Source organism: Pelodiscus sinensis, unplaced genomic scaffold, assembly GCF_049634645.1.
Source record: "Pelodiscus sinensis isolate JC-2024 unplaced genomic scaffold, ASM4963464v1 ctg34, whole genome shotgun sequence".
NCBI classification, from domain to species: domain Eukaryota; kingdom Metazoa; phylum Chordata; order Testudines; family Trionychidae; genus Pelodiscus; species Pelodiscus sinensis.
This window is the reverse complement of record NW_027465849.1, coordinates 2,760,577-2,814,727: the sequence shown is the minus strand read 5'-3', so window position 1 is coordinate 2,814,727 and position 54,151 is coordinate 2,760,577. Positions and strand designations below refer to the sequence as shown.

General features: G+C 54.5%; 2 protein-coding genes and 1 pseudogene across 5 annotated transcripts; 1 reads left to right on the top strand and 2 right to left on the bottom strand.

Moving 5' to 3' along the window:
- Nucleotides 1-12,231: 12,231 nt before the first annotated feature.
- LOC142823791 (transcription termination factor 4, mitochondrial-like) lies at nt 12,232-15,219 on the bottom strand (annotated as a pseudogene).
- A 913-nt stretch (nt 15,220-16,132) lies between these two features.
- On the bottom strand, nt 16,133-35,517 carry LOC102461432 (uncharacterized). Its single transcript, XM_075915233.1, is given in 4 exon segments — nt 16,133-17,295; nt 29,614-30,561; nt 34,103-34,229; nt 35,409-35,517. Coding segments are annotated over 4 exon segments (1,686 nt in total). The 5' UTR covers nt 35,505-35,517; the 3' UTR covers nt 16,133-16,780.
- A 3,059-nt stretch (nt 35,518-38,576) lies between these two features.
- Nucleotides 38,577-43,956, top strand: LOC106732692 (uncharacterized). Of its 4 annotated transcripts, none has more exons than XM_075915211.1 (3): nt 38,577-38,771; nt 40,092-40,167; nt 41,653-43,956. In XM_075915211.1, the coding sequence occupies exon 3, from the start codon at nt 41,800-41,802 to the stop codon at nt 42,469-42,471; it is 672 nt and encodes a 223-aa protein (XP_075771326.1). In that variant the 5' UTR covers nt 38,577-38,771; nt 40,092-40,167; nt 41,653-41,799; the 3' UTR covers nt 42,472-43,956. The 4 variants fall into 4 exon arrangements, with proteins under 4 accessions (XP_075771326.1, XP_075771327.1, XP_075771328.1 ...); XM_075915212.1 differs by having other exon boundaries at nt 40,089-40,167; XM_075915213.1 differs by lacking the exon at nt 38,577-38,771 and adding an exon at nt 39,735-39,871 and having other exon boundaries at nt 40,089-40,167.
- The last annotated feature ends 10,195 nt before the right edge of the window (nt 43,957-54,151 follow it).

Here is a 54,151-nt window from a genome sequence, read left to right as displayed (position 1 = left end):
GGGGGGTGCCAAGGTCCCAGTTCTGCGTCTGACCTATTTCAGTTCCTGTGTTCCCATGAAGGCCTGGTTCAAGCAGTGCACCAGGCAGAGGGACTTTCCCAACTCCTGAGGCCAGGATCTCACACACTTGTTCTGCCTCGGAGTCTATGGGAGGACGCTGACTGGGACACAACAGATAAGCTGCTGTTTGGGGATTGGGAAGGGGGTCCCCTCTACTACAAAAATATTGGGGGTCACAGAAGTCAAAACCAAGAAGGAACCATTAGATTCTGTCTAATCTTCAGTATAGCTAGTCTTGGCCGAATCCAATTTTTATTTTTTATAATTTTGATGGACATTTAAGTCTTTTTTTCCATTTACATTTTTATAAGTGTATCAAGTTATGGGTTTTTCATATTTTTCCTTGATTTTTGTCAATGTACGCCTTCGATCCGGTTGGAATTTGTTTAGCTTCAAGTTCTAGCTGTTGGATTGTGTTAGACAGTGGTAGCCATCCTGTGGCCCGCAGGCTGCATGCGGCCCATCGGGGTTCTACAAGTGGCCCGTGAGACATTTTGTTTACCGGTGCCCACAGGCAGGATGGCCAGGTTCCACTGGTCTCCGTCTGCTTCGTTTCTTTCCTACCGATGTTACTGAAGTGACGCACTTAAAGCCAGGGCCCGTGACGGGAGGTGCGTGCGGATTGCACACAACAGTGGCTGCGAGAGCCGTGCGCTCCCTCTGCAGCCAATCACAGCGCTACTACGGTTTGGTCGGCACCCCCCGCAAATCCTAAATACGCCAGCACCGTCAGCAAAACTACTGTATCTTGGCAGAGTGTCTTGGTTACAACAGTCTTGCGGCCCACTGAAATGGAAGGCCTCTCGCAGACCGCTCTTTAGTCTAGGTTGCCCATCGCTGTGTTAGACCTTTCTATGCTGGACTAAGAAGCCCATTATTGGCCCAGAGGTTGGGCCAGCAGCTTGGACCGGTGCCGAGGCTGGCAGAGGGGTTGGGCCAGTGTCTTAAAGTGGCAGGTTTGGTGCTCCTCCGATGGCGAAGGGCCTTGGGGCTCCTTCCATGAGCAGAAGAGGCTTGGACGAAGAATTAACCTCCCCGAAGAGAGCTTCCCCCATGACTCATGATACAATTAAGCATTAAAAAAAAATACTAAGCAAATTTGAGCTGAAGTTGTTGCTCATGAGAGGAATTCAAATGAGACATGATCATGGGCACTAACTACCCAGGGACATCACAGACTCGCCATCTCTTGAGTGCTTCACATCCAGACTGGTTTCGACGACCCAAAGGTGAGAAGGGGCCTAGATCGTCTAGTTCGACCGCCTGCATAGCTCAGGCCAGAGAACTTCCTTCCAATAATTGGCTGGCTCTTTTTAATAAACGTTCTGCTCTAGGAACGATAGGGAGCAGGTCTCTGACCTGCGTTTAGCAGGCGGCCCAGCTGAAGGGTCACAGGGATCTCGTCTGGCCTTGGAATCGATGAGTTTCTGTTTGAACGGCATCTGATTACTTAGAAAAGGCACCCCGTGGTTTAAAAATGGCCTGCGATGGAGAATCCACCACATGCCTCGGCGAAACGTTCCACCGGCGAATTATGCTCACTGGAGCCATCCTGTCCATAGAATGGTTCAGGGCGGCTGCACTTTGGGGTCCCCCACAGCAGCCACCTCAGCTGTCCTATGGGTGGGGCCTAGGGGATTATCTGGGGGTCTGGTACTGGGCAACAGTGGGGTCACTCCCCTCCCGCACTCACCGAGGTGGCAGGAGCTGGAGTGACCCAGCAGCGTGTACCGCTCTGCTGCCTTCCCAGCCCGCTACACTCGGCTTCGCTGTGGCAGCAGAACCCCCCAGCCCTGAGGCAATCTAGGGGAAGAAGTGGAGTAGGAATAGGGTGGGGTGAAGGGTTTCCCCAGGCCCTACATGCCTGTGACAGCCCTGACACGGTTTCTACCTTATTTCCTGTCTGCATTTGTCCTGCTTCCACTCCCCGCTCTGGGATCTGCTTAGAACTTCGTCTGCTAGCGTGAAGTGCCCATTCTCAAATATTTGATCCCCAGGTCGGTAAGGATTGCCAGGGATCCAGCCAGCTCTTTGTTAAGTCAAATAGCAGGAGCTCCTGGGCTGGTGTTTTCCAGTCCTTTAACCCTTCTTGAGGCTCTTCTGTGACCCCTCTCCACTTTCTACAGCTCCTCTTTGAACCGCAGGCATCGGAACTGGGCGAGTCGTCCAGCAGCAATCGCACCTGTACCAAATACTGAGCAAACGCAACTTAAATCATAGAATCATAGAATACTAGGACTGGAAGGGACCTTGAGAGGTCATCAAGTCCAGTCCCCTGCCGTCATGGACCCAGTACTGTCTAGACCATCCCTGACAGATATTTCTCTAACCTACTCTTAAATATCTCCAGAGATAGAGATTCCACAACCTCCCTGGGCAATTTATTCCAGTGTTTAACCACCCTGACAGTTAGGAACTTTTTCCTAATGTCCAACCTAAACCTCCCTTGCTGCAGTTTAAGCCCATTGCTTCTTGTTCTATCCTCAGAGACCAAGATGAACAAGTTTTCTCCCTCCTCCTTCTGACACCCTTTTAGATACCTGAAAACCATTATCATGTCCCCCCTCAATCTTCTCTTTTCCAAACTAAACAAGCCCAATTCTTTCAGCCTTCCCTCATAGGTCATGTTCTCTAGACCTTTCATCATTCTTGTTGCTCTTCTCTGGACTGTCTCCAATTTCTCCACATCTTTTTTGAAACACGGTGCCCAGAACTGAACACAATACTCTGAGGCCTAACCAGCGCGGAGTATAAACTTGTTTATTCCTGCTCCAAATGTCCCTGTTTATGCAGACCAGGATGCTTTTGGGGAAGATGCTTTAGCCAAACACAAGTTATTGGAATTAATGCACCGGTAACTGGGTGAAATTCTCTGGTCACCCAACACAAGCGTGGCGATGAACGGACCTGGGGCCCTCGGAACAAAGGAAGGATAAGGGGGGGGCAGATTGTTGGGAGTCTGGGGGGCTTTTCCAGTGACAGGATGGGCAATAAAACAGTAGCCGTTTACTAGGATCAGCCCCTGGCAGGCCCCCACACCACCGTATTCACCTGCGCCTCCGCAGCTCTGGACAATTGCAACACCCGTTGGCCAGGAATAATGGTCCACAGCCCACCAGGGGCTAACCCTAGCAAACCAGATCCGGCCCTTCTGATGATCTAAGGTTCTCCCTGAGATTTAAAACCAGCTGGAACTCTGTGCTCCAGTTACCTGAGTCCACGGTGTGCAGAAAAAACACATTGACTGTGTCTAGACTGCATCCCTTTTCCATAAAAAGGATGCAAATTAGACACATCACAATTGCAAATGAAGCGGGGATTTAAATCCCCCCCACCTCATTTGCATAAAAATGGCTGCCGCTTTTTTCCGGCTCAGAGCTTTGCCGGAAAAAAGCGCCAGTCTAGACACGGATGTTTCGGAAAATAAAGCCTTTTCCGAAAGATCCCTTATTCCTTATTTTAAGAGGAATAAAGGATCTTTAGGAAAAGGCTTTATTTTCCGAAAGATCCGCGTCTAGACTGGCGCTTTTTTCCAGCAAAGCTCCGAGCCAGAAAAAAGCGGCAGCCATTTTTATGCAAATGAGGTGGGGGGATTTAAATCCCCGCTTCATTTGCAATTGCGATGTGTCTAATTTGCATCCCTTTTACGGAAAAGAGATGCAGTCTAGACACAGCCATTGGCTGTGTCTAGACTGGCAAGTTTTTCTGCAAAAGCAGCTGCTTTTGTGGATAAACTTGCCAGCTGTCTACACTGGCCGCTTGAATTTCCACAAGAACACTGACTTCTTACTGTCTGAAATCAGTGCTTCTTGCAGAAATACTATGCTGCTCCCGTTTGGGCAAAAGTCCTTTTGCGCAAAGCTTTTGCACAAAAGGGGCAGTGTAGACAGTTCAGATTTGTTGTGCGCAAAAAAGCCCAGATCGCAAAAATGGCGATCGGGGCTTTTCTGTGCAAAAGCGCGTCTAGATTGGCACGGACGCTTTTCCGCAAAAAGTGCTTTTGCGGAAAAGCATCCATGCTCTTTTCCGCAAATGCTTTTAACGGAAAAGTTTTCCGTTAAAAGCATTTGTGGAAAATCATGCCAGTCTTAGACATAGCCTTTGGGAATAGTTCACATTCACCTTGCGCAAGGCATGGCCAAGAGGAGTTGGCCCCATGGAGACCAATCAGACTGAAACTTTCCCAGGGCCATTATAAACTATACTTGGAGTGTAACTACAGTTCTGCACAAGAAACTTTTAATAACCCCTGAAGCAGTTAATTTGCTGGCCACTTCTCTGGGAGCCTCCGACGGCTATGCTCGTCCCCATGAGGTTTATTTAGGCTGAGGTTGACGCGTGTTTTAATAAACCCCAGTGCAAAGGGCTGCCGTCCTGCATCATGCTCCGGGTGCCCCAGTGGACCTGTCGCCCGGGGGGGCGGAGGGTGGAACAGCTGTGTGCAGGTTGCAAGAGTCTGATAAGATGGCAAAGAGCTGACGCAATCCCAGGACACGCCGTTCCACATGCCCATCCTCAGAGGTGGGGTGCAGGCTGCATTGTGAATCAAAGCCAGGTCCGAGAAGACCACGTGGCAGAGGCACATGGGGGACCAAATATAGAGCCAGTGTTTCAAACTAGATCAAGCTCTGAGAGGTTTATTTGAAAACGTACCAATGGAGGTACGTTGGGCCAACTGGAGGTGGGAGCTGACACCTTGATAGCTAATAAGAGAGTTGGTTGAGTGGGGATAGGCCGTAAAAGGCCTTGAAAGTACTAGCCATCATTCACAAATGAGCTGGGAAAACAGCACTATTTCTGGGCTATAGAAGCAGAAACCCAAACTGGGCTAACAAGGAGCAGTACTTCAGATTGGATTGAATTTAAATTAATGGAGATTGCTTATCTCCTAGAATTGGAAGGGACCTTGAATCCAGTCCTCTGTCTTCACAGCAGAACCAAGTACCATCCCTGACAAATTTTTGCCCCAAATCACCTCCACAATGATTGAACTCGCAACCCTGGGTTTAGCTCAAACCACTGAGCTATCCCTCCCCCTTGAGGTTTGGAACTCACTTGTTCCCAGCCCCCAGCCACCCTGAAACTCTCTTTGACATCCTTGGGCTCTCTGGGAATGCAAATCCTTGCCCATCTGACTCAGCTGGATTCATCACCCACGTGCTGCAAAAGAAAAAGCTGCCTCCCACATAGCTATCATCTAAAACTCCGATCCGCCCTCACTGTGTCCGTCTGCCACAAGATAAAATGCCCTTCCACCTGCCCATACCATGGCCATCTGCCACAGGATACAACATCCTACCACCCACCTATGCTGTGTCGGTCTGCCACAGGATAGAACTAGGGCTGTCAAGCAATTAAAAAAATTAATCACAATTAATCGAGCAATTAATTGCATGCACCTCCCCTTTGAAACACTGCGGCGGCGTTTCAACGGGGCAGCGCTGCATGGAACCTGGGATCAGCGGGGGACCCCAGCTGATCTGTGACTCCGCTGTTGCAAAACCGAAGCGGCACTTCAAAGGGACAGCGCAGCATTAATGCCTGCGATTAACGCATTCAAAAAATGAACGCGTTAATCCTGTCTTTCATTAATCACAGGCATTAACTCAGGTCAATTGACAGCCCTAGATAAAACATTCTTCCACCTGCCCACACTGTGACTGTCTGCCTCAGGATAAAATGTCCTTCCACCTGTCCTCAGTACGTCTGTCTGCCCCAGGATAGAACATCCTCCAACCCACCTACGCCGTGTCCATCTGCCCCAGGAAATCTGCACATCACCTTTTAAAGAGGGGGGGGTTATATTCAGGACTGAATATCATGAATGCAGCAATCCTGGATTTCTGGCGCATGTCAACTATCAGAACCTACCCGTCCTCCTTTGTCCTATGACTGCTGTGGGATTAATGGGCCACTCTGTCTTGAATGGTCTCTGGCAATATGTGCTAATGTCTTAACTCTGTGTGTGTGTGTGTACTTGGTGGTGTGTGCATGTGTGTACTTGGTGGTGTGGGCCCTGTGTGCGTGTGTGTACTTAGTAGTGTGGGCCCTGTGTGTGTGTATGTACTTGGTGGTGTGGGCCCTGTGTGTGTGTGTGTGTGTACTTAGTGGTGTGGGCCCTGTGTGTGTGTGTGTACTTAGTGGTGTGGGCCCTGTGTGTGTGTGTGTGTGTGTGTACTTGGGTGGTGTGGGCCCTTTGTGGTGTGTGTGTGCACTTGGTGTGAGCCCTGTGTGTGTGTGTGCACTTGGTGTGAGCCCTGTGTGTGTGTGTGTGTGTGTGCACTTGGTGTGGGCCCTGTGTGTGTGTGTGTGTGTGTGTGTGTGTGTGCACGTGCGCTTGGTGGAGTGGCCCCTGCTTAAGAGCCACCATTTGATTCTCAATGGTATTGACTTCAACAAGGTTAAAACACGCTAGATAAATTCATGGGGAATGGGTCCATCAATGGCTATTGGCCAGGGAGAGTGTCCCCAGCCTTTCTGTCAGAAGCTGGGAATGGGCGACAGGGGAAGGATCACGTGAGGATTCCCTGTTCTGTTCACTCCCTCTGGATCACCTGGCGTTGGCCACTGGGCAGACAGGACACTGGCCTGGATGAACCTTTGGTCTGCCCCAGCGTGGCCGTTCTGATGTTCTGTCTTGTGTGACTCTGAGCACCCTTCCCAGGCCTACGACACGCTCTGTGGAGCTGGAAAACTTCTTTTGCCAAGAGGATCTGCGCCGATAACAGCGATTACGTCACCCACCTCGTCTGTCTCCTTAGACCAGTGGTTACCAACCAGTCCATCGGGATCTACTGGTAGATCTTGAGCCTCTCGCAGGGGACCCCGACTGCTTTGGCCAAGAGACTATTAAGTGCCAGCGCGTCAGCTGTCCCTCCCCCGGGGAGCCTCCTGCCGTTTGCCTTGGAGCTGTCCCCTCAGGAGCCCCTCCGGACAGCAGAGGAAGAGGAGGGCGCTGATGCCAAGCTGCCCCTTCCCACTCTGTATCCTTTCTCCACAGAACAGAGAGGGGGCACAACAGGGTCTGGGATGGAGGGAGTTTGCTGGCTGCTTTAGGGAGTGGTGCAGGGCCAGGGCAGGGGCGATCCTGCCTTAGCCTCACTGCCCAGGAGCTACCTGAAGTAAGCAGGGCCCAGCTGAAGCCCACATCCCAAAACCCTACCCCCAGTCGTGAACCCCTTCTTATGCCCCTGCCCTAGCCCTGATCCCCCTGTGTCCAAACACCCTCCCAGAGCTTGCACCTTGAACCTTCTTGAGCACCCCAACTGCCTGTCCCAAACTCAGCTCAGAGCACTCCAAATCCCTTAATCCAAGGCCAGAGACCTGCACCCCAATCTTCTGCCCCAACCTGACGAGGGTGAGCAAGAGAGGGAGGATGCAGTGAGCAGGGGCAGGGCCTCAGAGAAGTGGCAGGAAGGAGGCAGGACAAGGGTATTTATATTTTAGGTAGATCTTGGATTGCATTTAAATTCAAAAAGTGATCCCGTGCTCAAAAAGGTTGGAGACCACTGCCTTAGACATAGGAACTTAAGACCGCAGGATTGGAAGGGATGCATTGGGTCACTGAGTTCAGCCCTTGCTGGTGTAGACCAATGTTTCCTCTAATTTTTTTCTGCCCATGTGCGGAATAAGTTTTGTTATGTGCACCGAAGCATGTGCAACGTGCACCGCCAGGACAAACACACGCTGCCGGCTGTGAACACTCGGCTCATCGGCTGGGCAGCAGTGGACTCTCTCCTGGGTGGCTGCCCAAGTGCTCAGCTTACAGGGAACACTGGTGTAGCCGATCCCAACATAGAATTCTTTTCGGAAACTATTACTCACCATCTTCAAAGCAGTTATCCTGGGCACTCTTCATGCCCCCTATTCAGCGGCTGTTTCAGAACCGCCTACCTCCCCGAAGGTCCTTCTTGTGTCCAGCGTCAGTTCACGATCTGCTGACCCCAGTTTGTTCCTGTGCCAGCACTGCCCTTTAGCTTCCACAGATCCTTTGCCTCCTTTGTGTTCAGCCCCTGATGTATGTATATGTACTAAGGGCAACCGGTTCCCTGTAATCCTTTTGAGATGGGAACTGGCCCTCACTGTGTGTTTGTGCAGCACCTGCCACAACAGAAACCTAATCGTGGAGGAGGTATCTACACACTGTGCCGTCCTATCAATGAGGCATAATGAGATCCAACATCTGGGAGCATCTGGACCAGTACAAGCAGAAAAAAAGCACACATTTTTTAACAGAGAAGAGGCAAATCATAGGGGCAAATTCTCTGGCCAGTGCTACATAGAGGTGAGACAAGAGGGGATAGGATAGCCGTCTATAAAATCATGAAGGTCTGGAGAAAGTGAATAAGGAAGAGTGATTTACTTGGTCCCATGACAGAAGAACGAAGGGTCACCAAATGAAATGAATAGGCAGCAGGTTTAAAACAAACAAAAGGAAGTTTTTCTTCACACTGCATACAGTCAACCTGTGGAACTCCTCGCCAGAGGAGGTTGTGAAGACCAGTACTTTAACAGGGTTCAAAAAAGAACTAGATAAATTCATGCAGGATGGGTCCATCAATACTTAATCAAGATGGATAGGAATGGTGTCCCTAGCCTCTATTTGTCAGAGGCTGGAAATAGGTGACAGAGGGATCACTTGAGGATTCTCTGTTCTGTTCACTCCCTCTGGGGCATCTGGCATTGGCCACTGTCGGCAGAAAGGACCCTGGGCTGGATGGACCTTTGGGCTGACCCAGTATGGCCGTTCTTCTGTTCATTATGGTTTTCTGTTGACTTAGTTAGCAGAGGTGGATTACCAACTCCGATGAGAGAAACCCTCTGCCTTAGCTAATCTCTCTGCTGAAGAATAAATAAATTATGAAATGGTGGGGATTCTTCGATACTACAACAAAGGGGCCAACAAACGTTTAAAATAAATAAAAGGAAGTTCTTCTTCACACAGCGTACAGTCAACTTGTGGAACTCCTTGCCTGAGGAGGTTGTGAAGGGCAGGACTATAACAGGGTTTAAAAGAGAACTAGATAAATTCATGGAGGTTAAGTTCATTAATGGCTATTAGCCAGGGTGGATAAGGAATAGTGTCCCTAGACTCTGTTTATCAGCGGGTGGAGATGGATGGCAGGAGGGAGATCGCTTGATCATTACCTGTTCGATTCACTCCCTCTGGGACACCTGGCATTGGCCACTGTTGGCAACCAGGATACTAGGTTGGATGGACCTTTGGCCTGACCCAGTCTGGCCGTTCTAATGTTCTTAAGAATGTATCCCAGCACTGTAGTATGTGAGAGCCTGAGATAATTAACATTTTTTGAGAATTCATAGATTCTAAGACTGAAAAGGGACCCTGAGATCATCTCACCTGAGCTATCACCTGCCATTAAATTTCACCAAGTCACCCCCAGCATTGGATCCACTAACCTCTCTTTCATTAAACTGTATCTGCCAGTAAGGCTTTTTGATCTGAATCAAAACCGGATCGACACCGCAAACTTGACAAAACAAAAATCGCCGGAGGGTGTTCACACTTGCCCCCTCCGTCGACAGATCCTGTCTACATTGGGGGCACCCTCATCGACAGTGTGAGCAATGCATTGTGGGTATGGACCCTACAGTGCCCTGTCATGTGACGACAGAGCTGATTCCAGCACTTCTTGGGATTTTCTCCCGAGTCTCTCATTGCCGCCTCAGCTGCTGGCAGCCCCATCAGGAGGAGCTCTGTGTGTTCTCCGTGCTAAGGAACATCAAAGTGGCCCAGCAATCTCTCTTCCTCCCTCCCCCCCACAGCAGTAGTCAGCCTGCCGCTGTGCTCCTAGTGCAAGGCAGAACAGAAGCATTCTATCTAATAGCTTGCTCTTTCTTTGTTCCTGGAAGGGAGCCGCTCACTCAGTTGTCAGATACTTCTTGGTGTTTTGAAACAGGAGGGGCTCATGCCTGCAGGGCAGCAGAGATCAAAACACTGAGCAGAGCCATCAGGGATACTAGCAAAATCCAGTTCTGTTGACCACCCAAACAGCAGAATACACCCTGGCTCTTTGTCAACAACAGAAGGGAAAAGAAAAAAGTCTCTCACAGGGGTGGAGGTTTTTTTGTCGCCGACACAAGTCACACTGCAGAGTGAACGCTCCCACTGTGTGGTCACCAAAAGGCAAGTTTGGGCGACAAGACTTGGTAGCGTCGGCGTCCCCTTGGTGGGCATCCATTCAGTCCCCTCTCGCCTGGACCGTGTGTCTGTGCTTTGCTCTGAATATGGACAGTTTCTACAGGGTGTTTTTGGAACACGATGCGCCCGCCATTCCATTCTTCATTTTGCTGATGCTTTATGTCCTTTCGCCATCCTATGCTTGCCCTGTCTGTTGAGATTGTCCACAGTTTGGGACAGATCTTCTGCTATTCGGTGTCTGCGTTGCAAGTTGCATCCTTGGCTGGCCCAGAGGCACTACCCTAATCCATGCAATTAATTAAAAAAGTAAGCCTCAAGCAGGGTGACAATATTATGCTGCTGCCCCTCAGCACGCCGGTGGAATTTTGACTGCTGCCATCAGTAGCAGCTCAGAGCCAAATTTGCGATGACACTTTCATAAGGTTGTGGAGCTCGAGGCCAGGAATTGTGATCAACTACTCTAATGATCCGCGGCTCGAGGCTCACAAGTGGTTCTTTAATATGTCTCTTGTGGCTCGTGGCAGCACGGTATGAAAACACCGTGGCTACGTCTACACTGGCATGATTTTCCGGAAATGCTTAAAACGGAACTGTTTTCCGTTATAAGTATTTCCGGAAAAAGCGTGTCTACATTGGCAGGATGCTTTTCCGGAAAAGCACTTTTTCTGGAAAAGTGTCCGTGCCAATGTAGACGCGCTTTTCCGCAAAAAAGCCCCAATCGCCATTTTTGCAATTGGGGCTTTTTTGCGCAAAATAAATCGTCATTTTCGCGATCGGGGCTTTTTTGTGGAAAACACCCCTGTGCTGTCTACACTGGCCCTTTTCCGGAACAGTCCTTTCCGGAAAAAGGACTTTTGCCTGAACGGGAGCAGCATAGTATTTCCGGAAAAGCGGCTGATTTCTTACAGTAGATCGTCAGTGCTTTTCCGGAAATTCAAGGGGCCAGTGTAGACAGCTGGCAAGTTATTCCGGAAAAGCAGCTGATTTTCCGGAATAAGTGGCCAATGTAGACACAGCCCGTGTGGTTGACTTATTAGCCAGTCTACGCAAGGAGGAGTCCTGGGGCACCGGAAAGATGAACAGATGTATTTGGGCGTAAGCGTTCACGGGTAAAACCCACTTTGTCAAACATATGGGCTACGTCTACACTGGCCCCTTTTCCGGAAGGGGCATGTAAATTTCACTAGTCGTCGTAGGGAAATCCGCGGGGGATTTAAATATCCCCCGCGGCATTTAAATAAAAATGTCCGCCGCTTTTTTCCGGCTTTTAAAAAATCCGGAAAAGAGTATCTACACTGGCCCCGATCCTCCAGAAAAAGTGCCCTTTTCTGGAGGGTCTTATTCCTACTTCAAAGTCCCCTTGTATCTTCAAAGTAGGAATAAGACCCTCCGGAAAAGGGCACTTTTTCCGGAGGATCGGGGCCAGTGTAGACGCTCTTTTCCGGCTTTTTTAAAAGCCGGAAAAAAGCGGCGGACATTTTTATTTAAATGCCGCGGGGGATATTTAAATCCCCCGCGGATTTCCCTACGACGACTAGTGAAATTTACATGCCCCTTCCAGAAAAGGGGCCAGTGTAGACGTAGCCATGGGCTGTGTCTAGACTGGCAAGTTTTTCCGCAAAAGCGACCACTTTTGTGGAAAAACTTGCCAGCTGTCTACACTGGCCACTTGAATTTCTGCAAGAACACTGACTTCCAACTGTCTGAAATCAGTGCTTCTTGTGGAAATGCTATGCTGCCCCTGTTCGGGCAAAAGTCCTTTTGCGCAAAGCTTTTGTGCAAAAGGGCCAGTGTAGACAGCTCAGATTTATTTTGCACAAAAAAGCCCCAATTGCAAAAATGGTGATCGGGGCTTTTTTGCAGAAAAGCGTGTCTAGATTGGCACAGACGCTTTTCCGCAAAAAGTGCTTTTGCGCAAAAGCGTCCGTGCCAATCTAGACGCTCTTTTCCGCAAATGCTTTTAACAGAAGACTTTTCCGTTAAAAGCATTTGTGGAAAATCATGCCAGTCTAGACGTAGCCATGGAGTGGCTCTCCGGGAATCGGATGAAATGGTTATTATTCAGGAAAGCTGATGCCCAAATAAACCTGTTGCGCCTTTACGGTGCCATAGGACTCCTCATTCTTTTTGCAGATACAAGCTCAGAGGCGACCCCTCTGAGACTTGCAACCAGTAAGGGCTGGTTTTTCTCAGATGCTCTATCCCAGGGGTGGGAAACCTCAGGCTCAGGGGCCGGATGTGGCTCCCGGCTTGCCTGGATCCAGCCCCCAAGGCCCATGCCCCTCCCCCCAGCATTGAGGAGCCTGCACTGACGTTCCAGCCCTCCACTGACCCACCCAGGGGTGGCCCGTGAGCCTAGGCAGACTAGGCAGTTGCCTAGGGCGCCGGTGGCCCGGGTGCCCGATGATGTCATGGCCATTGACAGCTGTGCAGGCGGGAGCGCCGATCACTCCTTCCGCCTGGGGCGCCAGCTGCCGCAGCCGGCCTCAGACCACTCCTGGCCCCACCGCAGGGCTGGTGCACACGAAATCTACTAGGCTGGGCCCCCCTAGGCTCTGGTGCGCAAGGGGAACGTGGGGAGCGTCCTTCTCCTCAGTTGGGGGCCATATAAATGAGGGTTTAGGCTGGGTTTTGGGGTTGTTTTTTCTTCTCACTTGTGTGCAGTCCCCAACCCAAGAAAGGTTCCCCACCCTTGCTATATCCTGATCCACCTCCCGACCCGCAGCGTCTGAGACAGCTCATACCACTCCAGCCAGGGGCGGTGCGTCTTGGCCAGGAAGCCCCCTTCCAAGTCTCGGGTGACCTCCTTCAGTTTCAGGTTGGCAATCTGGGGCTGGCCTTTCTCGTCGGGGCTTTGATAAACGTGCCAGGCCTTGACCTCAGCTCTGAGGAGTTCGGAAGAGACCCAATTTCACCACAGCTTTGTGCTTCGCTCCCCTTCTGAACGTCGCCGCCCGGGAGCCGTTCTCCAGCTCACCTGGCTCTTCCCGCAAGCCGCTGGGGGCTGCGATGCAGAATCTCCATCACCTGATCCACTGGGAAGGGACCTTTCTCCCAGAATGCCCCCACCGCCACTTCTAGGGCACAATGAAGACACTAAGGCAGGGACTCACCTCTCATTGCAAGGCCCCTTCCCTGAGGCCCAGTTCCCACAGGGAGGTCACACGCTGTCTCAGCTGCTGGGCTGGCATCCTCGGGGCTCTTCTGCAAGGCCCTCAAGGTGGAGTCGGCGTCCAAGCCCAAGAGGAGTTTGGAAACCACCCCCCCGCGTTGCGTCAGAAGAGCCAGCTTTGGCTGCAACCTAAATGGCTGCATTACCCGGACGTTGCTGCATCCCCTGTCGGAGAACCCAACACCTGTCCCGGCGCCTGTAGCTGTTTGTCTCTGCTTCCAGGGGCTTCCCCACTGGCTCCCTGCTCCTCCGAAACGGAGACTTTGCCACCACAGAATCTCCGGGCTGGAAGAGACCTCAGGAGTCATCAAGTCCAGCCCCCTGCCCAAAGCAGGACCATTCCCAACTCAATCAACGCGGCCAGGGCTTGGTCAAGCCGAGACTTAAACACCTTTAGGGATGGAGATTCCACCCCTTCCCTAGGGAACCCATCCCAGTGCTTCACCACCCTCCTAGGGAAAGAGTTTTTCCTAATATCCAACCTGGACCTCTCCCACTGTAACTTGAGACTGATGCTCCTTGTTCTGCCATCCCTCACTACTGTGAACAGCCTCTCTCCAGCCTCTTTGGACCCCCCCAGCAGGGAGCTGAAGGCTGCTATCAAATCCCCCCTCACTCTTCTCTTCTGCAGACTAAACAAACCCAGATCCCTCAGCCTCTCCTCATAAGTCATATGCTCCAGCTCCCTAATCATTTTGGTCGCCCTCCGCTAGGCCCTCTCCAATGCGTCCACATCCTTTCTGTAGTGGGGGGGCCCAGAACTGGACACAATACTCCAGCTGTGGCCTCACCAGAGCTGAATAGAAGTTCCCACCACTTCACGCTGATGGGGCCATAGAGGCCTGTCTACACCCTCTGGTTAACAGAGGGCAGAAAGGGGCAGATACAGCCAATGGAGAGTAACAGTTGGATGAGCAGATGGATGAGCGCTGGGGACCACCCTGCATGTTTGCATGACCTGCCGGCAGGCCCGCATCAGGCACAGGCTGCTGCACGTGGAGGGGCGGCTGCGGCCCCTAACCAGTCAGGGTGCTCTTACGATGTGATTAACCAAATAGTCGGTAAAATAACACTACCCGGTCAGTTGTTTTACTGTGTGAGTAATCATAGAGCTAGGAAATGAAACACTGAAGTCACCCCGCCGTGGCGCCTTCGGGTCATGTTGCTCACTGGTTTGGACCTTGAGGTCTGAGCAGCGTTCCCTGTAAGTGGAGCAGCTGGGCAGCCACCCAGGAGAAATTCAAATGCCACCCTGTTGATTAGCAGAGCGCCCACAGCTGGCAGCATTTCTAGAGGTGGTGCACATCTGCAGGGCTCAGTGCGTGTAACAAAATTTATTCCACACAAGCTGGAAAAAAATTAGAGGGAACATTGGCTCTGAGGATCACTGCTCTATCTGTTCAGCTATTAACACAGGTCAGAGACCTGCCCCAAGGTTTGAACTACAGCAGATCTTTCAGGGGGAAAAAGAAACCTGCCCAGCCTTGACTTTCAAAGGGCCAGCAATGGAGAATTCCCAAACTCCCCTGGCACGTTGTTCCCATGGCTCATTCCCCTCACCAGTGTTTCCTGTGAGCTGAGCGCTTGCCCAGGAGAGATTCAAAGGCCGCCCAGCTGATTAGCCAGCAGCCTGTGTGTCCATTGGTGGTGCACGTCCACATACCTCCATGCGCCCAACAGTCATTCTGTTTTCGTGGTGACAGTGTTGTTTCCAGCTAGTGCTTCGGGCTGGACCTTTCTCTGCAGACTGAAGGGCCCGTTAGCAGCGACGTGCTCCCCGTGGAAACAGGGACCAAATTGCCCCTGAACCTTCTCCGTGTGGCGCAAACCCGACGGAGCTTCTGGGCTCGCTCACCCTAGGGCAGGTCTTATCGCCCTTCGGTCCATCTCGGTCACTCTTATTTTTAGCAAAAATCGCAGATGGGGCATGGGTAAAAAAAAACCAAACTCAGGAAGCCTCTGAACTGTCTGCGACTTTTAAGGACGGGTCGGGGGGGGAAGGGGAGCCTGACAGCCCAAGGCCCATCAGGGAGAGCAGTCCCAATTCCAGGACTAGTGGCAGCCATATGGCGAACAGGAGAGGGACAGTGCCAGCCAGAGATGCTGGAGCAGGGGGGAGGGATAGCCCTGGCCCCAGTCCCTGGGGAGGAGGGAAGGCCATAGCTGCTGGGGGAGAAAGGAAGCGGGGACAGATCCAGCCCCAGATCACCCTGTCGAGCCCCCGGCCTGGGGGGGCGCTGAATCCAAAGATGTCCCAGCCGTTGGCTGAAGTCACAGCATCGCTGGCGTCCGGGACTAAGCCCCATCCTTCCTCCTTCACACGGCTCTTCTCCGAGCCCTCCCCAACCCCCTCCCCTTCTCCTTGGCTCGTGGGCCGGACGAAGGCCGTGAAGAGGCGGGTAAGTGGCTAATCGTGTCGATTACGTGATTCGTCGAGAAGGGGCCCCGCTGCGGCTCTGCAGTTTAAACGGCGGCGGCCCGGCTCCTGCTCCGTTTAAACTGCAGAGCCGCAGCAGGGGTCGCTCCCAGACCTGGCGCGAGCCGACACTGAGTAGTCCTGGCTCCCACCGGGTCCCAGACCGCTGCACCTCTGCCCCCCCGCCCACTCCGGGGGGGATGCCTTTTAAGCCAGCTCCCCCCAGCACTGGCTCCTGCTCCCCCCCGTCTCCATTGCTGCCTCTGATACAGCGACATGGCAAGCCGCGTACGTCCCTAGGCTGGACACAGGACTGGCGAGGGAGGGGTGAAGAAGTCGAATTTCTTGGGTTTATTTTTCCTCTAGTCCAGTAATGTCTCCCCTCGTGGAGTCTCTACCAGGGGTAACCCCAATCTCCCCTCCCCCTCCTGCCGCATACACTTGTCTCCCGTGGTTTCTGCTCTGGGGGCAGCTAAGGGTACCCACGAGCACACCCCGATCCACAGCTGACGTGTCCACTGTGCGTCAACCGCCTGCTCCAGGTTTCTCTTGGCTGGGACGTGCCGTACGACGTGGATTCAAAGGGAATCCTTCCCCAAGGAGAACAGTCTCTCGTCCCCCTCCCCTGCCCCCCCATGGCTTCTCCAAGACATCGCAAGCACCGAGCACTCTCCGTGGCCACAGTCGCCGTCCCATGTGGCCTCTCTGAGGCATCACAAGCCCTGAGCAGTCCCATGTCCATGGTCTCCCCGCCCCGGGGCTCCTCCACGATCTAATCCACGTGGAATCCCATGAAAGTCCTTTGCCCACGTGGACTCACCCTGGTGTAAAAAACCCTGAGATCACCAGCAACCACGGCCACCGCGCCACTAGGTGCGATCCACACAGCGCTGCCACGGAACCCACGTGCCCGGCACGGCTTTGCCCTCCACGCGGGGCCCCCCACCGGACCCCGCAGCGCCCAGGCGGCTCATCGCGGGTCGGCCACGTGGGTCCTGTGGTGCACGACGAGCGCGGAGCTCTGGCCGAAGGCCTTCCCGCACTGGGCGCAGCGGTAGGGGCGCTCGCCGGTGTGGGTGCGCTGGTGGCGGATGAGGTGGGAGCTGCGGCTGAAGCTCTTGGCGCACTGCGGGCAGCGGTAGGGCTTCTCGCCGGTGTGGGTGCGCTGGTGCTCCAGCAGGCGGGAGCTCTCGCAGAAGCGCTTGCCGCACTGGGCGCACTGGAAGGGCTTCTGGCCGGTGTGCAGGCGCTGGTGCTGGATGAGGTTGGAGCTCCAGGAGAAGCGCTTGCCGCACTGCGGGCAGCGGTAGGGCTTCTCGCCGGTGTGCATGCGCTGGTGCTGCAGCAGGTTGGAGTTCTGGGTGAAGCTCTTGGTGCAGGCCCCACACTTGTAGGGCTTCTCCCCCGTGTGGGTGCCCAGGTGCCGCATGAGGTGGGAGCTCTGGCTGAAGGCCTTGCCGCACTCGGTGCACTTGTAGGGCTTCCCTGGCGGCGGGCGTGGTGACGAGACGCCGGCGCAGGGCGGGCCCGGCGGCTCCCCCGCCTCGTCCCCCCGGGCCTGGCCGCGCCGCTCCACCGGGGACCCGCCTTCCGCCGCGTCCCGCCAGGCTGGGCCCAGACGTGCCGCTTTCGAGGCCTCGGCCTGGCTCCCCCAGGCTAGGTCCTGGGCCAGCCGCTGCCCCGGCGAGTTCCCCGGAGGCCCCCCAGCCTCGGCCCCCCAGGCGGGTTCTGGCTCCGGGCCGGAGGGCTCGGTCCCCGCGGAGCCTCTCCAGGACATCTTGTGCGGCTGCCTCGCTTCCTCCCCCGACTGAGGGGGGCTCCTGACACCTGCGGGGAGAGGAGCGGGGAGAGTCACTCGCCGGGAGGAGGCAAAATATTCAAAGGACAATTCGCTTTTCACAACTTCGACCCTCCAGCAGGAGCCCCGGAGCCTCCCCTGCCCCACCTCTTCCCCGCAAGACTCTGCCCCGCCCCTTCTCGCCAGGCCCCGCCCCTTCCCTTGAAACTCCGCCCCCTTCCTTTCACTCCCTGCTTTTCCCCTCCTACTCCTTGCCCCCCAGATCCAGAGGGACTCGCTTGCAAAGCCGGGGCCGGGGGCTGCAGCTGCCCGACGCAGGTAGGAAGCAGCCCTGGATGAGCAGGTGAGGACCCAACTTGCAGTAACTTCCGGCGGTTCCACCCCATTCCCCGAGCGACGCGGCTGGGCCCAGGTGATCCCGTTTCCCGCCGCCGCCAGCGACTGCGGGGCCCCCCAAGACACAGGCCCCCAGGGCAGGCGCCCCAAGGCAGGAGCAGGGCCACGGGACCGGGGCCGGTTGCACTCCAGCGACAGATGGCCGAGGAGCGAGCTGGTCGCCCATCCTCGGGAGCAGAACGTTTATCCCAGCTCATCGGGATCGGGGCCAGGTCAGGCCAGGCCAGAGAAGGGGAAAAGGCGGCGCCGCGGCGCCATCTGGTGGCCAAAGAAATCGCCAACTTCCCGCCCGGTGGTTCCCGCCTGCTCGGGAAAGGCAGAGCGCGGGTGACGGGCAGGTTGGACGAGTCGCGTTCTCCTAAACATCCCAGGGACGGGGGGAGGAGGGACGTAAGCGCCCACGCGGGCACACAGAGGAACGGCCGCCCCCTGGCCGTTCGGCTGTCCCAGCGCAGCGTCAGAGGAAGGGTTCCAACCGCCCGAGCAGCGAATGGGACGCTGGGGGCAAAAAACCCAAACTGGCTTCAAGACTGAGCGTGATAAGTTTATGGGGGGGTTGGGGGGGTGACCCTGCCGACAATGGCAGAGAACTCATCTCCACTGGACAGTGACGGGTCACTAGGCAGGTCGGGTTCTGACTCACTGCAGGGAACTTGCGGCCAGGTGTCCAGCTGGCGGCTCTCACCCGATCGCCATACTGGGGTCAGGAAGGAATATTTCCCCGGGCCAGACTCGGGGGGGTCACCTTCTTCTGCAGCATGGGGCACAGGTCATTTGCGGGTTTAAACGAGAGTTAATGGTGGATTCGCGCTGAAGTCTTTAATAACCCAGATAACTCAGCCAGAGGTTAGGGTCTGGGCCTTGCCTGTATTTACCCGGAGATCGACTTTTCAGGGTTTGATTTAGTGGGTCTAGTAAAGCCCTACTAAATCAAATGCTGATGGTGCCCCCCTTGATCCTGGTCCTCCATGGGGTTGCAAGAAGTAAGTGAAGGCAACGGGAGAGTTTCTCCCATCAACTTCTCGCAGAGGGGTGGCCCCAGAAATTCAACTAGGTCAACCCCAGCTACGCTACTCTCATAGCTGGAGCTGCGTATCTGAAGTTGACTTTCTCCTCTAATACAGGCGAGGGTGGGTGCGGTTCTGCAGCCTGCAATGTGCAAGAGGCCAGACTGGACCATCATAATGGTCCCTTACGAACATAAGAGCAGCCAGAGTGGGTCAGACCAAAGGTCCATCCGGCCAAGTGGCCTATCTGCCGACCGTGGCCAGTACCAAGTGCCCCAGAGGGAATGAACCAAACAGGAATTATCAAGGGATGGTTTAGGTGGTACTGGGTCCTGCCATGAAGGCAGGGGACTGGATTCGATGGCCTCTCGAGGTCCCTTCCAGTCCTAGTGTTCTATGATTCTAAGTGATCCCTCCCCTGTCGCTCAGTCCCTGCCTCTGACAAACAGGCTGCTAGGGACCCCCTCCCATCTGGCCTTATGGCAGGGGTGGGGAACCCCAAGCCCAGGGGATCCGGCCCCCGAGGCCCAGAGCTCCCCCGCCCCCAACATGGGGGAGCCTACGCGTACTGCGGGGCTGGAGCACACGAAACCTACCAGCCTGGGCCCCACTAGGCCCTGGGGTGGGAGGGGAACGTGGGGAGGGTCTTTCTCCTTCTCAGTTGAGGGCCACATCCGTGAGGGGGTTTGGCTGGTTGCTTGGTTTTGGGGGCTTCTCGCTCGTGATTTTTCTGTGAGTCAATGCCCCTGTCCCCACCGCCCCGCCCCGCCCTTATGGTCCATGCAAGGCATCAGGTGGCAGGAATACAGGGAGGCTTTGGGAGAGAGACAGATCAAGCAAGCGATTCCCCCGGCAGTGGGGCTGGGGGGGGCGGGAGGGTGCTGGCGTGGCCGCAGAGGCTGGAGACCGGAAGGTGAGGACGTAGCCCGAAGGCCTCTCCCGCTCTGGATTCCAGCTGACGAATGGCGACGAGGCGGGGGATTTGCTGGGGTTCCAACGGCTCCCGCACTGAGGGGGTGGGACTCAGCGTCCCTGGGCGGGGCTGGTGTCACAAGGGGAGGGACCAGCCCAGAACTGGGGGCTCCAGCCAGTGGGTTGGAGAGTGGAGCCCCCAGCAACTAGTGACCAAGAGACCCAGCTGGGAGGGCACAGCCAGTAGGAGGCCAGTGGGCGGGAGAGAGAGGCCCCAGTGTCCTGCCCAGCTGGTTCCAGCCAGGGGCAACAAAGGACGGAGGATGGGAGAGGGGGAGAAGAGAGGACCCTGGTTACCTGGGCAGAAGACAAAGGCCGGGGGAGGGGCTGCTGGGGGGGGGGGTTATCGGGAGGAGCTTTGGGACTGGGCAGAGCGAGCAGGCAGAGCCGGAGACACTAATGAACCCTGCTCTGGTTTGCAACCACATCCTGGTGACACCAAGTACTGGCAGAGGGGCGGGGGTCCCAGACGGGCAGGCATGTCTCTGACCGGGAGTCCAGCTCGGGCGGACTTGCTGGGCAGAGCTCACGCCGCGATTCGCACAGCGCCCACAGCTGGGTTTCGTTTCTACTGGTGGTGCACACGCCTCGGTGCTCGGAAAAAATGAGAGTCCACACTGGCCATGAGCCTCTTCCCCTCCCCCCCCCCCCGAAAAATAACAGTCAGGGTTTTCCAATGTTAACATTGCTAAATTTTTTCCCCCAATTTTCCCTTGAGAAAATGGAAACAGAATTTTCTGTGCCCGGTCAGCTTGACCCAAAGGGAAGTATTTTGGATTGCTCAACCGGCCGAAACATTTTGTTTCAAGTGAGTTCAGCTTTAAACAGCTTTTAATGGTAAATGAAATGAAATGGACACCAAATGAAATTAATGGGTAGCAGGTTTAAAACTAATAAAAGAAAGTTCTTCTTCACACAGCGTGTAGTCAACCTGTGGAACTCCTTGCCAGAGGAGGCTGTGAAGGCTAGGACTAGAATAGAGTTTAAGGAGAAGCTAGATAATTTCATGGAGGTTAGGTCCATAAAAGTCTATTAGCCAAGGGATAAAATGGTGTCCCTGGCCTCTGTTTGTCAGAGGCTGGAGAAGGATGGCAGGAGACAAATCGCTTGATCATGGTCTTCGGTCCACCCCTCTCTGGGGCACCTGGGGCTGGCCACCGTCGGCAGACAGGCTACTGGGCTAGATGGACCTTTGGTCTTACCCAGTACGGCCGTTCTTATGTTTTTATGACTGCAAGACTAACAGTTCCTCCTGCCCTCACACGGTAAACACGTTAAGGTCTGTAGCCATGTTTGCACTCCAGGGAAGATGACCGTGAGGGCAGAGGATTGGACCTGATCTCTCGAGGTCCCTTCCAGTTCTAGTGTTCTATGATTCTAAGATTGATGCTGCTGCGATCGATCATCTGGAATTTGATTTACCAGGTCTAGTTAAGACTCGCTAAATCAAACTCAGAGAGCACCCCCCTCAGTGGCTGGTACTCTGCTCCCGTGAGGAGCCAAGGAAGCTGTCTTGAAACTCGACTCAAACTGCCACCGTGTTACTGCCCATTCCTGCCCTAAAAGGAGAAGCGTGTAATGGCCTGGTTTGTTCTGGATATCCACTGCCCCGAACGCTTTGCTATGCGCTTCAAGGCAGTAGGGCTTCCCACCTGGACCTTTTCCCTCCCAGCAGACCTGGCTGTCAGTCTGGGACCTAAATCAGGCTTGGTCCATTTCACTTTAAAGGAGCTTCTCGCCCTCTGCCAAACCTAGCAGCAGCAAATATCATGCACTGGGTAGTCTTTATAGCAGTGTGGCCTAGTGGATACAGCACGGGATTCTGCACAGCTGGGTCTTCTCTCCAGGTCTGCCCGGCGCATGTCACGTCCCCGCTCTGTGCAAAGTGAGGACCAAGGCATGGCCGGGATGGACAATGTCTTGAGCAACGTTTCTCAAACTAGGGATCCTGACCCAAAAGGGGGGTCCCAAGCCTATCGTAGGGGGCTCGCGGTATTGCCGCCCTTGCTTCTCTGTTGCCATCAGAGCTGGGTGGCTGGAGAGCAGCGGCTACTGGCCAGGTGCCCAGCTCTGAAGGCAGCGCCACCGCCAGCAGCAGCGCGGAAGTAAGGGTGACATGGGACAGTGGGGGAGGGGATATCAACGTTCCCTCTAACTTTTTCCATAGATGTGTGGAATAAATTTTATATGCACCGAGGCATGTGGAGACGGGCACCAGCAATAGAAACACACGCTGCTGGCTGCGGGCGCTCTCACCTAAATCTCTCCAGGATGACCGCCCAAGTGCTCAGCTTACAGGGAACACCGGTGGGTCACTTCTAGGGGCAGGAGTGTCATAGCAGCCTGAGTTCTTTTCAAAGGGAGGTTTGAGAAGCCCTTCTCTTGAGCTCTGTGTATTCCCTGTGGCCGGCAGCCAGTAAACCCCGCCCTGGACACGTGACAGTCCCACGAAGGAAATTCGGGGACCCACCTCCCCCCCACGAAGCCGCGCTTGGGTTCTGTTGAGCCACGTGCAAAACTCACGGCTTCTTCGGGCCGATTCGGGATGCAACCGACCCCTCCAGAGCCCGAGCGGGCGCGCAGGATGGAAACCTCGCGTGTCCATCCCTCCCCCCACCCCCCGCTCCGGAGCCACCCTGTCAGCAGGGTTCCGGGCAGGTTTCCCCTGTTCCTCACCTGCATGGGGGTCTCTCGGGACCACCCGCGCTGCGGAGTCGGGGGCGTGTGGGGCCCAAGGCCCTTCCCCTCGCTGCATCTGGATGAGCACGTCGCTGGCAGAGGGGGCTGGGAAACCTGTCCGCGGGGGGGGGGGGGAGGAGACAGGGTCAAAGGTCAAACAGGCATCACAGAACCTGATCTCGACCCCCCCCCGCTTTGTACAGGGGGTCCTTGGAGGCTGAAACCTGAGCCTGAATTAAAGTCCCGGTCTTAAGGCGGGAGGAGGGGGGGTGTCTGGGAAAGTGGCGGATCGTTCCAGACTCGCTGCGATTGGCTGGGTCAGTGGGGGGGCCAAATCACTTCCCTCCCCCCCCCCCCCGGCCAGGAGAGAAGGGGCTTGCAGGGCCAGAAGAGACCCCCAGGCTCTGTACCCTGCAAGGCAATGAGGCCTTCCCCAGACTGACCCTACGGGCCCGGAACAGGCGCCACGGTGGGGTCACCCGGACTCCCAGTATTAGCACCACGCTCCCTATCGGCAGCACTCCCAGCGTACGTGGGGGGGGGGGAAGCTGCTAGCCCCTTCTACAGAGAGGGAAACTGAGTCCCAGCGGAGGGGGCAGAGACTTGCCCACAGCCACATCGCAGAGCCACGACTGGCCCCCAGGGGTCCTGCTCTAGCCACTAGGCAAGGTGCCCCCCACCCACCTGCAGCAGCAAAGAAATCCAGGCTGGGGCAGAAAAAACCCAGTGGCAGCTGGGGACGGGGGTGGGGGAGGGGGGGGAAGGATCCCCGCACAGACGCGCCCCTGGGCAGCCCGGGGGGGGGGGGCGGACAGGGGGATCCCCGCACAGACACACCAGTGGGGGAGTGGAGCAGAGGGATCCCCGCACATTTTGCGCCCCGAAGCCGGCCGGGAGTGCCAGAGGGGGGGAGGGGAGCAGGGGGGTCCCCGCACAGACGCGCCCCTGGGCAGCCCGGGGGAGGGGAGCAGGGGGGTCCCCGCACAGACGCGCCCCTGGGCATCCCGAGGGGGGGCGGACAGGGGGATCCCCGCACAGACGCGCCCCTGGGCAGCCCGGGGGGGGGCGGACAGGGGGATCCCCGCACAGACGCGCCCCTGGGCAGCCCGGGGGGGGCGGACAGGGGGATCCCCGCACAGACGCGCCCCTGGGCAGCCCGGGGGGGGGGGCGGACAGGGGGATCCCCGCACAGACGCGCCCCGGGGGATCCCCAGCGCGTGGCGGGGGGCAGTGGGGACCCCCTGGCCCGTCCTCACCTGCGCGCCCCGGCCGCTCCGCGCCGCCGGATGGGGCCGCGCTGGGGCGGGGGCAGCCCCGGGGAAGTCCCGGCTCACGTCGCATCCCCGCCCCACGCAGCGCGCTGCGCCCCGGCTCGCCGCCTTGAACCCGCCCCGCTCCGGCAGCGCCAGGCCCCGCCCACCGGGGTCCCGTCCCCCCCCCCGGGCGTCCTGGTCCCCCCCCCCCCCGGGCGTCCTGCGGGTCATTAACAGGCTGCTAATGAGCATCCTGCCCCGGCGGCGCACGGAGGCGCCGATCTCCAAGCGCCGGGGCTCTCCAAGCGCAGGGCGCTGGGCAGCCCCGAACGACCCCCTGGCCCGGGCTGTGCGGGTTTCCCCGGGCCCCCTCTTGGGAGTCTGGTTGGCTCCCGCGTCGCCCCCGCGTTCCCGCTCCTCGGGGTGACAAAGTCAGGCGCCGGCGTGCGAAAGTGTCACGGCCCCTCGTGCGCCGTCACCGTGCGAGCGAGCTCGGCTTTCGCCCCTCGCCAGGGGCGGCCCGTCCATATAGGCGAACGAGGCGGCTGCCTAGGGCGCCAAGTTAAATGGGGCGCCAAATGGTGGCGCAATATCATTGAGGGGTTTGGAGGCGGGGGCGCCGATTGCATGGCTCGCCAGTTGCTGGCAGGTAGTCTAGGGCCGCTCCTGCACCTCACACAAATCCGTGGGGCACGCCGTAGGGCCTCTGTCCCCGTGCTTTTGGGGGGAGGTGGAGCCCCAACCATTCTAGAGGGACCCAGGGAGTCATGGGGGCCTGGCAGCCTGCTCCAACCCACCCTGTCACCCTCCCGGCCTGCTGCTCTCGGCTTCCCCAGGGCACCCCACTACCAGTCACCACAGAGAAGCTGGCCAGGCGAGTGTGAGGCGGAGTGGGCTGGTGGGCCCCACCACCTGCATGGGGCGGTGACCCCGGCTGCTGTCACCCGGCACCCTCCGTACTCGCCCGGGCTGCATCGCTAAGGGGAAAGGAAGTGAAACGGGGCAGGGGCTTGGGGAAGGGACGGCCTTGCCGTACAACACTGACATTCCAATGGTCGGTCAATAGAGCAATAGAAAACCATTGTATGAAATTCTAATTTGCGCAGACTTTCCCCAGAGCTTTTTGTATAGCCTGATGTAAACCTAGGAAAATACCTAGATGAGCTGATGGACACCACTCCCCCCCAACCTTGGAAGATCTTTGTGTCCTTTAGGGGTACACGGCCGTGTTACCTGTCAGATGGATGCTTGTGCGGCCGCTCTGAAGAGATTCACATGCCGCTCAGCTGATTAGCAGAGCACCCAGGGCCGGACTGAGGGGTAGGCGAGCCGGACAGATACCCAGGGAGCCAACCGATGGGAGGCGCCTGATGGTAGCTGTAAGGGGCGCGTGGCGTCCCTTGTAGCTGCCATCAGGCGCCGTGAGCTCGGCACCCGCAGTGCCAGCCCCAGGGGCAGGCCCTGCACGGCCCAGCGCGCATGCCAGCAGCGCTGGCCAGGCCAGGCTGGGCAGCACATACACCGTGTGCCCTGGGGGCGGGCCCCGGGCTGTGCGCCAGTGGCCGTGGCTGGCCTGTGCATGCACTGTACGCCCTGTGGGCAGGCTCGCACACCCTGGGGGGCGGGTCCACGCATGCGCTGTGCGCCCGGGCTGCCGAAATGGCTTGGGCTGGCCCAGAGAGCGCCCACAAGAAGATTTTGTGTTTCTACTGGTGGTGCACGTGCACAAGCCTTGGTGCACATAAAACTTTATTCCACATGTGCTGGGTTAGACCAAAGGTCCATCTAGCCCAGAAACCCTGCCTTCCCAGAGGGAATGAACAGAACAGGGAATCTTCAAGCAATCCCACCTGTCACCCAGACTAGGGACACCATTGCTATCCATCCTGGCTCACAGCCAATGATGAACCTATCCTCCATGGATTTATCTAGCTCATTTTGATCCCTGTTAAAGTCTTGGCCTTCACCACATCCTCTGGCAAGGAGTTCCACAGGTTGACTGAGCATTGCATGAAGAAATACTTCCTTTTGGTTGTTTTAAACCTGCTCATTTCATTTGGTGACTCCTAATTCTTACGTTATGGGAAGTACATATATGTTCCTTATTCACTTACTCCATACCAGTCATGATTGTATAGACTTCTTATCATATCCCCCAGTCTCCTCTTTTCTAAACTGAAAAGTCCCAGTTTTTTAAATCTCTCTTCATACAGCCTTTGTTTCAAACCCCTCATTTCTGTTGCCCCTTTTCTGAACTTTTTGCAATGCCAAGGTTTTGTTTTGTTTTTTATATTTTGAGATGAGGTGACCACATCTGTACGCAGTATTCAAGGTGTGGATATACTATGGATTTATACAGAGGATTTATCTCTATCTCTTTTTAAATTATATTACTTGATGAAATGATGGATAGAAAGATAGATACAAGAATTCTGATTAATCACAGAATTCTGCCAAGTTGATTTAACACCGATTCCCTGTGGGAAATAAGCTAACGATCTTGCTTGCCAATATGACTGTGTCTATACTGGGGCTTTTCCTAGCATGGCTATGTCACAGTGTGATTTTTTTTTTACTTTGAACTGACAGAGATGTTGGTAAACGTAAGCCAAGCCTTTGTACAGTAGCACTAGAAGGCCCAGGCGTGACAAAGCACTGTACAAATGCAAAACCAAAGGATGGCTCCAAAGAGCTTTACAGAAACAGAAATAATGGCCAAGAGCCATTTTGTTTTTCAATGTAAAGGGTTTTAATGTTTCTTCGGTTATTTCTTCTGTGCATAATAAAGGTCTGAAATAGGGTTGCCAGATACTTTCACAAAAAATCCCGAACATGGCAGGGAAAAAATTGGTTGAGGCAAAAAAAAAAAAAAAAAAAAAAACCCAAAAAACAAAAGTGATAGAAATGTAGCCGTGTTAGTCTGGTGTAGCTGAAACAAAAAACAGGACTATGTAGCACTTTAAAGACTAACAAGATGGTTTATTAGGTGATGAGCTTTCATGGGCCAGACCCACTTCCTCAGATCAAATAGTGGAAGAAAATTGTCACAACCATATATACCAAAGGATACAATTAAAAAAAATGAACACATATGAAATGTGATTTGTCCTTTTCATATGTGTTCATTTTTTTTAATTGTATCCTTTGGTATATATGGTTGTGCCAATTTTCTGCCACTATTTGATCTGAGAAAATGGGTCTGGCCCACAAAAGCTCATCACCTAATAAACCATCTTGTTAGTCTTTAAAGTGCTACATAGTCCTGTTTTTTGTTTCAAAAACAAAAGGAGACCAATCTTGATAAGCAAAAAAAAAAAAGTCACTGTGCCTTTAAATTCCCATGCTCCCACCCTCCCCACCACTGCCAGAGGTAGAAAAGTGTGCCTCACGGCCTTCCGTCTGAGACAAACAGAAAATACCAGACATTTTACATGTCCGCTATTTTCTCGTTTTTAACCAGACAGAAGATGGTGAAAACCGGACACCTGGCAACCCCAGTCTAGAAGCATCTTTATAAGAGAGTTACTATTGCAGAAGCAGACCAGAACCACGCAACATAACTCCTGGAGCACATAAAAGGGCTTATATTTGCAAAATTAAAGGACCTAAAAAACATTCTAATTAGACCTGGGTGCAGAACTTTTTTTTTTTTTTGGTTTACTGGTGATCCCAAAAAAAAGCCCAAGCAAACATAATGACTTTCAAGGTGACCTTAAAAGGACTGTTTTTGAAATTTGAATGGCAAAAGTCATTTTGGATCTAACGGAACATTTCATTTGACCTCGAATGAAATGTTTTTGTTTCACCTCTGAGCATTTTATAAAACTACAGTGGAAGGAAATTATGAGACAAAAAGTCACATTGAATTAAAAAAAATACACATGAAAATGTTTCACTTTGTAAATGTCAAAGGAAAAGATATTTCTGGACATTTTTGGAAATCAGCAGAAAGTCATCGAATGTTTTGGTGCCGCGGAATCGCCATTTTTCACCACTAATGACGATCCAGTTGAAATATTTTGCCCCGCTCCAACCATGACACCTTTAAGCCTTTCCAACACAAAATTTTTTTCTTCTGTCACGCCATCTGCCAAAGTACATGAAAAGAAGTGAAAAAAGATGCAGTCAACTCCCGGCCTACTGACCCTTTGTCAGACAGGCAGCCACTTTCACTGTTGCAGAGATATGACACCATCATCGATGGGAGAAAATCATCCACAAGGCAGACGGTCATTAAAATACAGTTGTGAAAATAGTTCCACATGAAAGGATAATTCCGTCTAATATTTTTCTGTGTTTTGGTTTTTTAAGAAAAGAACTAGAAAATACCATCGAAGATGCTAGGTTGAAAGAGGACAGAGGAAATAGGAGATGTGGGTCAGAGAAAATAGTGGCAGTGAAATTAAAGACTCTTGAAAGTCTTACATATAAAGGAGCAGAGTTAAGGTTACCCAGAAAGCCGTAACTTGCATTTCCTGCCTCACCAGGCCACTGATCTCCTAGGTAACTGGCAAGTTACAATCCTATATTATAATTTCAGCTTTTTGCAACTTGAAAGACATCTGGTCGTAAAGAGAGGTGGTGGTTTTGGTCAGCTTTGGGCAGAACACTTCTATTCAGAACTGGTGGGGAGAAATGGGATTTTTTTTTTTTTTGCCACAGAAAATTTAGACAAAAATGCAGGAAAAAACAGTTTTTGCTGAAATTTTCCACGGGAAATTTCAAGCTTTTGATTTAAAAATATACACAAATGGTCTTTCCTGAAAACTGAAACATTTCCCCCCAAAACTTGACATAATTTTGGCCCAGTCAAAAATATTGTAATTGTGAAATGCCGCAATGGTGCCTCACAGGAGCTGCAGTTCAGGGATCTCGTGCTCCAATGCTCCTTTATATCCCAGCATCCTTGGTGAGATTACATCTGCGATAATTCACAACAGTCTCCCCTCTGAACCACTGCAGTGCCTCATGGTCCCATTCTCCTCTACAGGTCAGACCCCTGAGTTGGCCTACATCTCCCATGATGCATTGTGGTTCCCCCATAGATGACCTGCCATCATGAACTGCAGCAGTCACATGGCCACATTGCATGATGGGAGATGTAGTCTTGATGGTTAGCCTGTCCTACAGCAGGAGGTAACCAAAGCACAGCTCCCATAATTCACTGCAGCGGTTCAGGAACAGGGGAGGGCATCATGGGAAACGCAGTCCAACTAAGGAGCTCCGCCTAGAATGGAGAATGAGGAGAAAAATTGCACTACAGTTTTCATGAAGCAGTGGGGCAGCATTTCAAATCAGAAAAAACTCAGGTTTTGACGGTGATTTTTTTCTGCAAGAAAACTTTACATTTTCTGCAGGAACCAGACACATTTTATTGGATCAGAAACCCAATTTTCCAGACAAAAAACAATGAATAATGATACCGAGTGCTTTTCATCAGCAGGTCTCAAAGCACTTTAGGATCAATACCTTTGCAGATGGGGGAAACTGAGGCACCGAAAGGGGACGTGACTTGCAGCAGGGCAGGGCTAGGAAGAGAACCCAGGTCTCCTGAAAGCCAGCTCAGTGCCTTATCCTGTAGGCCGGCCTGTTCTAAAAACAACCCCCCCTCCCCCCTGCACAATGTTTGGCAACACTGGGCCGGTGATAGGGTCGGCAGCCCCTTTAAGAGAGAGTGGGTAGGCTTCACTGTAGCCACGCCCAGAGCATGTGACTGACAACCAAGCTGGCCCAGCTGCTGCTGGCCCCGCCTCCTCTTAAAGGGACCAGCACCCACTTTATTTGTAGGGTCTCTGCACCGCATGGCTCCTCTGGTGAGTGATGAGGCCCGAGCGCTGCCGGAAGCTCTTCCCACACTCGCCGCAGCGGTAGGGCTTTTCCCCCGTGTGGATCCGCCGGTGGATGGTGAGGTGGGAGCTGACGGAGAAGCCCCGGCCGCACTCGGCGCAGCGGTACGGCCGCTCCCCGGTGTGGGTCCGCTGGTGGAGGTTGAGGGTGGAGCTCTGGCTAAACCGCTTCCCGCACTGGTGGCACTGGTAGGGCTTCTCCCCGGTGTGGGTGCGCTGGTGCTTGGCCAGGTGGGAGCTGACAGCGAAGCTGCGCCCGCACTCGGGGCACTGGTAGGGCTTCTCGCCGGTGTGGGTGCGCCGGTGCAGCACCAGGGTGGAGCTCTGGCTGAAGCTCTTGCCGCACTCGCCGCACCGGTAGGGCTTCTCCCCCGTGTGGACCCGCCGGTGGATGGTCAAGTGGGAGCTCACGGAGAAGCCCTTCCCGCAGTCGGGGCACTGATGGAACCTCTCCGCCGCCGGCACCCGCGGCTGGGGTGGCAGCTGGGCAGGGCGCCCGCTTTGGCCGAAACTCCCCCCACACTGGGTGCACACGGGCTGGCTCCCCGCTGGCTGGGGGAGATGCGGAGCCAGGATACGCTGCAGGGCGGCGGCGCCTTCTTTGGGTTTCTTCAAGCCCCCGCTCTCGGCTGCCGTTTTGCTCCATGGCTTCCCCGCTGGCCGGACCTGGCTCTGGCAGGCGGCCGTGTGGCCTGGGGTGGGGTAGACGTTCCCGTCGGCTCTTAGCCCCGGTAATGTCCCGTGGGATGGTGCCGGCGGGGGGCCTCCCTGCTGCCCGGTTGGGTTCGTCATCCCGCCATCTGCAAGGATAAAGAGAGAATCCGGCAAGGATCCTAGGGCTGTTGTCTCAGCCGTGCCTCGCCCCGACACCTCCATGGTCCCCGGACTCTTAAAAAAAACCCCACACTAATACATCTCGAGCAGCTACGGTTGTGAAGAAAACCGGGAACACGAACCCTGAGGGCATCAGCGATGCCCCTGTGCTGCCTGAGTCTGGCGAGAGCCGGAGCCCCTTGCTCCGTGCGGTTTGAACGGCGCTGAGAGGTCTGGGCAGAGTTTGTTTTAGGTGTGGAGCTCGGAAGGGCCGTGTTAGCTTCCCTCTCCCTCCCCTCATCGGCCGCCTGAGCTGCGGAGGAAAGAATGGCAGAGGGGCATGGAAAAGAACCGAGAATGCTGAAAAAAATACACCCAGCTGCCTTAATGAACCTCTTCGGTTGTTCTTCCATCTCGCACGTGGACAGGCAGTGACAAGAGGGGAGGGAGCTGCCGCCCAATGGGATGGGTGGACAGCCACAAGTAACACATCCGCCACTCCTGATTGTGTGCCCCTTAGGGCAGGGACCGCCTCTCTGTTCTGGGTTTGTACAGCGCCTAGCGCAATAGTATCCTCAGCCACGACTTGGGCTCGTAGCACGACCGAAATACACCTACTACACATAGGGCATGTCTAGACTACATCTCTCTTTCAAAAGAGGGATGTAAACTAGGCAGATCGAAAGTGCAAATGAAGTGGGGATTTAAATATCCCGCACTTCATTTGCATAATCACGTCACAGCGTTCTTTTGAAACCCCTTTTTCGAAAGATCCCGTACTCCCAATAGCCCAAGGAGTAGTTGCCAGATTATCTCTTTATCCTCGCAGATGGCGGGATGACGAACCCAGCTATGCAGTAGGGAGGCCCCGCCCCACCGGCACCATCTCACACGACGTTACTGGAGATAAGGGTTTGTTTTTTGGGTTTTTTTGTAAGAACCGTGTGTAGACTGAGGTTCACTTTCAAAATACCCTTTTTCGAAAGAACGCTGTGACACAATTATGCAAATGAAGTGCAGGATATTTAAATCCCTGCTTAATTTGCATTTTCGATCTGCCTAATTTACATCCCTCTTTTGAAAGAGGGATGTAGCCTAGACATAACCCTAATGTACAATGCACAGTGCAGTAGGGTTCTGAACCGTGGCTCAGTGCCCCGAGCTACCGTAATACACCTAATACACAATGTACAGCGCCTAGCACAGTGGTGTCCTAAACTACATTTGGGTTGCCTGAAGCTTGATGTACGGCCTCAAGCCCAGTGGGTCCTAAGCCATGCCTGGGACTCCCAGCTTTACCATAACAATAAAACTGTAGTCCTCCCCTGGGTGAGGTACAACTGGGAGAACTCATGAGTCGAGCTGAGCAAAAAATGGCTTTTTCAGTTCGCTGGCAATTCTGAAAAGTCCTCCCCCCCCCCACAAAAAAATCAATTTCAGGTCCAACAAAAATACCATTTTTCACACTTTTCAAGTAACTCAAAAAAGTGAAAAGGAACGATTTGGGTGCAATGGAGCATTTCATGTCGAGAAAATCAAAATGTGTCTTTAGTTTGACCCTTTGAAACTATTTTCATCATATCCATGTCTAGACACGCCCCCGGCAATAAAGGAAATTTGGAAACCAAGTTATTTCATCCTAAGAAACTGAAATGTTTCCCTTACGAAACGTTAAACATTCTGCTTAGTTTGGGGGAGTATTTAAGTTAATTTTTCAAGAAGGCTGATAGAATGAGGCAGAACTGACAGGATTTGACTGGGATCACGCAGCCAGAGAGCTGACAATAGGTCACAGAGCACCAGTGCTCTATCCATTAGGCCACACTGCCTACCATTTTCTTTCTCCAGCCCTGCGAGTCTTGGCTACTTAGGGTGTAAACATCCTGCAGGGAGAGTGTCTTTCCATATATTGATCATCTCTCACAGGTACCTGAAGCCCTACACTTCTGTGATTCTTCGCATAGGAACTGGTAAGGCTGCAAAGTCTCTAAGTCAGTGCTGGGCAACCTGTGGCCCATGGACCACACGTGGCCCACTGGAGCTCCATCTGTGACTTCCCCGTCTGCCTCCCCTTCCCCACATGCCTCCTCCTCACTGGGGCACCGGAGCCCCACACTTTCTGCCTTTCCCCCCTTCCTCCCAGAACTTTCAGAGGCCGCGAATTGCCTGATTCGCACTCCATCCCCATGCCTGCCCCTCCCGCCCAGAGCTGGAACGCCGCCAATCAGCTGTTTGCGGCGTTCCAAGCTCTGGGAGAGAGGAGAAGGAATCAGGCGATTCGCGGGCTCTGAAAGTGCAGGGAGGAAGGGAGAGACGCAGGGAAGAGCGGGGCTCCGGTGTCCCGGCTGTGCAGGAGGCACGTGGGGGAGAGGGGCAGACCAGGAGGGGCCACAGGACTGCAGGTGGATCCCCCAGTAGACTGCTGTGACCCATTGAGGTGAAGGAGGGCCATGCATGCACGCTGCCCACTAGCCTAGGTTGCCCCTCACTCATTTAAATCATGCAAATATCATATTTTGGCCACACCCCTTAGGAGGCAGAGAGGAACTGGGAGATGGGGGAAGATATGCCACCTACCCGCATCCTTGACTCCTGGTCCCAACTCCTGGCTGGATTTTTCCTGAGCCCCCTTCCAGGCCACAAACCCACCTTCCGGTCTGGCCCCATTACCCTTGTCCATCACCCCACCCCGAGCTACAGCCCCATTCCTGACCCACCCACCATTCCTGGTTGGCCATCCCTACTCTAAGTGCCAAGATAGCAATTGATTCAGCTTTAATGCAGTTCTCCCAAAGCCGGAGAGATCGGACAGCAGACCAATGTGTACGGCTGGATGGGGGAGAAGAAACGGGCGGGAAGCAGTGCAGGCTAGTGGTTAGAGCACTGGGCTGACACTCTGGAGACCCGGATTTTAGTCCCAGCTCTGCCACCAGCCTGAGGGGTGACCTTGGTGTCTCTCCGTAGCCTGCGTGGGAGCTCTCTTGTGGGAAAGGGCTGTACAAAGAGCCAGACGCTAGGATGAGCGACGTCGCAGAAACATGCTTTGGAGAAACCTCCTTTCTCCCTGCAAAAGCCACAGGCCTGGCTCACCCGCACACGGGATGAATTGTGAGTGAGTTTGGCAGACAGGGAACAAATCCACGTCATTTTTGCTCCATTCTGGGTTTTTTAAAACATCGTTAAAAATGCCTGAAAAGGTTTCCGTTTCTAACACATGCCGCTTTTCGTTTGACCGGCTGTTTTTTAATCCATATTCCAAACTAGCACAGGAGGGGCTAAAAAAAGATTTGTTCCCAGTTTTCCAGCTCTGCTACGTAACCAAAAAAAAGTCAATTTTTAGCTCAGCTCAAGCCAGGGCATTTCTGATCCTGCCTTCCCGTCACAGGCATGGAGGCGACTGTCTTCTTCCCTCTCGCTTGGATTTGGGGGGGGGAGCTGACACCCTAAATCTAAGGGGACAGCTCAGCGTTAGAGCCAATCCGGGCAGATCGGAACCTGCCCGGCCCCAAAGGCCCAGGGGACCCTTACCCCGAGAAAGGAGCGTCCCGTAGTTCTCCGGAACCATGTCTCTGTAAACGGGCCTCGGTGCAGGGTCCAGCAGAGCCCACTGGATCTCGGCAAAATACATCGGACCCGCCTCCAGCGTCCCAGGGACCTGGGAGGAGAAGGGTTTGAGCCTGAGGCAAACTAGAATCCTGCTCCAGGGCTCCAGCTGCTTCATACCCACCCTCCCCTCAGGCCAGCCTCACAGTCCCCCAGCTGCCTGTCCCCTCCCTCCAGCCCCACATACCCCACATCTCTGCCTCACCCTCCAGCTCACTCCTGCCCCTCCTAACTCCAGCCCCACATCCTCCAACTCAGCCATGCCCCTCCCTCCAGCCCCCCACCCCTGCACCCTCACTCCAGCCCCATACACCCCCCCCAACTGCCTTAGCCCAGCCCCATACCCATCTCACCCCGACCCTCCAGTTCACCCCTGCCCCACATTCCCCAGCTCAACCGTGCCCCCTCACTCCAGCCCCCCACCCCTACCCCCACTCCGACCCCATACATACACCCCAGCCCCCTCTCTCCAGCCCCACGTACCCCATCTCAGCCCCACCCTCCAGCTCACCCCAGCCCCACATCCCCCCAGCAGTCTCAGCCCTGCCCTCCTGCAAACCCAGCCCCACACCTCCCAGTCCTGCCCCCTCACTCCAACCTCCCGCCCCGCCCCCTGACTGTGTGTCCGGGTTTGCACAGCGCCTAGCACTCCGGGCGCTCCCGTAATACCCCTAAAAAGCGGGGGGGCAGGGGCGGGCAGCGAGCGAGGCGCGGAGCCCTTACCTAGCGCTTTGCGGCGGGGGGGGGGGAAGCTGAGCCCCCTGGCGACGCGGGGGAAACTGAGGCACGGAGCGGGCGCTGGGGAGGGACCCAGGCGTCCTGCCCCGCACCGGGCCCGGCAGCCCCAGCCGGCGCGGCGGGATCGGGCCCCGGGGCCGAGCCGAGCCGAGCCGCGCTGCGCACGCCGCTGACCCGGGAAGTTCAGCCCCCGCCGGGGTGAGTGGGGGCCGGGCAGAGCCCGGGGCGGCCCGGCACAGCGCCCCCGCCCCCATCGCTTCCCCGCCTGCCCCACACCGAGCCCGAGCGCCCCCCCCCCAGTCCACCGCCCCTCCAGCCCTGCCCCACATCCAGGCCTCCAACGCCCCCCCGACCCACACCCAGCTCCCAGTGCCCCCTCCTGCACCCCAACAATGCTTTGCTGCCCCCCATGCCTCTCCTGCCCCACACCCAGCTGCCTAATTCTGCTTCTGCCGCAGCTCCCCAACCCCCAGGCCTCTCCTACCCTACGTACAGCTGCCCCCCAAAAGCCTCTTCTGCGCCCCCTACAGAGCACGAATGTCCTTCCGGGCACAGGGACCCCAAAGTTCTCCCACCCCACTCTGCACATACTCCTCCTGCCCAATGCCCCTCCCATCCCACACAAACCCCACCCCACACACAGATCCCCAGACACTCCTCCAGCACCCCCCACACTTTTCCCAACAGCCCCTCCCCCCACCCTTGCCTTAAATCCTGCTCCCAACCCCCATTCCCCCCACAAATTCAGCCCCCCCATTTCCCCTGCTGCCCCCATAATTCCCCCCACTGTCCCCAACATCCTTCATCCACCCCCAAGCCCACAGCCCCCCCCCCCCCATGCTCTCCAAGAACACCCCCAACACCTACATCCTGGCCACTCACTGCCTGCCCCTCCTTCAAAGTAGGAATAAGAGCCTCCGGAAAAGGGCACTTTTTCCGGAGGATCGGGGCCAGTCTAGACGCTCTTTTCCGGCTTTTTTAAAAGCCGGAAAAAAGCGGCGGACATTTTTATTTAAATGCCGCGGGGGATATTTAAATCCCCCGCGGATTTCCCTACGACGACTGCTGAAATTTACATGCCCCTTCCGGAAAAGGGGCCAGTGTAGACGTAGCCACTCAGTAAAGGCCGGTCTGCACTAGGAAAATCTATAATTGTCCCCAGCCATACTGTAGTGTAGACGCAGGGTCCATTGACAGAAGTTTTTCTGCTAATATAGGAACCCCAACGCGCCAAGGGACGGTAGCTAAGCACTGTTGTGTCTCCACAGCAGGGTGGGGGTTGGCGACATCGTTGCAACAGGTCAGGGGTGTGGTTCTCCCCCCCCCCCGACCCCCCCGCTCTCCCGCGGGCAACAGCTACATGGGATGCAAACTCTGGTCATCTAAAGAAGTGGGCTGTGCCCATGAAAGACTTTTGTTTGTCTAGAAAGTGCTACCAGACCATTTGTTGTTTTTCCATGTGTAGATGTGATTCATGCCCTTGTTTACTGGGGTAGCTAATTCCAGTCCCCTCCACACACAGGCTGCAGGTTAGAGCTGGGGAGCAGTTTTTGGTAAGCAAGCCGGGAGAGTGGGTGCATGGCGGGGGGGGGGGGGAACAAAGGGGATTGATAGCCCCCAGGGCCTGGTGGTTCAAAAGAACACTGCGAGAGCGGCGCAATGCATGCTTTGGTCAACTCTGGGGGTTGGGGGCATGACAGTCTGGGCAGAGCTGAGCCAGTTGCCCAGAGACTAAGTGTGATTGTGGGCTCCCCTGTGGGTAAATAGCTGATTTGTTGAAATATGCTGCCCAAAACTCTTTGCAACTTTGACACAAGTTGTCTCTGCTTGTCACAAAATATCCGGAGCAGCTGCTCGCTCTGCCAGCCAATCCCCACTCCTCCCCTTTCAGGCTCTCTGCTGAGCCAGGAAGAAAAAAACCCTAGTTTGAGGCCTTGCACCAGAACAACCCCCCAACTGACCTTTCCAGATTTCACCCCTTTGTTTGGTCCCGGTTTTTCTGGATCGGTCATCCACCTGAGAAAACAGCCGCTCGCCCCGCACCACAACCAGGAACGGCACAGTTTTGCCAGTATCATCCCGTCTACACTAGCTGCCGGCACAGCTTCAATGGTGAGGGATTAAATGCCTTCGTACCGTTCCATACTGGCAGCATTCTCCAGTGGAGACGTAACGTACCGCGCGGCTCTTATGGGCTGGGTGCAAAGCCAGAACAACTGTGTTTTGGCCTCCCCTCCGCTACAATCTCCTGAAGAGAGAAGTCGGGCAGCTACGTTGTTCTCCTTGGACCCGTATGTGAAGAATTATGATTTGCCAGCTGCGCTAATGTAGCTCTATCCGTTATTTATTGAGTGTGTTCCAGTAGCACCTGGGAGCCGCAGTGCAAGGCCAAGAAGAGATCTGGCACTGGAAATGCAGCCTCTTGGGGCGGAGGCCCCGTTTACAGCTCCATTTTGAACCCTATTGGCCATTTTTAAATCCATTCAGTGTGGCTCATGCTCATTTTATGCCTTTCTAGGTTGCTTATCCGGAATGGCGTGCGGTGGTCCAAGCCAAAGGCCTTGGAGAAGGCTGAGTCTATTACTGCCATGCCGGTACCGGTAGCAGCCGAACCGGAAATCTCATCAAGCCAAGACATAAAGCCAAGCTGGGTCTACATTGCCACTCCTAGCACTAATGTTTTAGTTGTTCAGGGGTGAGAAAAAAACACACACACCCAGCCAAAAGTTTTACCGTTCCTTTGGGGTGGATTTGTTTAATGGAGGGGAGACCTCTCCCTTGCCAATACAGAGTGATGAGGGGGAATATGATAGAGGTAAATAAAATCATGAGTGGTGTGGAGAGGGTGCATAAAGAAAAGTTATTTATTAGTTCCCAGAATAGAACTAGAGGACACTTCTTCACACTGCTCAGAGCCAACCTGTGGAACTCCTTGCCAGAGGAGGCTTTGAAAGCTAGGCCTATAACAGAGAAGCTAGATAATGTCATGGAGGTTAGGTCCATAAAAGGCTATTAGCCAGGGGATAAAATGGTGTCCCTGGCCTCTGTTTGTCAGAGGCTGGAGAGGGATGGCAGGAGACAAATCGCTTGATCATTGTCTTCGGTCCACCCCTTCTGGGGCACCTGGTGCTGGCCACTGTCAGCTACTGGGCTAGATGGACCTTTGGTCTGACCCAGTAGGGCCGCTCTTATGTTCTGATGCTGAATTATGGGCAGTGTAGACACACCCTTGTCTCCTCCAGAGGCTAGGGTTGCCAGATGGCTTCAACAAAAATACCGGACACACTTGCCTTAACCTCACAATCTACATTACATCTGATTTAGAAAACGCTGGACATTTCTATTTTCTCAATTTGTTTCCTGAACAGAAAGCTCAAATACCGGACTGTGGGGTGGGACACCTGGCAACCCTAGCAGAGGCAGGGGGAGGGTTTCTAGTTTTCACTTCCCAACATGGTCTGGCCTCCAAACAGCCCCGGGCTTTATTTGTATTTATATATTTTTAAAATGCTTGGTTCTGAAAAGCTCCAAAGCGAAACGATCTGGCCCCAAGGGAGGTTTCTACCCCCCCCCCCCCCCCCCCCCGGCGCTCTGAGTCACTGAAAATGTTACAGATTGTGAATTGGAACCTCCCCCCCGAGGGACCCCCCCAGGCGCTGCCCAGCTCCCCGGGGGGCTCCTGCGGGACCCAGGCGTCCGGGGCAGGGAGAGCGGCCTGGCGTCTGGCGGGGGAAGGGTTAACAACCATCGAGCTGGCAGCGGCCGCGGCGCAGAGCGGAGCTGCCGGGGGAGGAGAGGCCGAGCCGGGCCGGGCCAGGCACCTTCCTGCGCCCCGCAGTCCAGCGCGCGATGCGCGGTGAGCGCCGGGGAACGAGGGGCTGCAGCTGGGGAAGTGGGGGGCTGAGAGCTGCAGGTGGGGGGGCTGCAACTGGAGGGGGGGCTGCAGCTGGGGAGGTGGGGGGTTGCAGGAGGGGGCTGGGGCTGCAGCTGGGGAGGTGGGTGGCTGGGGGCTGCAGGAGGGGGCTGGGGCTGCAGCTGGGGAGGTGGGGGGTTGCAGGAGGGGGCTGGGGCTGCAGCTGGGGAGGTGGGGGGCTGGGGGCTGCAGGAGGGGGCTGGGGCTGCAGCTGGGGAGGTGGGGGGCTGGGGGCTGCAGGAGGGGGCTGGGGCTGCAGCTGGGGAGGTGGGTGGCTGGAGGCTGCAGGAGGGGGCTGGGGGCTGCAGCTGGGGAGGTGGGGGGCTGGGGGCTGCAGCTGGGGAGGTGGGGGGCTGGGGGCTGCAGGAGGGGAGCTTGGGGGTCTGAAGGCTGCAGGAGGGGGCTGCTGCTGAGAAAGTGGGGGGCTGGGGCTGCAGCTGGGGAGGTGGGGGCTGGGGGCTGCAGGAGGGGGCTGGGGTTGCAGCTTGAGGGGCTGGGGGCTGCTGCTGGGGAGGTGGGGGACTGGGGAACGAGGGGCTGCAGAGAGGAGGGGGCCGGGGGCTGCAGTTTAGGAGTCTGAGGTCTGTATGTGGAGAGGCTGGGGGCTGGGACTGGGGCTTGGACTGGGGGTGGCAGGAGGGGAGGAGTGGGGTTGGGGCTGCAGCTTGGGGGGCTGGGAGCTGAGGTGGATGGGCAGGGGCTGGGGCTTGGACGAGGAGTGTCAAGAGGGGAGGAGGGGGCTGCAGCTTAGGAGAGTTGGAGGATTGGGGGGGCTGAGGGGCTGCAGGAGGGGAGGTTGAGGGCTGAGGGGCTTGAGGAAGGGGGCTGGGGACTGCAGTTGGGGCTGGGGACTGCAGCTGGGAAAGGGGGGCTCAGAGGCTGCAGTTTGGGGGGTGGCTCGGGGCTGCAGGAGGGGCGGTTGGGAGCTGAGGGGGCTGCAGGGAGGGGGATGGAACTGGCACCCAGGTGGAGGAGAGGTAGGAGCTGCAGCTGAGGAGCCCTGGAGCAGAGTGCGCGGACACAGTTCAGGAGCAGCGTTCCCTGTAAGCTGATCACTCCTGTGACCAGAAGACACTCAAATGCCGCCCAGCTGATTAGCTGAGCACCCAAACCTAGGTTTTGTCTTTCTGTGGGTGGTGCACACTTGAAGATGCCTCGGTGCACATCAAATTATTCCACCCCTGGATGGAAAAGATTAGTGGGAACATTGCTCAAGCGCTGTCTCGGAACGTTTGATCTTACCCCCATGTTTTCCCCCAGCAGGGTTTCCTGTTGTGCGCGCCTGCGGATGTGACCACAGACGGACCTGGAGGGAAAGACAACACCTGAGAGTAAACAGGTGAGCCAGGAGTTAGACCAAGTAGGAGGCTTTCAGGGGACCATGGGGATCCCAGCAAAGCGCTCTGGAGCTCTTCTAGCAGATAACTAAAGCTGGACCATCTTTTTTAAACAGAATTTTTTCCCCAGCAAATAACACAGATTCTGTGAGGTGGAAAACGCTTCCCAGATTCATGTCTGATTGCAGGTTTTGGACGGGAAAAATAGAAACAAAAAGCCCTCCCCAAAAGCCTAGTTATTTCCTCAGGACGTTTTCTGCATGAATTTCCGACTGCAATGACATTTCAATTAGGATCTGCCATCCATTTTACTTTTAGAAGGCAAATGCACTAGGTAGGTTTTTTAATTCAAAAAAATCTTGACCCATCATTTTTTGGATGGATTGAAAGATTTTACTTGACTAAAACCAATTATTGTTCGGACTTTAGCAACTTTTTTTTTAAACAAAAATCATTGGCGGGTTGATCCAAAAACTATTTGTTTTTCCCCAGTTTTTTTGGAACTGCCAGCTGTTCACACAGCTCTGGGGGGCTGGTTCTGTCAGCACCTGAGCGCTCCTCCCTCGTGGGGGGATCCAGTCTTACCAATCCCTACTGCTCCTGGCCTTTCCCTGAGGGCACTGAGACCTAAGCAGGACTGGGGTCCCCGCACTAGGGGAAGGCTGGGAGTGTCTCCTTCTGAGCCCTGTTATGGTTTGGGGACTCAACTCACCAATGGCAGGGCCTGGGCATATCTGAGAATCCGTGTCAAGACCTAGTTGTGGGCCATCAGGCCTAGTGGTTGGAGCTGGAGTCCAGAAACAGACAAGGAGCAGATCAGAGCAGGTTTGAAAGGGGGCTGGAAGGCAAGACTGGGGCAGGAGCATAAGGTTCAAAGCAAGGGCCTGCTGGCTCCCCTCATCCAGTGAGCTTGGCCAGACATCGAGCAGTTCTGCTGGTGCTCAGAATATTGAGTCGGCCAGGAAACAGCTGATCTAGGCTCAGCTGCCAGCAGTGTTCCGTGTACACTGGGCGCTTGTGCAGCCGCACAGGGGAGATTCCAGTGCCACCCAGCTGATGAGGTGAGCGCCCGCAGCTGGGTTTTGTGTTTCTACTGGTGGTGCACATCCGCACATGCCTCAATGCGCATAAAATTATTCCGCACTCGGATGGAAAAAATTAGAGGAAATATTGGCATGTTCTTGTTCCTGAGAATCAGACTCTTGAGCCTCTGTTAATAATACTGCATAGTGCTTTCCATCCACAGATCTCAAAGCCCTGGATGAAGGAGCTCAGTAGCGTAAGCCCCATTGTCCAAGTGGGGAAACTGAGGCACGGAGCTGGATGGCCGCCCAGGAGGTCAGGTCTGGGAATAGAAGCCAGATTCCAACTGTTCTATCTGCTAGGCCACCCTGCCTCTCACCAGAAATGGGGCAGCAGGGGAAGGTTTAGGGAGCAAGCTCCCCCCAGCTAAGAGCAATTCACAGCTGGATTCTCTGTCCTCACAGGGAGCAGGAGGAGTGGGATCCCTGAAGCTGCCTGGGAGGATCCAAAAGGAACAGTTCTGGGACTGAAGCCGAATTGCAGGCAGAGTTGCCGAAGGATTGGCCGCACCCACAACCCCTGGCTACAGGAGACCCCCTCTGGCCGCGCCCATGGGCGAGAAAGCCAACACGTGCCCATATTGTGGCAAAGGCTTCCGGCGCACCTCTCACCTGACCCGGCACCTGGGCACCCACTCGGGGGGACAGCAGCGCCTCTCCACCTGCAGCCACCGCAGCAAGGGCCCCGCCCTGGCGCTGCAGCCGGCGGCGGCGGGTGAACGCCCCTACACCTGCACCCACTGCGGGAAAACCTTCGGGCGCAGCGCCCACCTGGCCCGGCACCAGGAGACCCACTCCGGTGAGCGCCCCTACAAGTGCACCTACTGTGGGAAAGCCTTCGGGCGCAACGCCCACCTGACCCGGCATCACGGCACCCACACCGGCGAGCGACCCTACCAATGCGGCATCTGCGGCAGAGCCTTCACCCGTGACGCCCACCTGACCCGGCACCAGCTCACCCACACCGGTGAGAAGCCCTTCGCGTGCGGCGTCTGCGGCAAAGCCTTCACCCGCAGCGCCCACCTGGCCCGGCACCAGGGCATCCACACGGGCGAGAAGCCCTTCGAGTGCGGCGTCTGCGGCAAAGGCTTCACCCGCGAGGCCCACCTGGCCCGGCACCGGGCCACTCATACCGGCGAGCGCCCCTACAAGTGCGCCAACTGCGGGAAGGGCTTCGGAGCCACCTCCCACCTCCTTCGCCACCAGCGGACCCACCAGGAGTAGCTGCCCCCAGCGCCCTTTCCGGTTCCCGTACCGCCACCCTCTGGGTTCCCTCTCCCTTTGGGGAACTGAGAGGTTGCCAGCTGCTGTTTCCCTTCCTGCTGAGACACTCCGCTCCCCTGGAGGGCTTGGGGCTCAGGGGGGTGCCAGCTGCTCAGCCACCCCCGCCCAGAGTGCGCCTCCCTCAAGGAAGGGTGTGGGAACTTAGAAGGTACCAGTTCACACGCTGCCACCCTCTGGGGTATTCCTCCTGCAGAGGGAGCTGGTGCCCGTGCTGACACACACTGAAGTGCCCCATCTCCCTTGGGCTGGGCCTAGGAACCAAGGAGGGGGGGTGGCATTTCCTATGCCCGCAGCCGTGCAGCGACTGTACAGGAGGATTTAGGCCAGAATCGGGCTCTGGGCATTCTTGGGGGCCTGGATGGCGACGCGGCCCACCTGGGGAGCATGCAGGGTCACTGGCGCTGTGGCCGCTCTGCCCCTGCGACAATCCAGCCATATCCAAAGCCTCGTCCGGACAGGAAATTGGCTGAAACAGCCGCCCCAGGTGGGCGCGCTCTTATGCGGGAAATGGAACTTGGTCCTGAGACAATTGCTCTGCCCCCAAAGCCACACCCTGGCAGCAGGCCCAGACGCCATCCGCTCTGCCAGGCTGGTCACAGGCACTAGCCCCCTCCGTTCTTGGCAGTTTTCACCTCACCCCTTCCCAGCAGGGCACGCTGGCCGAAGGGTGCTGGTCCGGGAAGAAACAAGCCGGCTAGGTCCAGGGTAGCTCCGTTAGCCAGTGTGGAGTCATTAGTCTGGAACAGTTGGGCCAGGCAGCTTCCCACAGTGTAGACATGATGTGAGAGCGTACAGCCAGCGTGCCAGGACAAGAACAGTGTGTGTGTGTGTGTGTGTGTGTGTCTGTCTGTCTGTCTGTGTCCATGTGAGAGAAACCTCCTGGAGTGTGTGTGTGAAACCTCATGTGTGTCCGAGCAAGAGAGAAACCTCCTACAGTGTCGGGGTGTGTGTTGTGGGTATGAAGTGTGTGTGTGTGTGTGTAATGTCATCTGTATGACTTTCTCCCACATGTCCATGTGAGTGTGAAACAACATATGCATGTGCGAAGCCTCCTTGTGTGTCCATGTGCGTGTGAAACCTCATCTGTATGTCTGTCCATCCATGGGGGGGTAACTTCCTGTGTCCATAGGAGTGTGTGTGTGTGTGTGTGTGTGATAACTCCATGGGAGTGTGTGTATGTCTCTCTGTGAGTGTGTGCCTGAAACCTCGTATGTGTGAGAAACTTCCTGCCATGTGTACAGGTGTGGGGATGCAAATCCTGTGTGTGTAAATTTCCTTTTTTGTGTGTGTGTCAGGAACACCTTTGACGTGTGTGTGAAACCTTATGTATATGTGAAACCTCCTCCAGTGTATGCATGTGAAATCTCTTGTGCAAGAAACCTCCCAAGTTTGTGTGTGTGTGAGAGAGAGAGAGAGAGAGAGAGAGAGAGAGAGAAACCTCCCAAGTTTCTGTGTGTGTGTGTGTGAGAGAGAGGGAGAGAGAGAAACCTCCCGTGTGTGTGTGTGTGTGTGTGTGTGTGTGTGTGTGTGAGAGAGAGAAACCTCCCAAGTTTTTGTGTGTGTGTGTGTGAGAGAGAGAGAGAAACCTCCCAAGTTTTTGTGTGTGTGTGTGTGTGTGTGTGAGAGAGAGAGAAACCTCCCAAGTTTGCGTGTGCTGTGAAATCTCTGTGTATATGAGAGAAACTGCCTCCTGTGTTTTTGAGTGACGTCGGGTTGCCAGCGTTGGCTGGACATGTTCCTGGAGGTTTTATCACATGACACGATCTTTAGTTAAAGATCTATCTTTATGTCCCGAGACTCCAGGACAGTCCAGGTGGGGGCAGAAGAAAGGCAATATGCAGTGGGGGAGGGAGGGGGGAGAAGGGGGAGGAAATGTTGGCAGCCTGAAGGAGGGGAGGGAGATCACAGGGACAGGAGGATAATGGAGTCATCCCATCACCAAAAAATGATAGATTGGAATTGGGGAAAGGTTCTGAAAAGGACATGGAAGGGCTGCCTATGGGGAGAAATTAATAAAACTGGGACTTTTCAACTTGGAGAAGGGACGACGAATGGGAGATCTGATAGAGGGCTATAAAATGACTGGCTTGAGGAAAGGAGATAAGGGAGTGTTATTTGCTCCTTATAACACAAGAACTAGGGGGTCACCCAATGAAATTAATAGGCAGCAGGTTTAAAACCAACACAAGAAAGAATTTCTTCACACAGTGCACAGTCGACCTGTGGAACTCCTTGCCACAGGGTGTTGTGAAGGCTAAGACTTTAACAGGGTTCAAAAAAGAGCTAGATAGATTCATGGAGGTTAGGTCCATCAATGGCTATTGGCCAGGATGGGGAGGAATGGTGTCCCTAGCCTCTGTCTGTCAGAGGCTCGGAATGGATGACAGAAGGATCATTCCCCTCTGCGGCACCTGGCATTGGCCACTGTCAGAAGGCAGGACACTGAGCTAGATGGACCTTTGGTCTGACCCAGTGTGTCTGTTCTTATGGGTGAGCAGTAGAGGGTCGCAGGGGATATAGGGGTCAGGAGGAAATGCTGAGGCGGGGCAGGAGGAGGACAGGGAAGTTGAGGGGGCAGGGAGATATGGGGTATAGGAGGAGAAAAGGGTGTGGGGAAGCAGGATATAAGGGGTTGCAATGGGGAAATGTGGAGGGCTGGGGTGGGGTCGCGGGCAGGAGGAGCATCTGAAAGGCGGGGGTGGAGGGACAGGAGAGGGATGGGGACTGAGGAGGTTGCAGAAGGATGAGGGGCTGGAGGGAGAGCTCAGGATGACAGATGGGGGGCAGGGAGGGCTCAGGGAGACATGGGAGTGGAGGGCAGGAGGATGTGGGAAGTGGGAGGAGGCTGAGGTGAGTGAGTGCCAAGGGGGGGCAGGAAGAAACCTGTATGGCTGCAAAGGAAAAGGCAGGAAAACCAGGGGAGGAGGGAGACGGCATGCCAGCTGGGGTGGGGAGAGAGGCAGCCCCTGACTCTAGGGGATGCAGTGGAATCGGGGGTGGGGGGCATTCCGGGCTGAATCCAGAGACTTTCACACCCATTGGGTGCTGGTGCTTTCCCCAGCCAAGCCCGGAACCACAAGGTGGTTTTCCTTTTCCCCCGGTGATTATTTTTTGACAAATCTGACTTGCCAGCCAGGCAGGGGAACTTGGCCCCTCAGAGCTGGCGGCGTCTCCAGTCCCCTTCCAGCAGCTTCCAGCCCCCTATCAGGATACCTTCATGGCCAGTCCTCCGGTGTGCGCCTCAGCAAAGGAGCAGGTGGCACGCCCATGCAGCAGGGTAGAACTGGCATCCCTGCGGGAGTGTCCTGGGTGATGCTGTGCCTCATGGAGAGCTGGTCTGAAGGAGGAGGATGCTGACTGTGGGGCAGCTCCATGGGCTACCGCAGGAGATCTAGGACCCTGTGGACAACTGCTGGTGGAGGATGTGTCAGCAGCAGGAGCAGCGGCCGCTCTGTTTCAAGGCAGCTCAGGGCTCCCCTCCAGTTTAGGCCGCCTGGGGGATACTGGGATTCGCTCCTGTACATGGCAGCTGCTACAGCAGACACAGAGCGCGGGGAGGGAAGGAGATCACGAAGGCCAAACTCAGCCGCGGGAACACGGCCATTCTCCTCCCCAGAATTCTGCACCATATTGGGCCAGGAGGCACAAGGGAGCCACAGCCAGAGCATCCTGGCTCGCTTTGTGCCGTGTCCAGGGGGTTGAGCTGGCTGGGCCCTCGCTCGGTGCCAGGGCGAGTTGGTTCCCAGTGTGTTGAACTGAGGGTGGAGGGCGAGGCAGTGCCGGGGACTTCACCGCGGTTGTCTTCGGTAGGTGGCATAATTAACGGCCCCAGGCGACTGGCTGAAACGGAGTGGCCTGCAGGGGAACCTTTCTTTTCCCATGCCCTCCTGCTCCCTGCTTTCCTGGTGCTGTGTTTTTTCAGCTGTCCTCTTTTCTAATCGTGCTGATGATGTCTGTCTCGGTCTGAAATAAAGGTGCTCTTTGCACAACATGCCTTGTAGCCCCATCGTCTCTCCCATGGTCCCTGGGCTAGATACCCCGCAGGCATCCCTCCAGGCAGCATCTCCAGCAGAGATGAGGGCTGCAACCTCCCTGCCCGGCAGCACCACAGCAGCTGAGAAATCCAGCAAGCCAGCTGGGGAATGGGAGATTTCCCCTCAGGAAGAGGCGAGGTTGCACAGATGCCGATGGAGGGTGGCGTCCTCAGCCCAGTTTGGCGGGGGCAGGTGATGAACATGCACTAGCCATAGAAAATAGCCCCAGGCCCTAGAGGGTCTCCCTTGTGCTGTATGCTCATTAGGAACAACAGGGCAACATCAAATAGCTGTGTGCTGCTTTGAGCTCCGTGCACAACAGCTCGCCCTTAATAATGTCCCTTTGAAAACTCTCTTTAGTTGTGTTTCCTCTTTGTCTTGCTTCCCGTGAGACCTGACCTACCAGCTCTCTGAGTTTACTACAATCTGCCTTCCTGAAATCCATTGTCTCTATTTTGCTGTTCGCCCTCCTGCCATTCCTTAGAATCACAAACTCGATTTCATGATCGCTTTCAACCAAGCTGCCTTCCACTTTCAAATTTTGGACCAGGGTACATACTGGAGAAGAGGGAGTGGGCTGACCCATTGTGTACAGAGGGGAGAAGAAGTGGGCTAGCCCAATGTTGGGAGTGGGCTGACCCATTGTGAACAGAGGGAAGAGGAAGCAGGCTAGCCCATTGCTGGGAGTGGGGGAGAGAGGGCTGACCCATTGTGTACAGAGGGGAGGGGAAGTGGGCTAGCCCATTGCTGGGAGGAGGGGAGTGGTCATTGCTGGAAGGGCAGAGTGGGCTGACCCATTGTGTACAGAGGGGAGGGGAAGCGGGCTAGCTCATTGCTGGGAGGGGGGGAGTGGTCATTGCTGGAAGGGCAGAGTGGGCTGACCCATTGTGAACAGAGGGAAGGGGAAGCGGGCCAGCTCTTTGCTGAGAGGGGGGATGCAGGCTGACCTACTGCACAAGGAAGGAGGGGGGGAGTGGGCCGACCCATTGTGTACAGAAGGGGAGGAGGGGGCAGGCAGTGTCACCCTGAACTGCTGGGCTCTTTCTGCTGCCACTACTACCCCCCATGTGGGAATTCAGGGGTGGGCAAATACAGGCCTGCAGGCCAGATTCGGTCCGCTAGGGTTAGCCCCTGGCAGGCCCCTGCTATCGTATTTACTTATGCCTCTGCAGTTACAGGTGATTGCAGATCCTCTTGGCCGGGGATCGCCGTGCCTGGTCAATGGGAGCTGTGGGAAGTGATATCCCAGGCTGCGCTGCTTCCCGCTGCTCCCATTGGCCAGGAACGGTGACCTGTGGCCAATAGGAACTGCGATCACCGGTATGTGTGGCCATGCAGGTAAATAAAGCGGCAGCAGCCTGCCAAGGGCTAATCCTAGCAAACTGATGCCATTTTATTGCCCACTCCTGTGTTAGCTGCTCCTTCTCTCCTCCATCCCTTCCCCTTCATAAACCTGCTGCACCTCTGGCAGGGGCGGACTGGCCCGGCAGGATACCAGGAATTTCCCGGTGGGCCGTTGTGTCCACACGGTGTTGCCCCTCATTTGCAGCGTCTGCGCTGTTTGCGGCTCACAGAGCCCAACCCGCCACCTGCGCCGCGTGCCGGACATGATGCAGGGGGCGGGATTTGAGGGGCACGCAGGAGTGACGTCATGGGCAGGGCTGTTCTCAATAGGGTTGCCAGATGGTTTCAACAAAAATATCGGACATGCTTGCTATTACGTCACAATCTGCATTACATCCTATTTAGAAAATACCGGACAGTTCTATTTTCTCGGTTTGTTTCCCGAATAGAAAGCTCAAATACTGGACTAAAATGCAGGACAATGTAGCACTTTAAAGAATAACAAGATGGTTTATTAGATGATGAGCTTTCGTGGGCCAGACCCACTTCCTCAGATCAAATAATGGAAGAAAACAGTCACAACCATATATACCAAAGGATACAATTAAAAAAATGAACACACATGAAAAGGACAAATCACATTACAGAACAGAAGGGGGATGTGGGGGGGGGGGGGAAGGAAGGTGAATGCCAGTGAGTTAATGATATTAACTCATTAACTCACTGGCATTCACCTTCCTTCCCTCCCCCCCCCCCCCACATCCCCCTTCTGTTCTGTAATGTGATTTGTCCTTTTCATGTGTGTTCATTTTTTTTAATTGTATCCTTTGGTATATATGGTTGTGACTGTTTTCTTCCATTATTTGATCTGAGGAAGTGGGTCTGGCCCACGAAAGCTCATCATCTAATAAACCATCTTGTTAGTCTTTAAAGTGCTACATTGTCCTGCATTTTGCTTCAGCTACCCCAGACTAACACGGCTACATCTCTACCACTATTCCAAATACTGGACTGTCCGGTTCAAAACCGGACACTTGGCAATCCTAGTTCTCAAGCCATTTCCCGGGCCTATTTTGATTGCCAATACACTCCTGACCTCCGGGGGGCGGGCCTCCGTGGACTCAGCCCCGTGACCTAGCCACGGGGCAGTTCAAAGGGCGCTTGGCTCAGGCTCTCAGCAAACTCCGGCAGCGTTACTGGGTTAGTCACACTTCGCTGCAATGCGCTCAGGGTCGGCAAGTCCAGGCAGTGGCGCTGGATCAGCTCACGTTTCTAGGTTTCCTGCCCAGCCTTAATGCAGTAAAAACTGACTCCTCCAGCCCCCCAAAAAGCTGAGCCTCTGGAGAGCAAAGGGGAGCCCTCTCCAACCTGCACCCCATCCTCCATGGACTGCATCCACACCTGGGGGTAACACTGAGCTCATGGGCATCACGAGGCCTGGGGGCTGAGCTGTAGGGTGTAATGGTTTAGCAGCACCTCGGGTGGGGAGCTCTGGCAGTAAAATACCACTGACCCTCCCCTTCCCCCTGCACTTTGGCAGCTGGAACAGAATTACAAACTCCCCTACCCCTGCCCATCAGCTCTTAACCCTTCCCTGGAAGCTTTTGTGACTTCCCTTTGCTGCCCCCTGCTTGGGTCTCTGAAGCGTCAGAGGGCCCTTCCCCCACCTTACTGCCCTGGGACAGGTTCTGCAGCACCCCCCACATTCCCCCAGCTGCCATTGAGAGCTCCTGGCCACAGCTTTAGGGCACCAGATATTTCCCCCTGAAAGGCTTTTGTCCAGAAGAGCTCCTGTCCCTGGTTCAAGGTCAGGAGCTTGGGGCATCTTTTCGGAGACAAACCCTGGTGCTTGGTTATTTGCAGGATCCAGGCTAGCAGCCTAGCCTGGGGGCAGAGAGCTGGTGGAGCTGCATTCTTTTGTAGCCCTCTTAATCAGCATCCTTCCTCTGTCTGGTCAGCCCCTGCCCTTCAGACCTTCCTCCTGCTCCTGACTCCACCTCAACCCTCCACATTTCCTGATTGCGACCTCCCCCATATCCTGCCGACCCACAGCCCCTCCATCCCCATATCTCCCTGCCCCCTCAACCTCCCTGCCTTCCTCCTGCCCAAAGACTTGTGGTTGAAAGCCATCCAATAGTAACCATTTCAAGGACTGGCGGATCCTCCTTCTCTCTGTGTGTGCCAAATAAATGGTCAGAGAGACACATCCAAACAGAAACAAAGAACAGGACTATGTAGCACTTAAAAGACTAACAAGATGGTTTATTAAGTGATGAGCTTTCGTGGGCCAGACCCACTTCCTCAGATCAAATAGTGGAAGAAAATTGTCACAACCATATATACCAAAGGATACAATCATAAAATGACCACATATGAAAAGGACTTCTGTTCTGAAATTTGATTTGTCCTTTTCATATGTGTTCATTTTTTTGATTGTATCCTTTGGTATATATGGTTGTGACAATTTTCTTCCACTATTTGATCTGAGGAAGTGGGTCTGGCCCACGAAAGCTCATCACCTAATAAACCATCTTGTTAGTCTTTTAAATGCTACATAGTCCTGTTTTTTGTTTCAGCTACATCGGACTATCACGGCTACATTTCTATCACATCCAAACAGAGACATGTAAGAGTTAGACCTTATTGAGGGAGAACAAAAGGTTGTTCATATAATATTATATACAGGCAGTCCCCGGGTTACGTACAAGATAGGGACTGTAGGTTTGTTCTTAAGTTGAATTTGCATGTAAGTCGGAACTGGTACATATTGTAGGGGAAACTCTAGCCAAACATTTCTCCAGAGCTCAGTTTTATTCTCCCACACCTCACTTCCCTTAGTCCTTTATTCTCAAGCTGAGGTGTCTGCTGAGAAAAGCCACTCCGCGTCTCCCTGGTCTGCTGGGGGAGGGGGGGTTCTCTTCACGTCTCCCTGGTCTGCTGGGGGGAAGCAGCTAGTGTGGGGTTGCCTCACCACATTTGTAAGTAGGGATCCGATGTAAGTTGGATCCGTGTAACCCGGGGACTGCCTGTATTGTAGTTCAATCTGATGTTAGGCCATTTCAAAGTTGTCAGAGCCTTAGTCTTAAGAGAGAATTAGTTATTTTATACTAGCTATAGCTGAAGGATATAACCACTCAGGGTATGTCCACACTACGCGCTTATTTCGGACTAAGCTATTTCGGAATAAAAACTCCCAAAATAACTATTTTGAAATAGCACATCTACCCTACAGGGAAGCCTCAAAATTAGTCTGAGGCAGGCTCCCCTCATGTGGATGCGCTACCTTGATTTAAGCCCAGGGAAGCACTGGGGAGTAATTACTTTGAATGGCCCTGGGGAAGAGCTATTTTGACATAGCAGCAGTGGAGTGTCCACACTACATCTATTTCGAAATAGGCGTTATTCCTCGTGAAATGAGGGTTTATTATTCTGGAATAAGAAGCCTGGTATTTCAAAATAATGGGCTTACTGTGTGGATGCTCACCCTCCTATTTCAAAATAATGCCGTAGTGTAGACATGCCCTCAGGTTTTCAGTTGCTTACTTAATACAGTAGACTTCTGGTAATCCAGCACCTTTGGAACCTAGGTGGTGCCGGATTATTGGATATGCTGGAGTATCGGGAGATACTCCGGGGGGGCGGGGGCTGTGACGGGTCTGCCAGGACCCGCACTGCATCTGGGGGGGTGGGCGGGGAATGGCACAGCGAGGGGCGAACCCTCCGCCGTTTTGCAGGAAGGCAGGGAAAGCCCCGCGACACTGCTGAGAGTTTCCAGGAGAGGAGCGGGCTCTCCACCCCCCAGACTGCCGTAGTTATCGCTGAGCAGGGGGGTGAGGGGCGGCGCTGTGGGACCAACCTGGCAGCACCCCAGCTGCTCTGCTCTGCTGCTTGTCAGTTTCAGCAGCGGCAGCGGCAGACTCGGAGAAGCGGCGGAAACTGATGAGCGGCGGACAAGTGGCAGAGCAGAGCAGCTGGGGTGCTGCCGGGTTGGTCCCGCAGCGCCGCCACTCACCCTCCTGCTAGGTGCCCGGCAGCACCCCAGCTGCTTTGCTCCACGGCTTCCCCAAGTCCACCGCTAGTCAGTTTCAGCAGCGGCAATTGGAGTTTTACTGTAATATGAAATGTTCAAGATAAGGGGATTCTTTAGAAATCTACCTTTTTTCAGCTAACATCAAAAGGGGATAAGCTTCCCGAGCCATAAAACCTGTAAATGCGGTTTTCATAACTATTCCTTTGCTCCAGCTTTCCATACTATACAACTTCCCCCGCCCCCGCCGCTAGGGTTTAAAACATGTATAAATGCATTAGTTATTGCAGTCTGTGGGTTTTGCATACCATATTTAAGGTGAGGTTGTAATTGCAAGTTGAAAGGATTACAATCTAAAGTGGAATAGTTAAAAAAGAAATGACCAACAAAAGTTGGTTTTTATCAAAACCCACAACACAGCTGCCTGTGATAAGCTATCAAGGTCTTATCCCAAGCCACAGCCTTTGCAAAACATTTGTTTTAGAAAAGTCCCACCTTTAGAAGAATGTAAATATGCATATGAATGCTACTAGAGCCATAAACTTGCTTGTAGACATTCATTTCATTCTGGTGTCTTTGCAAGAAAAAAAACTTTGTTTTAAACCTATTTAAAGCCTGCTAGGCATGTTCTTATTGGAATTATTTTCTTTCAGGAACACTATAAAGTCTTGAGTCTTGGAATGTTAAGGAGACCATGGATAGCTGGACATTGTTTTGTAGAAGATGTTGATTGTGTCTAAACAAAGCCTGCTTCCTCTCTGTTACTCTGTATGTTCCTTAAAGACGTGATGTTTATTTGCAAATATTTTGTATCTAGGTGGAAATTTATTTTCATAACTTCCAAATCCCATGGCTAGGGAACAAGATTGGGATCAGCTCTGTCCCCTGCCTTCCCGATCATGCCACCATGTAGTGAGACGCCCTGCCTCAGTTTCCCCAACAGTGTTCCAGCTTGTTCTAATCATTGAACTGGCTGAGTCCCCCCTCCCCGCCCACCTGAGGCAGGTCACTATAAAAGTTGTACAGAGGCCTGTTCTTTAAGGTGTCTGGGATAATAAAAGCCCAGCTCAGCTTCTGGCATCTAATTGTTGATCAATGCCAGCAAAAGTTGGAAGCCATTAGACTGGCCAAGAACCTGAGCTTCTTAATTTAAAAGGATGGTGCTAAAGGGCGTAGAGGGTTTCTGCTAACGTCCCCAGATAGTATGGCCATGAGATGAGAGATGGGAGGGAACAATTATGGTTAAAATCACCCGAGTTTGTTTCACTTAGAGTTGGCAGGACAAGGTTGCTCTTGAGAGGTGAAACTTTTTGACTAAAGCTTTGGCCTGGAAAAATGCCGGTTCAAAACATTTAGCAAATTTGTGTCCACTTGTCTCGGTTGAAAAAACAAAACAGCAACCCCTATTTCAAAAAAGCCAAAAGATTTTGATTTTCATGGCTTTCCACCCATCTCCTGGAGTCCTCCTGGACCAAACCTTCATCATCCAGCACCTAAAAGAACAGACCAGGACCAAGCAAGGGAACATAATGACACCTTCACCACCCAGTCCATAGACTCTGGCTAAATCCCTGGGAAGAGAGGGTTGAACTGCTCCATGTGTCATTTCTCCTTGCTTTTTCCTTGTACCCATCCCCCTTCCTCCTGCAAAGTGGCTGATCCAAACCATGTGCTGGGCTGTCTGGATCTTTTAGGGTTGCCAGGTGTGCGGTTTTGAATCGGACAGTCCAGTATTTGAGCTTTCTGTTCGGGAAACAAATTGAGACAATAGAAATGAGAAAATAGAAATGGCCGGTGTTTTCTAGCTAAGATGTAATGCAGATTGTGATGTAATGTCAAGTGAATCCGGTATTTTTGTTGAAACCACCTGGCAACCCTAGGATCGTTGTGGTTCTTTTCTCTTCCTTTCTAGTGGCTGTTTTGTCCTAAAAGAAGCAGGGCGGGACATCAGCACCAAAGGAGCAGCCTGGCCTGGAAAAAACAAACCAACCAGTCCTCCCCCGGCCTGCTTAGGAATCCAGACCTGCACCCTGCCAGCCTCTCTCTCTCTCTCTCTCTCTCTCTCTCTCTCAAGCTTCCCCCAACCCAGAGAGCATGCTGGGTGTTGTAGTCCAGGGTAGACCAGCACAATGAGCAACACCATGTGCTTGGAAACCAACCCCGAAACGGGATAGGCCTAAAAAAAAATGTGTTTTTTCCCCCTAATAAACTCTGG

Bases quoted from the DNA above. Each gene is read 5' to 3' on its own strand.
- LOC106732692 (XM_075915211.1), top strand. From the start codon at position 41,800: ATGGGCGAGAAAGCCAACACGTGCCCATATTGTGGCAAAGGCTTCCGG.